The sequence below is a fragment of the Dromiciops gliroides genome, chromosome 2, assembly GCF_019393635.1.
Source record: "Dromiciops gliroides isolate mDroGli1 chromosome 2, mDroGli1.pri, whole genome shotgun sequence".
Classification (NCBI taxonomy): Eukaryota; Metazoa; Chordata; class Mammalia; order Microbiotheria; family Microbiotheriidae; genus Dromiciops; species Dromiciops gliroides.
In genome coordinates this window covers 518,655,592-518,727,680 of record NC_057862.1, presented here as the reverse complement: position 1 = coordinate 518,727,680, position 72,089 = coordinate 518,655,592, and the positions used below count along the sequence as shown (strand labels likewise).

The window sequence follows — 72,089 nt, the reverse complement described above, 5'->3', positions numbered from 1 at the left end:
GTGCTGTGCTGTGCATGCGCGTGTGTGTGTGTGTGTGTGTGTGTGTGTGTGTGTGTGTGTGTGTATTGGGCCAGGAGACCACCAAACAAAATTCTATTTGATTGTGTAAGTCTCCTGAATAAGTCCTTTCTCTTAGACTATAAACTCCTTGAGGGCAGGGACCTAATTGGAGGATAGTCTTTTAGGCCATAAATTCTTCTTCCAAGTCAAATGTTCTTTAATAAATCAATAAACACAGGGACATCAGCCAATTGTGTGACTCTGAAGATGTATTTTACTGTCAAAAATCATTTGTAAAAGCCTTCCTATTCTTCCATATTTTCATCAAGGATAACTTCATTGTGTGTATAGATCATTCTCATAAATTTTTATAGAAAGTAGGCATATGAATAGGTAATGGATGTTTCTCCTTTTGGAGGCAAAAAATCATTTGTGATTTTTCTCCAAGTACTTAGTAATTTCTCCCTTTTTCAGATATTTTGAAAAGTTTTCCTCTAATGATTTCAAAATTGTATTGTGTCTAGCATGGCTTTCTTCTCTATGTTCTCCATTTGGTTCTGGCTTCATTTTATTAAGCATCATTTCCCCATCCTCACATTTCCCACTGGGAACTGAATGTTAGATTCCCAAAGCAGAGGTTCCAGCATCATCAGTGACGAAGACAAGTCATGATAGTAATTCTGGCACATTGATTCCATTTTGGGGTCGATTTGTTTTCCTGGCAGTTTCAGCTAGAAACAATCTTGGGATGATCTGGCTTAATTGGCCCTTACCCCAAGCATTACGCAAACTTATTTTCACCAATAGCATGAGTGATCTCTATGTGCAAAGTATGTAACATTCAGAACAAGAAGATATTACTCCATGGAATTTGATTTTAACAACTCTGTGAATATTGCAAAGTATCTTATTCCTTCTCTATACAATGGGGCTAATAAAGGTCAGAGAGATCAAATTATTTGCCAGGGTCACACATCTAATAGGTATCAGATCTGGAATTCAAATCAAGGTCTTGTTAAGGCTAAAATTCTAGCTAGTCTGTCCAAAATATCTAATGAATGGTCGCCAATAAATTATAAACTTTAGCAAGAGTTAGGCTTTTAAGCGTTTTTAAGGAGAATAAGAATTTGGTAAAGAGAGAAGGAAAGGCCTAGATTCATCTATCTATTAAAGGGAGAGCACATTTCTAGCTCCACTCTCCACCAGAGTCCTCAGGAAAGAGAGAGAGTCAGAGCACCAGGCTCCCCCCTTCTTCCTCCCACAAGCAAATATCACTTCCTGACACCAAAGAAAAAACATGGTCGGCCCTCAGAGACCTTCATGTCATGGCTGAGCTTTTCTACAGTAAGTCTCCAGCAGGTGGCGTCATTCCAGTATGAATGTAGAGCTGCATGTCTTGCCTTTAGACGCCTTCTCATGGCGGAGCTTTAGTTTTGTTTTGTTGATTTTGTTTTCTCCTTCTGTTATTATATACTTGCAGAGGCCCTCCCTCTGTAAGACCAATGTCAAAGCGCCTAGTCTATGAGGGACTTCCCCTCTGGACAAAACTTTTCTCTCTCCCTTTTCTATATTGTTATTTACATATTGTTAGTTAGCATAGGATATTATTTTTGGTTGTTTCATTGAGCAAATGCATTTGTTTTTTCAAATGAAACAAAAGGGGGGACTGTAATAATTGGAATGACGCCACCTACTGGAGACTTGCTGTGGGAAGGCTCCACCATGAGGAGGATGCCTCTGAGGGCAAGACCATGCGGCTTTTCCTTGGTGTCAGGAAGTGACGTTTGCTCATGGGTACTGTCTATCAAGGCTACCAGCCAATCAACTTGAGGAGCCTCCCATTTTCTAGGAGGGAACAGGAAGGAGGAAGGAGGAAGGAGGGCCTGCGTGGAGAGCTCTGTCTCTCTTTTGGGTTTCCTGACTTCAACGTGGTGGGAGACAGAGAGAGAGAGAGAAAAAGAGAGAGAGAGAGAGAGAGAGAGAGAGAGAGAGAGAGAGAGAGAGAGAGAGACTCCAGAGGACTTCACAGGAAAATTGAGGAAAGATAGGATTGCCAGGCTGTTGGAATTATGTTCTCAATCTTTCTCTTTCTATCTAATAAACTCTTAAAAACCTAAACTTGTTTTATCAGTGATTTTAGTCAGTTTCCACCAAAACCGGGGGAACAGATTAGAACCCACATTCAGAATTTTAAATTACACAGTCTTCTGTTTCCAAATCCAGTGTTCTTGCCACCATATCCTTCCTTCCTTTCCTTCCTTCCCTCCCTCCCTCCTTCCTTCCTTCCTTCCCTCCCTCTTTCCTTCCCCTCCTCCTCCTTTCTTAGTGTATAGCATATGTTTTGCTTCCCCTACAACACCCCTATGAAATGCAACAATACCTGAATTATATATATCATGGGTAGTAACAGGGGCATTCTAAGCAATTGAAGGTGAATTTTATAATAATAAAACTGGATTTCAGAGTTTTATGGAAACATTTCTAAATGCTATTACTTATGTATTTGTTTCAGAAATATTGAATGTGATTTATTCTTTTCTTGAAAAGGTCATTATTGTGACAAATTATTGTTCTACATTATAGATTTAAGCATACTGGGAATCAATTTTCTTATCTGGAAAAATGAAGCAATTGAACTCTAAATTTACTAAGGTCTCATTCAGCTCTAAGTCAATTAAAAGCATTTTAAACACTTATGTAACTGGCACTGGACCGGATTCTTTACATACAAATACTGTGGGACATTGGGCTGACTCTTCATAGACAACAGGAGAAGGGGAAGAAGGGGAAGAAAGAAAAGGGATTAAGCATTTATATAGTGCTTACTATGTGCCACACACTATGCTAAATGTACTTTAAGGAAAAAAGAATTGCGGGTCAAAATATGGGGGAGAATTGCAAAAGGTCTTTTTATTGAGAGAAGATAAGAAGATTACTTTCTTTCAAAAGTCTTTCAGTTTGTTTTTGTAGAGGAATAGATAGAAAAGGAAAATGTTGTGGCCTAGTGACAAGATTGTTTATGACATTACTGTCTTCATAGTCTCAAAAAAGCAGAATCTCTGAGTCAGAAGAGACCTCAAAGACCATCTAATTTAACCTATACCTAAACAACAATCACTTTTTAATATCCCTGAGAAGTGGTTATTAACATCTGTTTTTTTTTTTTTTTTTTGGTGAGGCAATTGGGGTTAAGTGACTTGCCCAGGGTCACACAGCTAGTAAGTGTTAAGTGTCTGAGGCTGCATTTGAACTCAGGTCCTCCTGACTCCAGGGCCATTGCTCTATCCACTGCACCACCTAGCTGCCCCGACAAGTGGTTATTTAGCCTTCACCTGAAGCCTTCCAGTGATAGGAAATTCACTACCTCCTGATGCATTGACTCCATTTTTTAGACCACAGTAATTGTTTAGATGTATGTCATTCTATAAAGACACTTCTCCATGACATCCATTCATTGCTCCTATTTCTGCCCTCTGAGAACTATATTGGGCATTACTTAAAATCTCATCAATGCTTTAGATCAGTGGTTTCCAAAATTTTTTGATGATATATCCCATAAGTAAAAAAAAAAATGTTTAGCCCCTTACATATGTATATTTGCTTATAAATAATATATGTACTAGGGGCAGCTAGGTGGCTCAGTGGATGGAGCACCAGCCCTGGAGTCAAGAAGACCTGAGTTCAAATCCAGCCTCAGACACTTGACACTTACTAGCTGTGTGACCCTGGGCAAGTCACTTAGCACCAATTACCTCACACACACACATACACAAAATATACATATTTTTCCTTTTAATAAAATTTTATTTTCCAAAATATATGTAAAAACAAATTTTAACATCAATTTTTAAAACTTTGTGTTCCAACTTCTCTTCCTCCCTCCATTCCCACCCCCCACCCACAAGAACTCAAGCAATTCAAAAATAAGTTATACATGAGTAATCATGGGAAACATTCCCATATTAGCTGTGTTGAGAGAGAAAACAGTAAAAAAAACCAAAAAACAAAAAAAACCAACCCAAACTTCAGATTAAGGAATTGTCAAAGAGGAAAAAAAAAATCTAAAAATATGCGTTTCCATCTGTTTTCAGATACTATCAGTTCTTTCTCTGTAGATGGGTTGCAATTTTCTTAAGTCCTTCAGGGTTATATTGGATCAGTGCCTTGCTGAAAATAACCACATGCTTCCCAGCAGATCATCTTACACTATTGCTGTTATTTTGTATACAGTACATTTCACTTTGCTTCAGTTCATGTAGGTCTTTCCATGGTTTTTTTTGATAGTATCCTGTTCATCATAACCTGTATATAGTACCTTAAGCTTGACAGAGAATTTTCTTCATAATAGCCCAGCAAAGTAGGTACCATATGTTTTGCCATTATAATCAATCATCATAACTATTTCCCTCCATCCTATTCCCTTCCCATGATATTTACTCTATTTTCTATCTTTTTTTTTACCTATTCCTCCTCTAAAGTGTTTTACTTCTGACTATCCTCATCCCCCCACCCTGCACTCCCTTTTTTCACCCACCCTTCCTTATCCTCTTCCCCTCCTACTTTCCTGTAGGGTTAAATAGATCACTCCTCCCAATTGGGTATGAATGTTATTCCCTCCATGAGCCCACTCTGATGAGATTAAGGTCTTTGGGATAAATCTGTGTTCTAAATTTTTCTTCCTCCCTCCCTCCTCAACCCTCCCTATGAGATCAAGCAATTCAATATGTCATACTTGTGCAATAATGCAGAATAGCTTCATATTCCTTGAAAGTGTTTTGCTTTTTACTCTCCCCCAATCTGCCCTTCCCTCCTCCCTGCCATCTCTCTCCCTTCCCTCAGGGCAAAAATATATTACTATACCTATTTGAGTATGTATGTTAGTCCTTCTTTGAGCCAATTCTGATTATATAAAGGTTCCCTTACTCCCCAACTCCTTCCCCCCTCTTCTCCTCCCCTCCATAAGCTTTTTTCTTATTTCCTTCATGTGAACTACCTCTCCCCAGACCATCTCTCTCCTTCTCCCTCCCCCAGTCTATTCCTCCTACACCTCAACCCTATTTTAAAGATGTCATCATGGGTTAGTTAGGTGGCACAGTGGACAAAGCACCAGCCCTGGACCCAGGAGGCCCCAGACATAAGATACCCCCACCCTGTCTGCCCCACAAAGAACAAAACATAAATGCTTTACAGTTATCATTCCTTCATATTCAGTTCAGACCTGTGTCTTCTGTGAGTTCCTTACTGAGATAGTTCTTATGAGTTCAAAGTATCTTCCCATGTAGGAATGTAAATAGTTTGATCTTTTAATATCCCTCATGAAGTCTTTATCCTGTTTACCTTTTTGTGCTTCTCCAGAGTCTTGTATTTGAAAGTCAAATTTTCTATTTAGTTCAGGTTTTTTTCCATCACAAATGCCATATGTACTACTATATTAACCTATTCAGTACTTTATAAAACATGCACTAAAATTTTTAAATGAAATAAACATTATTTAGATTTAGCATTTTTATTTTTATTTATTAATAGTATAAAGTTGTTTTGCTTTAATTAAAATATTGTGATCATAATAATGATATTTTAGTGAGAGTGATGCATCATTTAAAAAAAATCCTAAAGCACTGAGAAGACTTTAAAATAATTATTTGTTTACATCTAATTATTCCGTTAATATGATTCATGTAGATAGCCAAAGGTGAATTTCTTTTTTTAAGATACATCTTTTTTAGGGGGGCAGCTAGGTGGCGTAGTAGATAAAGCACTAACCCTGGATTCAGGAGTACCTGAGTTCAAATCCGGCCTCAGACACTTGACACTTACTAGCTGTGTGACCCTGGGCAAGTCACTTAACCCCCCATTGCCCCACAAAAAAAAAAAGAAAAAAAAGATACATCTTTTTTATTGAAAGGCACATAGTATATCAATCAAATAATGGGACATAGCAATCAATTTCCATAAGTTTTTCATTGGAAATGATGTTTCTCTCTATATAGATATTCACCAAACACAATGCAAACATGAGTAAAAGGAATTGTCTTTGATTTCAACTCAGCAGAAAATTCTAAGTATAAATCAATTCCTACTTCTTTACATGGTTTGCTTAATGGATGGTATCATATCTTAGTTTCCTATTCATGTTTGGATATTTTAGTTGTTTTTTGGAGTAACAGAGGCAGCTGGTGGTACAGGCAGCACGAGGCCTAGAGTCAAAAAGACCTGAGTTTACTCCAGCATTGGACATTTACTAGCTGTGTGACTATGGGTATGTAATCTATCCTCTGTCTGCCTTAGTTACCTCAATAAAATTTTACCAACTAGTTTATGTTCGAAGCCAGTGTTATGAGTTTGACTATTGTGGGATGGATGAGAAGGGACTCATTTTCCCACCCTCCTGTTGATTGATCACAGCCTCCTTAGGGTCATGCCATAATCCCCTCCTCCTCCAGCAGACTGGGGTCTGACTTTAGAGGCCACAGCTTTTAGATAACATTGCAGGACCTTGGAGTGTCTCTGACTCATTATTTTGAACATTGATTTGCATTATAATACCTAGCTTTGAGACACAGATCATTCCATTGGATCATCCTGGTAACTATAGTACCCTTCTACTATCTCCCCTTGTCTTTCCTATAAGGTACAATTTCCCTTCACTTGCTTTTAGAAGGGTCCTTTATCTGGGCTCCATGAGCTTATATATATACACACACATATATATAACACACACACAAACACATATATATCTATATATATAACATTTCATAACTGTATTTCAATATAACTGGTTTCCTTGATAATGGTGTATATTTTATTTTCTGCATTTAAATACATTATTCTGAGAAGAGGGTCCATAAACATCACCAGTCTGCCAAAGGGGTCCATGGCACAAAAACGGTTAAGAACCATTGTGGTGACTGAATTTCACTGAGTCTCTCCCTCAGGACTTATGTTCTGGTCTAATGCCAAGCAGTGGGTGGGAACACTCACTGGTCAATTTCCTTCAACCACTAAGACAAATAATTCAGTCATGATTTGTCACTTCTTTGATCCCATTCATTGCTCAATTATAAAAGCTGTTCAAAAAACCAAACTGTCCAGTTCAGGGTTGATTCCTTCATAGGCTAGAAACCTAATAATAGTCAGAGAATCATTAAATATGGGAGGGTGTACACATGCATTCTACACCAACAGCCCTTCTCTGCCAAAACCATTTGTCTTCTGCCTGCCAGGACTGATGTAGCTGTTGAGTTCTGTTGTTAATTCTGAGGTTCTGCTACCAGTCACATCGTGTTTCTCCTCATTATGGTTTACATCAGTTAAACTTCCATATGAATTGTAATCAGTGTTGATGCTTATTCCTCCATCCACTTCCTATTTGTTGGCATCAATAATATTTAAATAAGTCAGGATAAAGTTGCTTTAAGGTATACCATGTCTTTTCTCATTTTTATTATTATTTCTAGTTTCATATTAATTTTTATCTTTGCTGTCTCCCCTGTTCATAGACAACTAACTCAGGAATGACTCCCAGTAACAAGTTATTCCCTGTTATTAAAATAGAAATCATTTCATTTTTGCAATATTATTTGATGCTTACCATGCCCAGAGCCTTTCAAATAGTTGTGACATATAGCGGTAAGACCTTTATGTAATCTACAAATCTTTGTTTTCTCTTATCTCTCTCTCTCATCCTTCACTCCTAAACTGTATTTTTTTCCAATATGTTTGCACTATCCTATGCCCTCTTTTTCATTGAGGTCATCAAGTATCAAAATATATGTTGATTTCATTTGGAGGCTTTTTTTTTATCAAGCTGTTTACAGAACTTCTCTATCTCTTTACCCCCTGCAACCAGTGTTGATTTGTAAGCTGCAGTTATTTTCTTGGTCATCTTTTGGTAAATACTTATCATAAAAAATATAATACATGATTACCAAATCAAGTTTCTTGATGCCTTTGATATATCATGAAAACCATCATCACCACTTTCTTTTTTTGACTCTCCATGGAAAATTTGTGAGCCATCCTTATATTTGGTTTCAATTTCCTTTGGCCTTCTAGTCTCATTTGTAACAAGAATTTCAAGATTGATAATTTTTTTGGTGCCATTGGTTACTGGACAAGAATCTTAGTGTACCAGGAACTCAATTAATATTTATAGACGGTCTAGAAACTATGATTCTTAGCATTTCTGTCCCATTTCCTTGCATTCTCCTACTATCACTGCAGAAGCGAAAGAGACCTCCCCAGCACTGAGGAACATTTTGCATTTTTCTTTGTTTCAGGGTTGCCACGGTCAAAGATTTCGTAACTAAGTGACCAGCCTGCTGCGTATGAGGTCTTTTACCTCACTAGGCTGCCATTGGGAAAGCTGACAGAGTATGCTATAAGAACTTTACTCAGAACCTTTTTAGGATTGTAGGACCTGACAATGCTGGGCTTAACCCTTCAGAAACTGAGGCATTGTGGAAAGAAGGAAGGAAATGAACATTTATTAACTGCCTATATGTATCAGAGACAATGCTAAGTGCTTTACAAATTTTTTTTCATTTGATCCTCACAACAATCATGGGAGGTAGTAGTTATTATTTCTACTTTGCAGTTAAGCAAACAGAGGTAGATAGAAATTAAGTGACTTGCCCAGGGTCACACAACTAGTAAGGTCTGAGGCCAGATTTGAGCTGGATTTTTCCTGGCTCCAGGCCCAGTTCAAATCCCAGCTCTACTTCTTATTACCTATAGAACTCTGGACAAATCATGTTACCTTTCTAGGGTTCACTTTCCCTATTTATTTATTTATTTGTTCGTTTGTTTGTTTTTTGGTGGGGCAATTGGGGCTAAGTGACTTGCCCAGGGTCACACAGCTAGTAAGTGTTAAGTGTCTGAGGCCAGATTTGAACTTAGGTCCTCCTGAATCCAGGGCCGGTGCTCTATCCACTGTGCCACCTAGCTGCCCCAAGCTTTAAATGTTAATATTGGCCCATTGGCCCTACTTATGCCTTTTGGACTCCCACAGAACAAATCTATGAGTCTTCCATGTAGGACTGGACCTGTGATTTCACTGATCTATAGAAAACTACAATAAATATTTTTTACTGACCACAAATCCAATAAAGACAATATTCTAATGTGGACCATAATAAAATTCCAGACCATAATCCAATAAAAATAGCAACCAGTTCAGGGAACACAAACAGAAGCTACAGACCTAAGTAGAGACAAAAATAAAGTCCTAAATTATGATTGGGTCAAAGGACATGGAAATGATTAATAGTTATGTGAAAGAAAATTATAACAGTGAAACAACAAACCAAAATTTCAGAGATACAGCTAAGGCAGTTCTTAGGGGAAAATTATTATCCACTAAAAACATCATATATTAACAAAATATAAAAGGAGATCAATGAACTGTATATATACCTTAAAAAATTAGAAAGTCAACCAATCAACAAACTTAAAATAAGCACAAGAGATATTAAAAAGTAGAAGAGAAATAAACAGCAAACTCCCCCTCTCCCCTTCTCCCCAAACCCTCTAATTATAAAAGTGATGTACAGTACTCTAGATGAGAAAGGGCCCTCTTCCAGTTCAGATCAACCTACTTGGCAGTGTATTGTCCTAAAGAGTTCCCTGAGTCACTGTGAGCTTAAGTGGCTTGTCCAGAATCACAGAGGCAGATGTTGATTCCAGGTCTTCCTGACTCCAAGGCAGACTCTATTAACTTATTATATTACTTTGCCTCTCACCACAGTCCTTCAAATCTTGAGGGATGAGGGATATGATAATCCTCTTCAAAGTCTTCTCTTCTACGGGATAAATATTCCCAGTTCTTCCAAGTGATGACACATCTTACATTTTCACTTCATCTTCAGTCCTATGACCATTGAAGCAGCCTTCCTATGAATGTGGTCCTACTTGCCAAAGTCCTCTCTAACATGTGCTGCCCAGAACTGAAAATGATGCTCTAGGTGTGATCTGACCAGAGAGCGCAATGATCACCTCCTTTATTTGTATGGCGTTCATAGAAACTGTATGTCTAAGCTGCTTTTTCCCCAGGATCTTCCCAATCAACACAAGAAATAGTCATAATTGCCACAATAATAATTAAAGCTGACTTTTCTGTAGTATTTTAATACTTCCAAAGGGATTTACATACATTGAAGCATTTGAACATTCACTGTGTGTCCGAAGCTATCCCAGGCATTACCTAAGTTAAATTCTCGTATTTTCCCAATTACTAATTTCAGAAAACTATATTTAAGATTTAAATTTTAAAAGCCTGTTAAGATCTCAGGATATATGAATAGAACTGTTCAATGATATGTAAAGTTTTAAAATATAGAAAATGCTCCAGGAAAGTCACAGAATTAGGCAGCTGTAAGTTCCCAAGGAGTGTGATTGCTGCTCTGGAGTGGTGGAGGTGATTAGGCAGGTTTTTCTAAGGCAATAGAAAAGTTTTTCAACCAAAGGGTCTTATCAGGGAACATGTTAGACTTCCTTTTCCCAAGAAAAGCTAGAAAGTGTGAGTTTAAGAGAGCCCGCTGGTGGCTACCAAGGTTTCAAGCTTATTGGATTCCACCATGCCCTCCACGGAACCTGAAATGTTAGCAGACCTCAGTCAAAATGACGTTGCCAAAGGCTACAACCCCATAGCCAAGGGTAGCGTACCACTAGCTTGAGAGCCTGGAGTTCCAGGTGCTAGTCCTACTTCTGACATGAAGTAGTTGTGTGACCTTGATCAAGTCACTTTTCTTCTTGAGTCTCAGTTCCCCAATCTTTAAAAAGGGAGATAATACTTCCTCAACCTAATTCAGAAGTTTGTTGTAAGGAAAATGCTTCATATTTTACAATTAATAAATAAAATAATAGTAATAATAATAATTATTATTATTGTTATCCACCATAGGAGTTGTTTCTCCCTTTATAAAATGGGGGGCTGGACTAGATATAGTAAGAAAAACATTGAATTTAGAGGCAGAAGACCTTGGGAAATCACTTAACCTTTTCCTCTGTAAAAGTAGGGAGTTAGATTAATTGATAATTAAGGCCCCTTCTAACTTTAGCTCTTATCACTTCTAAGGTAATTTCCAACTCTGATATTCTATGATCCTATGTCTAGATAAGTGGCATGTAATTGACTAATCAATCACAATTCACGTCTTCGGGAGCCCTGACCTACAGCGTTTCCAGACTTCATAATGATTCTGCCTTCTGTTGATAACCCCTTTCCATGTCCCATCATTGGAATATAATCTCCGTCAAAGTAGGGATGGTTTCCTTTTTGTTTTTCTCTTTAGGGGGCTACAGAGTGAGATTTGAATGAAAATGCTCAGTAAAATCTCTCCCCATGGCCAAGGAAAGTTGAGCTCGGAAAGTTTCTTTCCGAGACATTTCAAAAGCCAACTGATGGGTTTGTTTCCACACCCACCCAGAAGGAAGCCACAGTGGCAGATAATGAAATGGGGCTGGGATTGGGGGACTGAAGCTCAAGAAGAAAAGTGGCTTTCTAACCCTAGCACCTAGAAGAATGACAGCACAATATAGGTACTCAATAGTACTCAAGTACTCAAGTCAATAGACTCAATAGGTCTGTTGATTGTTTATTTGGTGGTATAGAAGTGACTCTGGGATCTTGATGATTATATTGAGCTCTGCCATGTCCTACTTACCTGGATGGACTTTTAGTCCTGGTAACAAGACCATGTGCCTCTCTCCCAAGGACCAACCTAGAGAAATACAGAAAATCTCATCACCCTAGGGTTGATACTAGTTTTGGCCATGGCAGTTCATAAAGACCATTTACTAATATGGGGATGGAGTATGAACAGAATTACTGAAAGTTGTACCAATGCCCACAAAATCAGGATTATTTTTTAGCATGATTCCATCTCAACAGCTGGTATCATCTCTTCCCTGAGCTAAATTGCAATTGCCAGAGAGATTGAACATATATTTTCCTATAATTTTGTTTGGACCTCAAGGTCTCTGGACTTGATTGGTGTAGATGATTTATGGACACTCATTAGGTATGACCTGCAGACGGTTCTTAGCAATCAACTCCAAAGGGCTAGAAAGGTTCCTTAGTTATACTGGGATTTTGTAGTATTATTCATGGATGTCAACCATCAGCCAGACCTGAAAATATTTTTGCTACATGGAGTTTTTTTTTTTAATACTGGTCTTTGTTACAACCAAATTTGGCTGATAGCTAAAGCACTCTCTGGCCAGGATGAAAGTGCCATGTGATAGGACCTTTTGAGGAGAAAGAACCATAGGTAACAGCTGAAGTCCTTCTCTTAGGAGAAGAGTTGTCATTTTTATTAAAATTGGAATAGAAAATGCTGATTTAAAAATGATAAAAATAGAACTCATCACAAAATGCGTAATAGAGCCTGAGTTATATGTGGCAAAGCATATCAGACTACACCCATATCAGAACATCTTGCTCTTGAGGTATACTGATTGATGCAAATGATAATTCTGAAAATCTCAATTGCAGCCTTCAGTGTCTCACACACACACACACACACACACACACACACACATCCATCACCAAATGTATTGGCAAAAACACTAGCCTGGGGGCCACAAAAAATCCCATATGACCTTGTCAAAATAATTTCCTTTTGCTAGGCCTCAGTTTCCTCCCCCACAAAGTGAAGGCAATGGACAAAATTCTCTTTAAGTGCCCCTCTAAGTCTAAAATTCTATGATCTGATATGTAATTCTTTGGGGGCTACAGAGTGAGATTTCCCCATGGCTAAGGAAAGTTGAGCTATTTCTTTCTGAGACATTTCAGAAGCCGACCAATTGGGTTTGTTTGTACACCCACCCGGAAGGAAGCCACAGTGGTGGACAAAGAAGTGGGGCTGGGATTGCTTGTAGGGCAGGGTTTTTTAGCTGTATTTACGTCAGGGCTCTTTCATGTGTCTTCTGCTACCCTTTGCCTCTCACACCTGGTCAGTACCTTCCCTGAATCTTAAATGGGTCATGGATATAATCTCTGAGGCCCAAATTTGGCTTTAAGGAACGAAGAAGAATGTTGTCCTTGTAGAGGATAACCTATTGTATTTGAGACTTGAACTTCCATCTATTTTTCCCAAGATCAAGTGAGACTGGATTCAGTACATCAGAGAGGTAGGAAAGTGGGGAACTGCTTTATATGAGACCTAGAGCCAAATTAAGATTTTTGGTACTCCTGCTTCCGAGGGTCTTTAGTGGATGCCTTTTAATAAGTGTAGCAGTTTCCATGGGTAGATGGGTGATCAGACTTATGTTGAATGATTTTATTTCACTTTCACAAAAATATAAGTGGGACATTGTGACATGTTAATGATAATAGCTACCTTTTATATAACCCCTTAAGGTTTACAAAACACTTCACATATAACCCTGAGAAGTTAGTGCTATTATTATCTCCATTTCAGAGATGAAAAAACTGAGGCTCAGAGAGTGTAAGTGAATTGCTTAGGGTCACACAACTGGTAAGTGTCTGAATCAGGATTTGAATTTAGGTCTTCCCGAATCCAAGTCTAGAACTCTATTATGCCTCTTAGCTCTTTTATCAATGAGCACTATGGTATATGAATCTATAGTGATGATTTTAGAGTCCAAGACCTACTATGTCTATAGGATAATATAGCCCCAGTGAGACCCCTTTCTATCTCAGATGTTCTCTTGTCTTTGCAGAGCTGGCTCTGCCTCTGGCATGCACAAGCCAGGACGCTCTTATCTGTCTTCTGCTGCCTTTTGCCTGTCATACCCAATTCCCTGAATCTTATGAGGGTCAAAGATACTCTTTAGGCCCCATATTTGACCTTGAGGAATGAAGAATGTTTTCCTAGGACTGCAATAATTAGGCTCTGGGTAGATATACACCTTATTCTTGAAAATGCTGGAAAATACTGTGTTTCAGCATTATTCAGGATATGTTTAGTTTTTTGGAACTTGCCTATGACCCTGATGCTGCCATCTGGGTGTACCTTCCATACTTCAGCTGATAAATATTTAGTTTCTTTGTAGTGCCTAAGTATCAAGTTCTCTGTAACAGAGAGGAAGAAGTTTCCAGCGTAAGAAATATGCAGCCACACAGTCATGACAGCCCTAAGATGGTATGAATACTTGGAATCCTCCTGGTTCCAGATAGAATGGTTTTCTTCTCTTACGCATGGTCTTCTAACACCAAGGAAATTAGAATGTCAGCTAATTTGAGTCTGTTAGAGGAAGAGACAGAAGGAACTTCAGGGCTAACTTATCTGACTACCTCAGATACCCAGGGAAATATGCAAAATTTTAATAGACCTAGAATGCCCCAAATTTTTGTGTCCCAAACACAGGACTATATATCTAGTAAGTAGAAATTCAATCTATCTCACCCTATCCCCAGGAGGATGGTCTAAAAGCTGGTAGACCTCTGGGGTTCCCTTATCCCTAGCTTGGAGTGGTACCAGGTGGTTTATAGCATTCCAAGCAATGAAGTTCATTCCAATGCTATCATAAACATGTGCTATCATAATAGTTTCTCATTTGCTCTTTAGATGCCTCAGGAAATTGCCATGGGTAATTGCTAGGGGGAAAATATTATTTTGACTTTTTAAGCAGTTATGCTGGACTGCTTCCAGTTGAGATTTAGGTGGTCAGTCATTCTAGCCCTTGAAATACTCTAGTATGGAGATGGCCCATGTTTATGTAGTGCTTTACTATTCCAAATTACTTCATATCATCTCACTTGATTCTCACAAACATCCTTCAAGGTAGGGGAAAAGAGCATTATCTCTACCCATACACCTTCCATTTTCCAGTTGAGAAAAATGAGGTATAGGCAGGGAACATGACTTGCCCAGGGGGTTACAAATAATAAGTAGTACAGTCATCCAGGTTTCCTAACTCCCAGTTTAGGCTCTTTGGAATTGACCTCTGGGATTAGAATGTTAACAACTATTTCCTGAGTTTGTTCTTCATCTAAATCTTGGACCTCAAACTTACTTAAAAGAAAATGATGGATATATTCGACTTATGTATTTGGGGAAAACCTGAAAATGTTGAGTTTTCTGGATTGAAGTAGTTATTAGTCCTAGATCTTCTAAGTATAAACAACCTCTTCCTGTGTCCCTACAAAAATACAGAATGAGTACAAATAAATTTCTAACCTCTGTCCCCTCAGCAAAGGTTCAAAAGAGCAAAAATTATATCTGTATTTATAGCTATGTAGTTGCCCCAGAAATGTCAGGGGTCTGTTATTGTTTTCTTTTTTTTGTCTTTGCCATTTGGAAAACTTGATATGGTTCAAAAGGCAAAATAGAGCTAACGTTTTCAAGCCTAAATTTTCATCCGTCTTCCTCAAACTTAATTGTAAGTGACTAAGTATCTCAGAATCTGTCTTTCCTTTTCTAAACTCTGCCTGTAGGAAGTATAGAATAATCAATGGATAGATCGTCTGAAGGATCTCATGAGAGATGGCATATTTGGGGGAAAATAAACTTAAGGGCCATTCAGAAGTTTTATCTGCAAAGCAACGAGGTGATATTTATGATGATGTTGCCACATATCCCCCACAATTGTATCAAGAAGAATATGCACATATAATGAATGCATCACATAGTGCAAAGAAATGTCAGTTAATCCAGAGGCAGATGAATCACAGTCAAATCTAAAAGAATAATTTATTAGCTATTCACATGAAAAGACACAAAAGGTGATGCACAGTTATGCATTTTTAACAGCTTGTAGGCTTAGAGAATTGCATTCATAGGAGACTTTAGCTCTGGGGAATCAATGGCTCAGTGGAGTAAGGATTAGAAGTCTTGTGCAATGGAAAAGATGCTGGGTGATCTTACAACTGGGCATATGCTCCCAAGGAAGTCAAAGACTTCTTATATATACAGCACATATAGCAAAATATCCTACCACCAGTGCAATAAATTAGTGGAAACAAAGTAATGCCGATTGATCCAGTAGTGGCTGAATAAATTACAGCATAATGGAATGTAAAGGAATATTATGTGCCAAAAGAAACAATAAATCTGAAGAATTCAGAAAAGAACTAATGTGTAGTGAAATATTATATGCCATAATACAATAATAATATATGCAATGACTACAGTAATATAAATTGGAAGAATGCTAAAAGGAAGCCAAAGGCTAAGTAACTGTAAAAACCAATTTCGATCTTGGAGTACAGGTGATGAAATTCACCTCCTTGCTTTCAGTGGAGAGGTGGAAAACTCTTTGAATGCTTGGATATTGGTTAAAATGACTACTAATTGCCCTTTAAGAGTGCCATCAGCATTCAAGTACTTCAGTAAAGTTATTGTATGTGTATATCTATCTCTATCTCTGTCTCTATTATCATACTTGTCCTAGCAGACAGGTTCCAAGACTATCTGGCTATTAAAATTTCACTAGTTCTTCTCACATACACCCATATCTAGGAGCTAAGAGTCAGCACAAATGCTAAGTTTTCAGTGTGACAATTTTTGCCTCAGAAATTGTCAAATGCTACAAATAAGGACTTTATTGTTTTGTTGATTGTATTTAATTCAGATTAAACTGAAAAGTATATTTGTAGTTACATTTTTTCCCATAGAGTTGATTGTTAAGCATTTACCAGCACACCCCTGCCCATATCTACTAAGTCATGTTTAGTGCATTACTGTTTTATTTTGCCAAAGGCAAATCTTCCTAAACAAAAATCAAATTTAACATTATTTTACAGATATTATATAGTTTGAATACCCATGAAAGTCTTGTTCTAGCATCTCATCATATCATGTAGGTGACTTGGGTTCTGAAAGGCTTTGTCAATGGAATCATCGTTCTCAGCAGGTTCTACCAAGTATGCAGGAGTGACTTGAAGTACATTCCATGCAACGGACTATGTTTACTTTCTAAGGACCAGGCTAATTAAGCATGAAGAATCTTATGATTCAGGTTCCTTCTACAGTGCCTGATTATAACAAAAGAATTAAAAAGCCAATTGACTTGTCCAACATCAAGAGGAGATTCCAAGTGGATTCCCCAGTGTACACAAAGCCTGAAGATTTTGTGTCTGATTTCTGACTGATTTTCAAAAATTATGTTGAATTCAGGGCAGCTAGGTGGCACAGTGGATAGAGCACCAGCCCTGGATTCAGGAGGACCTGAGTTCAAACTTGGCCTCAGACACTTGACACGTATTAGCTTGTGTGACCCTGGGCACAAGTCACTTAATCCCAATTGCCTCACACACACACAAAAAAATTATGTTGAATTCAATGAACTTTATTCTGAAGAACCCAGTGCTAGTTTAAAACTTGAAAGCTATTTTGAAGACCTTCTAAAAAACTTTTATCCAAAGGAAAAATTTCCAAAGCATAAATTCAAGAACAAAACAGAAGATATGATGATTCAGATGATGACTTTGTACAATCACAGAAAAAGTGTCTGAAAAGCATTAATGACACCAATTGCTAAAATAAATAGCAGAGTTTCAAGGACTGACTTGAATTTAAAAAAAAAACAAACCCAAAGCTTTTTTATTAATGATTGACAGAATTGCAAGGAAAAATCCATGACCCTTCTGACTTTTAGGTTTATGGATATTTAATAGATGTTGATTTCCTCAATATCCTATTTCTCACATTTCTTGATTCCATCTGCTCGCTCGCTCTCTCTCTCTCTCTCTCACACACACACACACACACACACACCACTAAGGACTGACAAAAGCATCAATAAGATTTTCTTTCCCCTTCTCAGAAATTATCAAACAGCATCTCAAAGGATAGTTGCTTTGACTCTCTCCTATAGAAGGGAGAAAGACTTTATACTTTAAGTTGAAATTTTAAATTTGTTTCAATGTGTGAATTAATCCATTTTCAGAAAATGTGATACTACTACCCATTATTCTTACCAAAGTCATGTGGCAGCCATTATAAGTTCATAATATTTGATGTTATAAGATATTGACTGGTGTGATGGAAGTATAGGTATATGACACTAAAGAAGTACCTGATGGTCTGTCAAGTAATATGGTGGTTCAATATCTGTCCATAGAAATCCACAAAAAAGTTTTAAAATAGCCATCTGGACTCTGCAGAGCCATCTACTTCTTCAGAGAAAGGGTCAGAGTAACTGAGAAAGGTGAATAGGTACTAAGGATCACAAAAAATTTTTAGATGTATAAGTATTAACTTATAATATCACTCATTAAGTAGTAATGATCATTGTAGTGATCATTGAGTCTACATCGGGCAAAGGTACCACCACTTCTCTGATCCCCCAGATTCATAACAAAGGGGGTCAAACTCAGCTTGTCACCTCCAATATTCAATCATTTGCCAGATCTTGCTCATTTTAACTTCCTAGTATCTCTTGGATTCACTTGCTTCTTTCTATTCATACCACAACATACTACTATAGAAACTTGCACCACGTAACATTTTTACAATAAATGAAATGAGAAGCTATAAAGGAGCTACAGCTAAATAGAAAGATCTCATATAGGCTTTCCTTGGAAGGGAAAATAAGGGAGTCTGAGGGTTGGTTTTCTTGTGTATCCAAAAGAACACAAGAAATCTCATTTCTTATAATACTTGAACACTACAACGTGATGATGAATATTTTTTAAAAGATTACTAGGAACATAATTATGGGTCAAGAATACACATAGTTAGCAAAAGATGAGGATGCAAGGAAATTCTATGAATTCTATAAATTAGAGCAACTTATACTTTAAGAGAATTTCTGAGCAAAGTTAGACATAAAGAAGGACAGTGAAAAATATTTTGGGAAACATGGCTTAATAAACAATTAATAAATGGTTGAGGCCAAAGGCTCATAGGAACAAAGAAACTTAATGCCTACATATGAAGAATTCTTTCTTCCAGGAGAATATAGGGAGGGCATCATAAACATGAAACAATGAAAAATACAAGGCAAGCTGGATGTGGCAAACAACAAATGATATCACCAAAAATGGAAATGAACTATATCATGACAGGAAATTACTAGTTGCCAATGTGGAAATCATTTCCAAATCAGCTAGCTATCTGTGTACAGTTAAAGCATCAACTTATTAAAGAAAAAATAAAAATCAACATCAAATTAAAGCAAATAATAAACATACAGTTAAAACAGTCCCAATCTAACCTATTTAAACAAGCTATTGATTATAGAAAAAAAGATAAATGGATAAAGGAACAGACATCAGCATGAATTATCACTACTCCTAGGAGAAACTTAATTGGTGTAAGAAAAATCCTGTAATTAAGAAGTAGAAGAGCCTGGAAAATACCTCAGGCAAGTTAACACTTAATCTTTTTGCCAAGCAGAGATCTGGTTGTTGTCCTTTGTACTTGAAAAGGACCAAAATGATGAAATGCCAAGCAGAAATATGGCAGTCAGGAAGGAAGAAAAGAAATATTAATACTAAGCACTTACAATGTGCCAGATATTATATTAAACACTTTACAAACATCTCATTTGATCCTTATAATAACACTGGGAAGCAAAATGTTATTATTAGCCCCATTTTACAGTTGATGAAACTGAAGCAGCCTCAGGTTAAGTGACTTGCCTGGGGTCACATAGCTAGTAAGTGCTATTCACTATGTCACCCAGTTGCCAAGGTAATACCTCTTTAGAATGTCCACTCACTCAAAAGTCTGAAAGAAGATAGTAAAAATTATGAACAGTATCATCTTATAAAAGAGCAAAAAGATGGAGGGGAAAAAAAGTTTATAGAAAGGTTGGTGGATGAAACTGAAAACAAGATAGCAAAAAGATTTTTTAAATTGAAGATTTTTACAACACTCATTTTTTTCATCATGACAGAGGTCTCTAACATCACAGTCCCCAGCCCACTGTGCCACACAAAGAAGTAAATATGGCATTAATAAAGATAAAAATGGGGGAAATAGATGGACTAGATCAAATGTACACAAAGGAGGATTATACTGGAAACAACACACTTTTAAGGATATTGAAGAATCCATTCTTGAGATATATGAAAAAAAGGAAATATGATGAATGATTGGGAAAAATCATTTATATCATCAGTACACCCCCCCAAAATTTTTAAAAATGCAAATAACTATGCATGTAGCTACTTTTCTATCTTCAGAAAATCTTTGGGCTTCCATATACACATTACAATTATACTAAATTACTTCATGGGGATAACAATAGAGATGACTTTATTCTTTGGTCCTCTGACTATTAATATCAACTGAGGGAAAGAACAGAGAGACATACACTTGCTAAAGTTGTTTACCACATGTCCAGCTAAGTCTCAATGAAACAGAGATTCCCACCAGATAGTCCTGTTTGTGAATGACATTATGTTTATAGCATTACAGAGCCTCTTAAATGAGATTTATTGTTACTTAAGGGTTTGGTCACAAGAAAGACCAAGAGGGTGAAGAATGCCTGTTATCAGGAAGATGATGCATAGTTACATGAACATCCCATAGAATTGGTCTATCAGAGACTAGATCTAAGACAAACATTGCTGATGGTCAATGAACTGGGTCCAGAACTGAATAGGAAGAAGAAAGCAGACTAGATTATATTTGTGAAATTGTTCCAGAAATTCGGTGACTCCAGGTTTCTTCTTGAAACAAACATTTTAAAATGTTTTTTTAAAATAATAATAATATACTTTTTATTATATAATATGGCTGCAAATTGTAGACTATCATGATTTCCTTGGTACCAGAATTATAGGTTACTCAAAGAGCTGCATGAAAATCCCTTGTAGAAATAAATAAGTTACACAACTACTGATGGACTAAAAGAAAAATAAAAGTTGCAAAAAAGATAATGGCAAAGTTACCATAAATGGTATGACCAGAAAAGGAGATGGGTTCTTTATGAAACAAAAGCAAGGGTTAATATTTGGAATACCAACACCATGTGACCACTATCTCTCCTAAGACCCTGAAACAAAGAGCCCCAGAAATAGCAGTGTCCCCCAAGATCACTGGCCTGTCCAACCCCTAAAGCTGTCCTTGAGGAATATATATCCTGGCAACCAGTAGTTTTTAGAGAAAGAAATCCAAGATCTAAATTGTTATAAGGTAAAAAAAAAAAAAGGTCCAAATCACTAATAATCAGAGAAGTACAAATTAAAGCAACTGAGTTTCTGCCACACACTCATCAAATGAATAGTTGACAAAAAAAAAAATGAAAATGACAAATGTAGGGCACATTAATGTACTGTTGGTGGAGGTGTGAAATGATCCAACCATTTCTGGGAAGCAGTTCTGAATTATTCCTAAAAATTTACTAAACTATTCATATCTTTTGATCAGTGACCCAAAGAGGTCAAAGAAAAAAGAAAAACACTCCTATGTACAAAACATTGACAGCAGCGCTTTTTGTAGTAGCAGAGGACTATAAACTAAAGGATTGTCTATAAATTGGGTAATGGCTAAACAAATTATGATTTATAAATGCAATGAATACTGTCATGTTACATGTATTGATGAAACGGATGGTTTCAGAGAAACCTAGGAATACTTGTATGAAGTGATACAGAGTGAAATGAGCAGAACCAGGAAAAGTTTCTATAATAGCAACAACCTCATAGAGACAAACAACTTTGAGACACTTCAGAACTATGATTAATGCAATGACCAACATTCCATAGGACTAATGATGAAGAGTGCTTCCCACTTTCTGGCAGAGAATTGATTATTGACTCATGGTACAGAATGAGATTTATGCTATAGGATATGGCCAATGTGGGGATTTGTTTTGCTTGACTATTCATATTTTTTAGAAGGATTTTGTTTTTCTTCTCTTTTTTTGTCTTCCAATGAGGTAGGGAGGGAAGAGAAAATAAATGCCTGTTAGTTGAATAAAATATATAGAATGTTTTTATGAAAAAAAGGAAAAAGATTAAAAGGGACCAGACAGGAAGCATCCTGATGATCTGTATCATCAAATTATACTTCGTGTAGTCCAGTGCAGTCAAATTCAAATAGAAATAAGGCCTATGTATAAGAATCCTTGTGGGCTGCATAGTGACTCCTGTTTTATTATATTTTTATTTATTTCATCAAATATCTCCCAATAAATTTTTAAATTTTTTGTTGATGTTTTATTTTTCTTCCATCACCAAAGGATCCCTGGTCTCCTTCCCCCTCCCTCTCCCTAAGAGCTGTTCCAATTACATTTTAATCTGGTTTTTCCTCAGGAGTATTGTGGAGGCATATGGCCCATGGGTCAGGTGTTTGATACCTCTGGTATGATCAAATAGACTGAGCACTTTGATTCAAACCTCATTATAAAAATTAACTGCTTGCAGAGTGAACTGGGAATTCACAAGAATGGAATTAGTTGGATTCAATTTCATATGTACTGATTAAACATGGGTGGTATGCAGGGAGGGTCCTATGGTGTGCACTGGAAGAAATGGAGCTCACAGTCTAGCAGAGAGTGAGGCATTCTTACAGCTGTTCAGCGAGTCATGGAGCAAATTCTCACTTGCAGCAATAACAAGGATCCTGCCTTGTATGGATGGAGACGTAGAGTAGATATATAGTGTAGAGGAAAAGGGATATCCCAGGAGGTTAATTGGCCAGGTAAAGTACCAAGTTTTCTGACCTTATTGATGATTTCTATTTAAATTTCGATTTGACTATTCTTTAGGCCTGGGGCTATGGACCAATCTTAAATTTCTCAGCTAAGCAGCCTTAGCTTAGAAATAAACTTGGAATAATCATGAGGAAGGTCACTTGTCTGTGGAATAGGAGGGAAATTTAACAAATTAAACGTATCTTTCTCCCTTGATTTTAGATGAGCTTGAATTTTCTTAATGCAATATAATTCCTTAGGGAACGAAATTCATTAATTTTCTGTGCGATGCGGGAAATCCTCCTCAGTCTCAGTTTCCTCCTCTATAAAAAAAAAGGTACCATAGATTAGAGTTAAAAATGACATTAGAGGCCTTCTAAGGCAACCCCTTTATTTTACATATGAGAACACTGAAATCTAGAGGTATTAAATGACTTACCAACATCACACAGGTAGTAAATGCCAGAGGCAGACTTGGACCCATGTCTTCCTGCTCCTAAATCAGTGACATTCCCACCTTATCATGCTGTTTCTACTAAAGAGTTTGAACCCATTGAACTCGAAGGTTCCTACCACCTCTAAAACTCCGCCACAGAGACAGGTTTCAAAATACACACACAGTGCCTACGTGCCTAATGGTACATCAGAAGAACAATCCACTAATGCTTTGGTTACTGTGTTTTCGTGCAACCAAGCGTAGTGTTTTCCAAAGAGGCCCCAAGGTTGACTTTTCTGCTGTTGTCTGAGAGAATAGAAACCTCTCAAATTTAAGAGCAGTTTTGGCATGTGGTCAGTAATCTTGCACCATTGTTCCTGTATCCCTAATAACGGATAGGGTAGAACCGGGAGCCGCAGGTAAAAATGGAAAAATACAAGTTTAGGCTTGATGTTTTTTAAAAAAAGACAATTGGACAATTGAGAGTTATTAAAAAGAAAGCAGGCTGCTTCAGGTGGTGGGAGGTTACCCCTCACTGGAGCTCACCAGGCAGGAGCTAGATAATCATTGGTGAGATGTAATCATTGGGATTCTTTTAGGGATATTAGTTAAACTAGATAATCACTGAGGTCTCTCACAACCCAGATCAGCCTGTGATTCTGCAGTCAGTCCAAAAAGGAATGTTTTTCTAACCATACTTCACCAAGGTGCTCTGCGGTATAGTGGAGAATATTTCAAACGTTGAGGCTCACTCAGCTTCATATTTTAGACTAAATGATGTACATACTCTCCATTATTCCTGTTCTTATACATTCAAAGCTTGACATTAAACAGAGAGAATAAGAACAGTGCATGAAATTACATTTACAAGATAAACAAAATTAGGGTTCATAAAGTTGTATCTTTTACCATACCATATCTTCTCCCACCATTAATACATTCTTTATGGAAAATATAAAATGTTCGGAATTTATTTTTCTCTAAGGCACAGAACCAGGTGGTAGTGGGATGAGGGGGAGGATCATATGATCATAGGATGCAGGATCATAGATTTTTGGGGAACTTAGAGGTCATCAAATCCAACATCTTTATTTTATAAATGAGGAAACTGAGGCTCAGAAATATTAAGTGAGTTGTCAAGGGCCACAGAGCTAATAAGTATCTCAGGAGGACACAGCCAAATGATATTTTAATACCTTTTTTATAAATGTACTTTTTAAAAAGCTTAATGAGGGGGCAGCTAGATGGCGCAGTGGTTAAAGCACCGGCCCTGGATTCAGGAGTGCCTGAGTTCAAATCCGGCCTCAGACACTTGACACTTACTGGCTGTGTGACCCTGGGCAAGTCACTTGACCCCCATTGCCTGCAAAAAAAAAAAAAAGAAAAAAAAAGAAAAATCTTAATGATACTTTTTGGTTTTTATATCATAGTAATTTCTAAATATAAAACTGTCCTTATCCCCTAGTCTATCATAACCACCATATCTGACAGTGTATATGGTGTTCTAGGCCCAAATCCCCTCATTCTCCTAGGAAAGGCAGAAGAAATGTACATTTTTAATGTTAAAACTTCTATTCTCGATGCTCCATGGTTCTTTGCTTTGGTTTATAATCCAAGTCTCTTCTGATACAATGAAGGCCAATGGGCCTAGTCTATTGACTAGGACCTGTAATTTCTAAACCTTGTGCAAGTCACACAAAGGCCTGAGCATTCCTGACTCTGACAATGACTGAACCAACTTCTTCCTCCATTTCAGTAGGTAAACTTAAGGTTTCCTTCCTTAGCCCAGATCCAGCTTCCTTACTTTCTCAGGGAATATGGAATTGTGAAAAGAATGCTTGCCTGGGAGTCTGGAAACAAAGGTCCTAGTTCTGCCATATTGGTGGCATGTCTCTGGGCAAGTCATTTGACCCTTTTAAGGCCTTGTTTTTCTTTTCTGTTCAGTGGGAGAGTTGAACTAGATTTTCCCTAAGCCCTCTTCCAGTATTTTTTTTTTAATTTTTGCAGGGCAATGAGGGTTAAGTGACTTTCCCAGGGTCACACAGCTAGTTAAGTGTCAAGTGTCTGAGGCTGGATTTGAACTCGGGTACTCCTGAATCCAAGGCCAGTGCTTTGTCCACTGTGCCACCTAGCTGCCCCCTCTTCCAGTATTAATATTCCTTGAATCTTGAAACTCTCTTTTCTTTCAGGGCTCTCCCCATAAACAATTCTTCCCTCACTTTCAAAAACCTCTTCAATACTCACCTTGACCTGCCTTCTCTGTCACCACCCTTCATTTTACACCATGCAGTTGATTTTTTGATTCTTAGTACTAGACAGGATGCAAATGGGAGGCTGGGACTGAAGTGAATTAACCAGGGATTTCTAGCCAATCAAAGGAGAGACTGTTCAAATGATAACTTTCCCCCTCCTTTCCACTCCATTTATACCATTCACAAACTGTTCATTCTCCCTATTGTTTTCTTTCTCGTGGTTCTTGTTGAATTTAATCTCTTCTCTTTTTCTTTTCTTTTTTTATTATTGGGGGGCAATAAGGGTTAAGTGACTTGCCCAGGGTCATACCATGGAGAAGCCTAATCCTTAGTTATAGGCCAAGTAAGACATCTGTGAACAAACCTTTGAATGTCATCCTTTCCTCCTTAGATTAGTCAAAGTGCTTGGGGGGGGGGGGGCAGCTAGGTGGCGCAGTGGATAGAGCACTGGTCTTGGATTCAGGAGGACCTGAGTTCAAATCCGGCCTCAGACACTTGACACTTCCTAGCTGTGTGACCCTGGGCAAGTCACTTAACCCCCATTGCCCCACAAAAAAAAAAAAGTGCTTGGAATAAGCAATCTTGTATCAGAATGATATGCATCCGAGTCTTGTCTCCCTACTAAATTGCAGAGTGTTTGAGGACAGGATGCTTCTGGTCACTTCCGTACTAGGACAGGGAACTCAGCCCCTCCTACTAAGATGGCACTCTATCATCACTTATTTCTCCTCTATTAATGCACACCATGTTCTGGCTTTGGAGCAGCTCAAACCTCAACCCTGAGCCCAACACAGACACCTGTGGATGCCCCTTTCATTATGCAAAGAAAGAAAAGTCCACAGTTGCACTTGCCTCCCACCCTCACTGGGCCTTCCCTGCCTACATTCATAACACATTATCTCATTACTGGCTCTAATCCATGAAGTAATAGCGCTGGCCTTTGTAGTGATACACCTGTCCTATCCCTGCTCCCTGGCACCCCTAAAGAGTCTAGGGAATGTGCTAATGCCATCATTCTTCATTCCCTGTTCCCCAAAACCCCAGAGGCCTGGGTATATCCAGGAGAAAACTCCTGTAGACTCTGCACGGCATCTTTGGCACCCCTTTCCATTTCTGTGCTCCATTCTCCCAAGTACACTGGCACAGGCCACTGCTGTTTTCTTCATATCTCTCCCAAGACTCATCTCAGTGATGTGTGCAGTTGCTTAGGGCAATTGATTTAAAGGAGAGGGACCATCAATGAATTTAATGAATCTATCACCTCACCTCTTACTGTGGGTGTTATAGCTCCCATATTACAGATAAGTAATGAAGGTATGGTCTCCCCAACAGGGTTGAAGTGATGATCAAGTTAGATAATGGAAAGCAATTTGTTAACCACAAAGTGTTATGGAAATATCAGTTGCTAAAAAGGGATGGAAAGCTTCAAGAAACATCCGGGTTGGTGACATACATGTTTCTTAGTAGCTGCACCCTTTCCTCCCTCTCCATCACAAAGACTTTTTTTTCTGGCTCTTATTCTAGTACCTTGGACAAATGCTGATCCTACTGTTCCCAATGAAGGCAGGAATGGGGACTCCAGCCAACAGTCTCTCTCATATTTTCCATTACATCATGCTACACAGATGTTAATTATACATCTGGAAGTTATGGGTAGACTAGCTACAGTGTATGTTGTGGGGGTTGGGTGCTATTGGGATAGGATTTGTTGCTGTTTGCCCTTTGTTCTCGAAAAGGACCATGACATCAGGGTGATGTTATAATTTGCAGTGAATTGGATTTGTTAGGCAGCTGTGCAAAGTCATCAACCTCACTCTCTCCTCCAGAGCCATCTGGGGCCAGTAGCAAGATATACATCAGGGGGGCAGCTAGGTAGCGCAGTGGATAAAGCACCTGCCCTGGATTCAGGAGGACCTGAGTTCAAATCCAGCCTCAGACATTTGACACTTACTGACTGTGTGACCCTGAGCAAGTCACTTAACCCTCATTGCCTTGCCCCCCCCCCCAAAAGATATACATCAGGATGACTGGAGATGGCCCTGGATGTTTGAGGCAGTTGGGGTTAAGTGACTTGCCCAAGGTCACACGGTTAGCAAGTATATGAGGTGAGATTTGAACTCAGGTCCTCCTGACTCCAGGGCCAACACTCTACCCACTGCGCCACCTAGCTGCTGGATAGGATTTATGATTAAAGAGGATGCTATAGAGAGAATGGACTACAAATAAGTATTCAGATCCAAAAGATTGATTTGGGTTACATGGATTACTAACTGTGGTAAATTGGGCAAGCCATTTACCTCTCTAAGACTCATTTAATCATCTGTCGAATGGAGATAATTATATTGTACTCCCTACCCTATATATATTTCAGATACTGTGCTAAATGATAGAGATACAAATGACAACAAAAACACTGTCCCTGCCTTCACTTTTTTTTTTGGTGAGGCAACTGAGGTTAAGCGACTTGCCCAGGGTCACACAGCTAGTAAGTGTGAAGTGTCTGAGGCCGGATTTAAACTCAGGTCCTACTGACTCCAGGGCCGGTGCTCTATCCACTACACCACCTAGATTGCCCCCCCCCCTTCACTTTTTAATGAGGAAATCAACATGTAAAAAACTATGTACAAACAACAACAATCATGTATATACAAGATATATACAAAGTAGATGGAAGGGAATCTCCAAGGAAAGTTGGGCAGAGAGGGCATAGAGAGAAGACTAGAAATGTAGGAAGAGGGCAGGTTAAGTGACTTGCCCAGGGTCACACAGCTAGTAAGATCAGATTTGAACTCAGGAAGATAAGTCTAACTGACTCCAGGCCCAGCACTCTATCCACTTAACCCTGTTTGCCTCAGTTTCTTCATCTCTAAAATGAGCTGGAGAAGGAAATGGCATGAAGTGTCAGACACAACTGAAAACAACTGAACAGAGATAGATATCATTTCTTTTAGGTGTGGCTAGGTGTCGCTCCTCCTTTTAAGGGCTGGAAATATGGTATAGTTATATAGCAAAAGCAGTCCACTTGTCTGTAAGGCTTTATGGGCGTAGAGCACCTTCATCACACCAAGTCTGTGAGTAGAACAAGTAGCATCATCCTCATTCTATAGTTGTGGATAATATCCAAAGATGCCATATTTTGTGTCCTAGGTCATATAACTACTTTGTGACAGAACACTGAATTTGGAATTTTAAAAAAGCCTAGGTTCACCTGAATCTTTGCAGTCTTCTTTAGCCCTAGTTATCAAGTGTGCTTCAATGGAAAGAACAAAGGATTTCCGAAGGTCGAGTCCCAATTAATTACTTATGCAACCTTGGGCAAGTCACTAAATTTCTTTTGACCTCACTTTCTTCATCTATAAAATGAAAGAATTAGACTAGATCTGGGGTTCCTTCTGGCTCTAAATCTATGAGCTAAGGAACTATGAAACAGGAATTCAGGACATGAGAGGGGTTTGGAGGGGTTGTTGATTGTTGTTCTTTCTTAAAGAGGTCCACGGCATCAAGAGGTGATGTCATGACTTGCAGTGAATTGGATTTAAGTGAGGAAGGGCTATGGAAAGTCACCAGCCTCACTCTCCTCTAGAGCCATCTGGGTCCAGTGGCAAAATATACATGAGGGCAACTGGAGATGACCCTGGATGTTTAAGGCAATTGGGGTTGAGTAACTTGTCCAGGGTCAAACAGCTAGCAAGTGTCTGAGTTGAGATTTGAACTCAGGTTCTCCTGACTCCAGGGCCAATGCTCTATTCCTTACCCCACCTAGCTGTCCCACCTAGCTGTGAAGGGGAAATGAATAATGAAGAAATAACTTTTTTCAAGTTCCACTATTTAGCTACTTATTTGAAGTTCTGTACTCAAGCCTTCCTGTTATCAAAGAACATGCCCATTTCAGAACTCTTGGCCTGTGAAATGGAATGGACTACTTTTGTGAGGTAATGAGTCTCCTGTTCACCAGAGGCAGCCAAGCATAAGTGTAAAGAATGCTGGTCCTGGAGATAAGGGAGACCTGGGCTTAAATTCTGCCTCTGACACATAGTACCTGAATAACCTTGCAAAAGTCATTATATGTCTTTTAACCTCAGTTTCCTCTTCTATAAAATGGGAATACCCCCTAGGGTTGGTGTGAGAATGAAATGTGCTTTGAAAAACCTTAAAGCATTATATAAATGGGAGATAATAGTCATATTAAGAGATAATTGGGGCAGCTAGGTGGTGCAGTGGATAAAGCACCGGCCCTGGATTCAGGAGTTCCTGAGTTCAAATCCGGCCTCAGATACTTGACACTTACTGGCTGTGTGACCCTGGGCAAGTCACTTAACCCCCATTGCCCCACAAAAACAAAACAAAACAACAAAAGAGAGATAATTGGTGGTGATGGTGGTATGGTAGGGGTAGTAGTAGGAGTTGTAGTAGTGATGTTGGTGGTGCTGGTAGTAGTAGTAGTAGTAGTAATAGTGGTGATAGTGGTGGTAGTAGTAGTAATAGTAATAGTACATTCAATTAGTGCTTTCTGATTGACTGTCTCCATTACCCTATCTGTGAAGTAAGGATAATAATCCTTGAACCAACTTCAAGGTCATGGCTTGGGGATAAGTGATATTATAGTGTACATTTATTCCAAGGCTCTCAGAGAGTAAACATATGTTCAAAGGGGTTTGCTACTGACCATATTATTTTCTCCAGTATACACAACCATACAATTCTTAAATGAACACATATATTTCTGGTGAAGCGTATTTCAAGCATCCTTACCCTTTAAAAAAAAGAGCACCTTGAGCATCCTGAAAAGCATGAATAATAAAAGTGATCACAAAATAAAAGCTTAGGCTAAGCTTTGTGGTTCATAGGTTAAGAGATTTAGAAGAGTAAGAATCCTTGCAAGACAGTGAAAACAACCTTCTCAATTTACAGAAGAGGACATTTGAGGCCCAGAGATCGTGACTTGTCCAGTGTCATATAGCCAATCATTTGAAGGTCAATGACTAAAACCCTGTTCTCCTGACTCCCAGTTCATTATTAAATGTTCTTCCCATAAATTATGGAGTCTTCTTTCAAAAAGTTTTATATTGAAAAGTGTTTTGTCAATCCAAGATAAAATGTGATGCTGATTTCCAAGTGAATTCCTGAGTCTTCTTTCTAGCTTTTCTATGTGACACCAGACAAGTCACTTTCCCTCTCTGGGCCTCAGTCCTCTCTGCTCTTGAAAGAGATGGAAGGGGCAACTAGGTAGCACAGTGGTTAGAACACTGGCCTTGGAGTCAGGAGGACCTGAGTTCAAATCCGACCTCAGACATTTGACACTTACTAGCTGTGTGACCTTGGGCAAGTCACTTAACCCCAATTGCCTCACAAAAAAGAAAGAAAGAAAGAAAGAAAGAAAGAAAGAAAGAAAGAAAGAAAGAAAGAAAGAAAGAAAGAAAGAAAGAAAGAAAGAAAGAGATGGAGCTAGGATTTGAGTCTTGGCCTACAGCATCCCTCCCAGATCAGTGCTCCGTCTTAAATGGATAATCTTTGGGGGAAGGTTAGTGCATGTGGAGAAGAATACTGAGCACCCACCCCAGTGATCTAACACTCTTGTTATCTGTCCTTTCACCATAACAGCAGGATGGGAGTAGTGAGCAGCAAAAAACTGCCTAAGGAGAAAAGAAAGAATTGGTGGAATTTTGAGAAGGAGTCTTCGATCGCCTTCCCTAATAAGCCTCCCCCACCTCTGCCTCCATTGGTGAGTGAACTAGTTAGCTCCTGATTTCCATCCAAGCTTAAGTCAGAGGCTGAGGGATGGAGAAAGAACAGCTCCCTCCAACCCCATGGTGATACTCACTGTGAATTTCTTGTTAAAACAAGGAGTTTTCTCCCTCCTTTTAAGGGTATCCCTAGGAACAGGTATATTTATATGTGAATATATACATGCATGCATTATATATTTGGGGGGATCTTTGGAAGCATAGCATGAAAGTAATAGCAGATATATAGGTGTGTATAGAGAAAGTATAAATATATGTATGTATTTATACCTATATACTTATACATTTATGGATATATTATGGAAGTAGAATATGGAAGAAATGGCAGATATGTCTATATGTGCACATATACATATATACATAGCTGCCGTTATACATATATTGTGTATGCATGCATATATATGCATCTATATCTGTCATTATGCCATATATATCTCCACACTATGCTTCCAAAGATCCATGATTGCTTCGGTGTGGTTTTTCCTTCCACTGATGCAGAACAAAAGCCTTCTATGCCTTAATAGACAGTCCATGTGAATTTTTGTGGCCAAAAAATTAATCCCCTCGTGTAGTAGAGACTCTTTGCACATTGAGCTAGGATCGTCTTCAGATGACAAACATAAAAGATGTCACCCATTCCTTACTTAAAGTCTTTTTTAGCTTAGTAGGACCTGCTGGAACCTATGGATATCAGAGCCTTGAAGATCCTAGGATCATCACCATATAACCATGAGGATTAATGGGTGACATCGGGCAGGAGATGCAATATAAATGTCAGCAATTATTTTCATTGTTTGCTATTTTACGTCTTTTATTTTCTCCCTTGTAGCCTGTTCATTTTAGAAAACTGAGACTCAGGTCAGCTAAATGACTTGACCAAGGTCACGGAAGCAAATAAGGCAAGATTTGAATCCTGGTGCTTTGACTACAAAGTGTCATTTTTTTCTACTGTACTCTAATTGGTATCATTTATCTCTACAAAGTGTGTTGCTTCCTTCCAGGCATAGAGAAAATCTGACTCATAGTTACTGGTTTTAACTATTTGCTGTTCCTCACAAACAAAACAAGACAAGAATCCCATCCCCAGACTCCTTGCCTTTGTATCCGCTGTCCCCCAAGCCTAGAGTGCTTTCCCTTCTTCACATTTACTACCTCTTAGATTCTGCTTGTGGCTGCCTGCGGGACTCAGCTCAAATTGCAACTTCTGTAGGAGTCATGCTGCTTTTCCCAGTCAGTTAGTGAGTGTCCTCCATCTCAGATCACTGTCCATCTACTCTGTATGTATATTGGATGTACCTTTTTATTTACATGTTCTTCTACCAATTAGAATGTGAGATCCTTGAGGGAGGGAACTGATTTTGCCTTGTCTTTGTATCCTCAGTGCTTAGAACAGCACCTGAAACATAGTAAGCAACTAATAAATGCTTGTTCAAGCTGCTGAACAGTGAATTAACCATTGGGTTTTTTGTTTCTGCCAAAGGTTGTCTTCAATCATCTTACTACGCCAACCCCTGTTGTAAGTCCTGATCAAGGTAAAAATGTTAGATTTGGTAGCATGGCTTCTATGTTGCCCTGTTGCTTTGTCCTCTTTTTTTTTTTTTTTTTTTTTTTGGCAGTCAGCATAGAGGGAGCTCTCAACCTGAGCCTCATTGCTTGACTCAGCCCAAATCGCCCTCATTTCCCAAGGTTCCTGTTGTAACCCAGACACTGAGAACTCAGTACAAATCCTCATTGTGGGATTTCTTATGTATTTTAAGACCAAGGAAAACCCATTCTCCCAGACTTTCTGGGCTTCATAGGGGAAAGTCAGAGTGGGGAAACTAATTCCTACAGTGGGAAATTTGTATTGCAGAGAGAAGTTGGGCTTCTCCAAAAAAGAACAGCACACAACAGGCTGAGAGATAGTACATTAGAGAAAACTATGCATCAGGTGACAACAAGCATATAGTTGACCAAATTTGTGCCAGCCAAAATCAGAGACCAGGCATAAGTCAGGTGCAGAAACTCCTTAATAGGTCAGGTAGAATAGATAGCACAAGACACAAAGCAAGGTGTAATTTTTGTGTATCTGGGGCATGAAGCACACTAGGAAGTTCAATGGACAGAGAGCCTTTGGACACAGCAAGGCCAATTCTGGAGCAGGGGAACAAAGGAAGGAGCAAGAAAGAGAAGGCCACACCAAAAAGGAGCTCTGCTAAGGTGCCTCAGGGTGGAGTGGGAAGGAAGCAAACTATTTGGTAACTTCCTGTTTATATTTTTTTGCTTTGTGGGGAGGGTAGGGGGTAAGGGGTAGGGCTAATTAGGTGCTTAACTCTAATTTTTTTTCTGTTGAAAGTTATTTCATCAACCTCTAATTTCAGCACCCTGAGCAAAGCTCTGGCCACCCCAGCCTAGTTGCAGGCTCTCTGCATCCTTATCACAACTTTGAAAGAGTTCTCCTGGAACCCAATCCTGACTCAGCCTATAAGCCCCTCTCTCTCTTCCTGCCATAGCTCCAGAAACCCCAGAGAGCTGACATTTCTTCTTTTTTTTGCAGAGGAGCACTATGTGGTTGCCTTGTGGGATTATGAAGTCGTGAATGATCGGGACCTGAAGGTGGTGAGGGGAGAGAAGCTGCAAATCTTGATGAAGTATGTTTCCCAGAATGCCACTTCACACAGGGAGTCTCCTGCCAGCTTACCTGCCTTTGCGGGGGCAGGGGCGGGAGCGGGGGGGTGTTGAAGGAGAGTGGAGAGATATTCCTTCAATGTTGTCCAAATTTACCATTTGTCCTCCAGAGTCTTGCTGGGAGATTGGTTTCCATTCATTCATTTCTACCCCCTGTAGTTTGAATTTTCTCCTTGTTCCGTATCCACTTTAGGTGAGAATAAACAACCTGGATGTTATAGAGGCAACATCCCATTGCACTACATCCCATACACCACAGGACTTGCCTAGCCTGGCATGCTTGTGTTTGGTGAGCTCCTGAGACAGCTCTCCCCTAATCCCTGTAGTTTTGCTCTAATTACCTGGAATCAGGCCAGAAGCTCCTGACTCATATATTCATGAATGATTCCACAAAAATGTGTCACAAACATGTCTGGTTTGTACAGAATCTCTTTTGCTTTTTAGAATAATGTGACCTACAAATTAAAAGATGTAAAAGATCACGTTTTATTGTATGTTAATAAAATTATCTTTTAGAAATAAAAATAAGACAATTTGACCTCATTTATCTTTTTCAAATTTTACTTCTACTTTTTGCCAATGCAAAAGGGCGTCAACTTCTGTAGTAAAGCATAGGACCCAAGATTTAGAGCTAGAGGGAACCTCAGAGATTATGTAGTACAACCCCAGCATTTTACAAATGAAGAAACTGGGGCAAGGAGTGGTCCGGTGATATACCCCAGATCACACAGATAGTGAGGGGGCGAGAATGAGTGTTCAAACCCAGATTTGGTCGTTGTTCGGTCATGTCTGATGCTTCATAACCCAATTTGTGGTTTTCTTGGCAAAGATGCTGGAGTAATGTGCCATTTCCTTCTCTGGCTCATTTTACAGATGAGGAAACTGAGGCGAGTAACATTAAACGATTTGTCCAGGGTCACACAGCTATTGTGTATCTGAGGCTTATTTTGAATTCAGGTCTTCCCGGGCCAGCACTCTAGCCATTGTGCCCATCTTGCAGCACTTCCCACCATACTCTGCTGCTGCTACTCCACATATGTAGGTAGATAGATAGATAGATAGATAGATAGATAGATAGATAGATAGATAGATAGATAGAGTCACCAGATTGATCATGACACTGAGTTTCTAAAAGGGAAAGTAAACAGCATTTCATTCCATTTGAAACTTAGGATCATAGATTTAGACGAAGAAGGGGCCTAAAAGGTCAGGTCCAACTCCCTCATTTTCCTACTGAGGGAACTAATGCCTTGGGAAGGTAAGGTGTTGCCCAAAGTCACATAGCTAGTGAATGGCTGAGCCATCCTCTGACTCAAATCCGGCACTCTTCCCACTAAGCTATGTTGCTTCCCCTTCATATCAAATTCTGAAGGCTCTGTTCTGGAAGTTTGACCTTCAAGTCCCAACCTTGTGACAGAGCAGTTCCTATATATGGGGCCAGCTAGCTCCTCCTCCTCCTCCTCAATTCTGTCCCATTCTCCCATAAGGATCAAGTTTTCCATGAATGTTGCTCATTAACAGGCGAGAAGACGAGTACCAAACATATATTTGTAATTGTCAGGATGTCAATCCCACCCCTCAGTAAATCAGAAATACAAAGCCAACTCATGATTCTATGTTTGTCATTTCTCTTCTATTTCTCACTGTTTCTCAAAGTTGAGATCATGTTTGTAAAATGCTCTGAGCTCTGTTGCAGGAAAGTCCTCAATGTAGGACTTTTATTATGTTTATGTTTTTCCTTTTTCCCCCTCTCAGAAATGGAGACTGGTGGTTGGCCAAATCACTTGTCACTGGAAGGGAAGGCTATGTCCCTAGCAACTTTGTTGCTCGAGTAGACACTCTGGAAATTGAAAAGTAGGTGCACTTTTTAATACTAATACTAGCACAGTCTTACATTTGGGGGAGGGGGAGGGGGAGGAATGATGGATGGAAGATTTGGGATTTCTCTTTTACCATCTTGATTGCAACAGTGGTTCACTGTAATCTTCAGCAAGTTACCTTGCTCGGCCCAGCCATAGAGAATGAGAATTGTCCCTGCCCCCTCACTTCCTGACTAGAGATACATTTTGTAAAATTCAGGGCATAACTTACGGTAAGAGGCTATGGTACAGACTGGCCATAGTGAAGCTTCCCTGGGGCTTCATAAGATAGCTCCTTATTGGGCAGCTAGGTGGCACAGTGGATACAGCACCTGGCCTGGATTCAGGAAGACCTGAGTTCAAATCTCACCACAGACACTTGACACTTACTAGCTGTGTGACCCTGGACAAGTCACTTAACCCTCATTTCCCTGGGAAAAAAATAGCTCCTTATTAGAATACTCATTTCAATGGAATTGGAACTCATATCCCTTCCTAGAGAAGGAGTAAAATGTTTTTCAGTTTTGTCCAACTCTTGGTGACCCCATATGGGATTTTCTTGGCAAAATGGTTTGCCATTTCCTTCTCCAGCTCATTTCACAGATGAAGAAATGAAGCAAAGAGGGTTAAGTGACTTGCTCAACTCAGGCCTTCCTCATCCCAGGCCCAGCACTCCATCCATTGCACCACCTAGCTGCCCTTGGAGTAGTAGGAGGTAGTAGATAAAGGAACAGATTTAAAGTTAGAAAGATCTGAGTTCAAGCTCTATCTAGCCTCTTCTAGGTCAAAATCCCACTGGATTGGTATTGCCAATACTAGACTGTTAAGGGAACACATGTGGGAGAAGTCAGATCAATAACCAGCATCTATTAAGTACTTTTTAAATCCGGGCAATAAGGGTTTGGTTTAATTCAGTTCAACAACCATTTACCAAATACCTGACATGTGATGTGCTAGATAGTCATGGCTTGGAATCGAGACGACCTGTGTTCAAGTCCATCTCGTGGTGTGTGACCCTGGGAAAACACTTAACCTCTCAGTGTCCCAGGCAACTCAAGGAACTCACAATCTTTCAGGAGTGTCAACACACATATACACATACATACATGCACACACATACATGCATACACACAGATCCACATATATATTCTGCCAACGTAAATAGCTATGCACTCAGAGCTCAGAGGGTAAGCACACAGCTCTGGCCCAACCCATTCCCTGCTTTTATGTGCCTCGAAGTTGAGAAAGTTCCTGTACATGGAATGTCTGTCTTAAATCAAGCTGTAATTATATTTTAGTTTTGATATTATTCCAGGAGGCAGGAAAGTATTACATAGACTCCTGAGTTGTGGAGGGCTGACTTTTTTTTCCCCCTTTGTCTTTGGGTAGATAGGACATGACTGTGGGAGAAGCACCGAAGTGTGAGGGGCAATGAGTAGGGATCATTAGCAGGAACCCTGGAAGACTGTGCTACCTTTTGTTGGGTCCTCCCTACCCCCAACTCCTCTTTTCTCTTTCCAGGTGGTTCTTTAAAACAATTAGCCGGAGAGATGCTGAGAGGAAACTTCTGGCCCCTGTCAACAAGACTGGTGCATTCCTTATTAGAGAGAGTGAAACAAACAAAGGTAGGCCTTCTGAGCAGGGCTGGGCAAAGAGTACAGCATTGGGAGGCAAGAGACTGAGAGAGGCCCTAGGCCTGCCTCAGCCCTTAACACTGTGAGATCTTGCTCAAATCACTTCTTTTTGTTTGTTTGTTTGTTTGTTTGTTTTTTTGGTGAGGCAATTGGGGTTAAGTGACTTGCTCAGGGTCACACAGCTAGTAAGTGTCAAGTGTCTGAGGCCGGATTTCAAATCACTTCTTTACCTTTCCTTCTCTGAAAAAAGAGGGGAGTTGAACTAGGTGATTTTAAGATCCCTCACAGCTTTGGCACTCCATGATCCTGGATGTCATTTGTCAACCTAAAGGCACGCAAAGGCAGGGAATGGGTTGAGCCAGAGCAAAAGCCATTTGCCTGCCCTCTGAAATTATCTTTCACTTCTCTGTGTGTGTGTACCAATATATATTGGCAGAACATATAGAATACATACTTGTTTGTATATTGACACTCTTATTGGATTGTAAACTCCTTGAGGTCAGGGACCATGTTTTTGCCTTTTTCTGAGCCCCAGTATTTAGCATTGTTCATGATACAAAGGAGGCTTCTTGATTGACACAAGCATTGCCAGGTAGAGATGAGGGCATTGCATTCCCTTCTCCCTCAAGAGGAAGAGGAAGAATCCAGTTGGGAAGAGGAGGGGGAAGAGGGAATGTGAATGTGGCTAAAAGTGAAGCTAGTAGAGATGGCTCTGATTAGGAGAAGCTGGGCTGGAGATGACAGGGAAAAGGCAGAAGATTGTTGTTAATCTGCTTCTAGCCAGCAGCCTGATTGTGACAATGTCTTGAGTAGCCCACACACTCTCAGGGTGTCTACTATACCTAGAGCAACTCTTTAAAAGTAAGAGACAGAGGGGCAGCTAGGTGGTGCAGTGGATAAAGCACCAGCCCTGGAGTCAGGAGGACCTGAGTTCAAATTCGGCCTCAGACAATTGACACACTAGCTATGTGACCCTGGGCAAGTCACTTAACCCTCATTGCCCTAAAAAAAAAAAGTAGGAGACAGTGCACTAAAATATGGATTCAAATCCTAGCTCTGCTACTAGTTGTGTGGCCTTGGGTAAGACATCTGCCCTCTTGGGGCCTCTGTTTCCTCCTCTGTCAAAAGAAGAAAGTTAGACTAGATGATCTTACCAAATGTTGATATCTATAACCCCTCTAGGAATAAGTTCTCAGAAGATAGAGATATCAACATTTGGTAAATAGTCAGACAGGAAAATCTTGCTAGAGTTTTGACTTGAGCTAAGTTTTGAGCAACTGGTGGAATAGATGAAACTATAGGCAGAGGTCAGGTAGGCAGGGGAAATACTTGGAAAATTCCACTAAATAATTTAAAGGAAACCCAAATCCCACTTCATTTGCTTAGACATTTAATTTCCTTGGGTTGATGACTTATTTATCCCATATGTGTGTTTGTTAATTCATTCTCCAGGTGCCTTTTCCCTGTCTGTGAAGGACACCACCTCTGCAGGGGATGTGATCAAACACTATAAGATCCGGTCTCTGGATGAAGGAGGATATTATATCTCTCCCAGGATTACCTTCCCTTCGATACAAGATTTGGTCCAATATTATTCTAGTAAGAGCTGGGCACTGAATTTGCTTCTAGGGAGCTCGCTTGTGCTTATGAAGGAGGATATATTAAACAAGATTGGGCTTATAATTGGTGGCTGTGGGCCCTGTGCTGGCTACAAGGAGAACTGGATTCTAGTCCCAGTTCTGGCACTTAGTAGCTCTCCCCTCTCTCTTGGCTCAGCTGCATGTACTCTGCTCATTTGGTATAAGTCTATCAGAAACATATTATCTAAATCCAAGCAATTCTTAAAGAGAAATTAAAAGGTTCCCCTTCCCATCACATCCCCATTAACTAAAAATTTGTCACAATCATTCCTACTTAACAATTGTATAGTAATCATGAAACAAAGGCAACAATCCACAGTCACTATTTTTTTTGGGGGGGGGCAGGGCAATGAGGGTTAAGTGACTTGCCCAGGGTCACACAGCTAGTTAAGTGTCAAGTGTCTGAGGCTGAATTTGAACTCAGGCCCTCCTGAATTCAAGGCCAGTGCTTTATCCACTTTGCCACCTAGCTCCCCCTACAGTCACTATTTTTAAAAGATACAAAATTTAGGTTAGAATTTTTATTTATTTAAAGAGAATAATAACTTTAAATGTCAGTGTGACCAGAAAAATAATTTTCCCAAGATTTTTATGTCAATGATAACCAAAGGCAGAGAAAGAGCTACTGCTCTTGATTAGATTAATCAAAAGATATTCCTATTGTAAGTGTGGCTCCCACACAATCCATTTTCCCAGAGTTAAAGAGTTTCCCATTAGAAACTAATTGAACCTTTGATAGGGATGAAACAAAGGATTTTGGACCAGGGCAGGCTCCTTGAAATGTGATTAGGTACTGACAAAGTGTGTTTCATTCAAATAATTCCCAAAGGACTTCAGACAAAAAATTACATTATTTATTCATATTGTCCTTAAAGAAAGAACTGGGCTGGGAAGGAGGAGGCCCTTAGTGTACTTTTATAGTTGTATCATATTATTTGGGGCATGGTGGAGTTGGATTTGATGATCTTTGAGGTACATCCCGGCTCTGACACTGTATACTTCTATAGTTCATGACATTAATGATATAGCATTAGTAGGAACATAGGCATTGTCCAATTTGACATTGTACTCAAGCAATACTTAGATGTTTGGATAGATTCATATTCTCTTCTATCCTTGTGCATGTACATCAAAGGTTCTCCAGTCTCCATCCCCGTTTTTCTCCTTGTTTTTCCACAGAGGATCTATCCATTGCAATGAATATCTTCCTTGAGGTCAGGGATTCTTAACTTTTTGTGTTATTGACTCCCTTAACAAAACCAGATCCTAATGTGGTTAAACCTATGGATGTCTTCCCAGAATACTATTTTTAAATGTATATGATTACAAAAGAAACAAATTATATTGAAATACAATTATCAAAAAAAAGTTCATGAACACTGGTAAAGAACTCCTGTTGTCTATCTTTTAATATTTTGTGGGTACCAGTGCAAAACTAGGGCTAGCAATCTGCCCATCCCTCACTGTTACTGTCCAAATGGCCCACCTCCTCCCCACATCATTACATTTCACCCAGGATGTCTTTTATACCCCTTCTTGCTTAGAAATCATTGTGGATAATATGCTGAGTGCTTCCTTACACCTACTATTCACACTGCCTTTTGCAGTTCCTCTGTGATCATGTGCCATTTATTTCACAATAACATCATTACTGAGTTGTAAGAGGTGTGCTGGTAAATATTTAACAAGTAGCTCTTCAGAAGAAAAAATATGCACAGGACATCTAATCGACATTATTACCATTTCCCCCCATCACTTTATTAAGTCTAAACAATCAACAAAGCAATAACACAAGCTTTGATTTGATGCATTTGTGGATTTGAGGTATAAACGTCATGCTGAAGATTTAACAATCATCTTTTGTGAGCCAAATAGAGCTGATGCCAGAACACCCCTGCAAAGTCCCCCTATAAAGACTGACCTAAAGATTAAGCTGATTATCCTATTACAATATTGTTTGCATAGAATTTTCCATTTCCATGGAAATCACCAATTCACCAAAGTATTTCCCCATGGTAATTAATGATGATGCCTTCACCAATCCCAAGCCCGCCACCTACAGGCTCACTATATGCCAGCTTTGAAAGGAGCAAAATTTAAATCTAAATGCACTTGAAGAATGCAGATTAATGCACACCTTATGCTGGTCTAAGGCAGAGAGGCATAGTGGATAGAGTCAGAATGACCTTGGTACAAGTCCAATCTCTGGAACATATTGGCAATAAATAGGCAAGTCATTGATCTCTCAGTGCCCTGGGCAGCTATTTAAGTTGAAGTTGCAGACTATGTAGCTGCTTACCTGCATTAGTAGAGGGCGGTTTCCTCACCAGAATACTTTCTAAATCCATAAAATTGCAAGGAAAAAAAAAGTATGTGTTAAGCATGTACTAGATGAAAGACAAGGTGTTAGTGCTTTATTCTTTATTTTATTTATTTATTTATTTATTTATTTATTTATTTATTTTTTGCGGGGCAATGGGGGTTAAGTGACTTGCCCAGGGTCACACAGCTAGTAAGTGTCAAGTGTCTGAGGCCGGATTTGAACTCAGGTACTCCTGAATCCAGGGCCGGTACTTTATCCACTGCACCACCTAGCCGCCCCTAGGTGCTTTATTTAAATAAAGCACAAATAATAGCAGAAGAAGTATAGAAAAGAACATAGCCAATGCTAGTTCTCCCTAACCTCTCATTTCTGTATCTTTCTGGAATGTTAATGAGCAGATTAATACTACAAGGAGGGGGGACTAGGATGTTCCAAATAGAAGGGAGAGGCACAGTTCACTTGCTGCCCTAGTAATGACCCACCCATGTCTTTTTTTGTTACTATAACACAGAGAAAAGGGACGGTTTATGCCAGAGGCTGACTATGCCCTGTGTGATTCTGGCTCCTCAGACATACTGGGCCCAGGATGAATGGGAAGTGCCCCGGCATTCACTGAAACTGGTGAGGAAACTTGGTGCTGGACAGTTTGGAGAAGTCTGGATGGGTAAGTATATGTTGCTCAGGTTCTCCTGGGGTGTGATATGGGGACGTGGCAATGAAACAGAGACAGGGAAGGAGGGGCCTCTCTGGGGGGCAACCTCTTGCACATACCTAAATGCAATTATACATGCTTTATTTGGGGCCTCAATACACCACTGAGACAAGTAGGGCAGGACTTAGATTCGATTGTAAGCTCCTTGAGGGCAGGGGCTATTTTTTGTCTCCTTTTGCATCCCCATCTTAATGAATACTTTTTTTTCCCCTTTTCTTTTTTTTGGGGGGGCAGTGGTGGTGAGGCAATTGGGGTTAAGTGACTTGCCCAGGGTCACACAGCTAGTAAATGTCAAGTGTCTGAGGCCGGATTTGAACTCAGTTCCTCCTGAATCCAGGGCCAGTGCTTTATCCACTGTGCCACCTAGCTGTCCCATGAATACTTAATGAATGTTTTGATTGACTTCTTGTCCCCATCCAATGAAAAGGAAGCTGAGATACAGAGGAAAGTGATGTGACATAGCAAGGTTTAGTACTTTCTCCCTTAAGTTATTTGGAGGCCTTCCTTCTGAAACTTTCTGGATCATCCTTATGCTGGTACTTTTTCTCTCTTGAATTATTTGGAAGCCTTCTTTCTGAACCTTTTTGGATGGGTCCATGAAGAGAGGGACTCTGTGACTTTGTATCCCTAGTACCTAGAGTAGTGCTTGGTACAAAACAGGCCCCTGATAAAGTCTTTTTTTTTTTTTTCAGGGCAATGAGGGTTAAGTGACTTGCCCAGGGTCACACAGCTAGTTAAGTGTCAAGTGTCTGAGGCCGGATTTGAACTCAGGGAGTCCTGAATCCAGGGCCGGTGCTTTATCCACTGTGCCACCAAGCTGCCCCCATGATAAAGTCTTAATGAACCTCCTCCCTGTTTTTATTTTAATTTCATTTATTTTCTTCCATCTTTAGAATATAAGAGACTGCCCTCTCTTTGCAATTTGTCTTTCTTTTTTTGCTTTATTTTTATTTTCCATAGTGCCTGGCATATATTAGGTACTTAAAAGGTGTTTATTGGAGCTGCTAGGTGAGGAAGTGGGGAAGTGGATAGAGGACTTGAATACCTAAGTTCAAATGACCCCAGATACTTACTAGCTGTGTAGATTGATCCTGGGCAAGTCACTTAACCTTGATTGCCTCCCCCCACCCACCCCCAAGGGCTTATTGATTTGACCTGAATGGATGAAAGAATGAACAAATAAATGAATTGCTTAATAAATGCTTGTTGCTGGTTGATTAAATGATAGAAAAACTCTTCTGGATTCCTGGCTTTGAGTCTGAACTGAATCATAGAATTTTAGAGTTTGAAGACACTTCAGGGACCCTCTAGTCCAACCCATATCCAAAGAAGAATCTGCACCACAGCATAACCAAGAAGTAGTCTTCTATCCCCTGCCTAAGGATTTCCATTAAGAGGCAGTTCACTGCCTCCCCTTTGGGGCAGCTCTAATCGTTAGCGAGTTTTTCTTGACATTGAGCTTAAATTTGCCCTCTTCCCAGCTTCTATCTGTTGCCTCTGGTTCTGCCAACTGAGGCCAAATGAAACAAGTCTGATCCCTCTTCCACATGAGAAACTTTCAAATAATTAACTTTCTGAATCTCAATTTACTTATATGTAAAATGGGGATAGTAAGTGACAAAATTAGGATTAGAAACCAAGTCTTCTGATTCCTATCCAAGTGCTGTTTCCACTACCTCATCTTGCCTTGTGGGGAGAGGGACTTGCTTCCAGGTAGAACATCTGTATCCTTGATGGACTCCTTGATCCTCTCCTTGGCACAGGTTATTATAAGAACAACATAAAGGTGGCCATCAAGACCCTGAAGGAGGGCAGCATGTCTCCTGAGGCCTTCCTTGCTGAAGCCAATCTGATGAAAACCCTCCAGCATGACAAACTGGTCCGTCTCTATGCAGTGGTAACCCAGGAACCCATCTATATTGTCACAGAGTACATGGCCAAAGGTGACAAGGCTTAACTATGTGATTGAGGCTGGGGGTGGGAAAGGGCTGGGGGTGGTATAAAAATGGAGGGTGCAGGCTAGTAAGAGCTTAGATTCAGTGCCCTTCACTGAGTATTGATTGAGAGCTTGCTAGGCAGATCTCTGAGACAAAGCCTGAACTGTGAGTAAAAGCAAGTCATCGATCTATGGTCTCTCTACAGGATGAAAGGGGCAGAGAGGGAAGGAGTAAGTACTACTTGTGAAGGCTGCTCTTCCCATGAGTTTAGGAAGACAAGCTTTATAGCCTATTGGTCCTCACAGGGAGAAAAGAAGATAGAAGAGAGGAGAGAAGAGGAGGAGAAGAAGGAAAGGGATGGAAAAGGAAAAGGAAGAAGAAAATGAGGGAAGGAAAGGGGAGAAGAGAGAATGAGAGAAGGTGAGGCCAGGAGTGGAAAGAAAAGAAGAGGAAAGGGGGTGAAAAATAGAGAAAGAGAAGGGAAAGAGAGTATGGGGGAAGAGTAGAGAGGAAAAGGAAAAGGAGAGAAAGGGGGAAGAAGAAAAACATGGAAGAAGGGATAAGAATGAAGAGAAAGAGGGGGAAGAAAAGGAGGGATGAAGATGGGAAAGGGGGATAGAGGGGGTAAGAGGATAGGGAATGGGGGGAAAGAAAGAAGAAGGAAAGAGAGAAATGGGGAGAGAAAAGAGGAAATAAGCAAGATTGGGAAGGGAAAGGGAGAGATGGGATAGGGGAGAGGAGATGGGAAGAAAGAGGAAGGGAGGGGAGAAGGGTAGAACAGATGGGAGAAGGGAAGAAAGAGAGAAGAAAAGAGCATTCTTGTCTCCATTGTACCCATGCTGCAGGGACACTATTTTCCCCACTATTCCTCATGAGACATTGGCATGACATGGATTCTATTCTAAAGCACCAGACCCTTAGAACAGAATGATCCAGATATGGGGAACCTGAACAAGGAAAGAAGACTAACAAAGGGATTTATTTTAAAACTTATTTCATGCATCCAGATTGCTTCTAAACAAATCTGAAGAGAAAGAAGCAAAGTGGACATAAAATATACTTGCAGGGCCTGTTACATATGTTGGAAGGCTACATAGGTTATCACTTAAATTACTCTCTCTTTGCCTTGAATGGCCTGGAAGAGTTTATTTGGTTGGTTTCCTTCCAGGAGCAGCTTGCTCTGGGAGAATCTAGTTGAGCAAAGTTGATTAGAGCAGGTGCCAGGTCATTTTTCTGAAACAATGCTTTAATTTCTTTCTTATTAGGGTGCTTATTGGATTTCCTAAAGACAGAAGAAGGTTGCAAACTGCCATTATCAAGACTGATTGACATAATGGCCCAGGTGTGTGAGCCAGGGATAACCAGTCACAACAACAGTGATCCCATCTGTCATTTGCTTAATACTTACCATTCTCAGAATACTTTAACACATATCCACTCATTTTAAAAAGTAGTATTTCATTTTTTCCCATTACATGTAAAATCATTTTTAACATTCATATTTTGTTAAATTGAGTTCCAAATTTTTCTCCCCCGCTTTTCTGGCCCTCCCTAAAGTGGTAAGCTATTTGATACAGGTTATATAGCACATCCTCTTGTTTGATCTTCACCTCAGAAAGGGTAAATAATCCTTTACTAAGGACCCCTAATTACATTCATTGCTGAATCCATTATGTTACATGGCCATCAGTGGAGACAAAATCTGAGAGTTCAAAGATTCACATTGTTTCAGTAGAAAGGGCATTGGACCACATATCTTAAGGATTGGAGAGAACCGTATCAATGAACAAGCGTGCCTATACTGGCATTATTTTCTTGAAGTAAATGCTGATGGGTATCAACCTATCAACAAGTCTTTATTAATAGTCTACTATGTATCAGGAACTGGACTAGGTAGTAAGAGTAAAAAAACAAATAGGAAATAATTTCTACCTTCAAAGAGCTTATATTTTACCAGGGGGATCACATATAAGGAAATAAACAAGATAGACACAATAAATATGCAGTAAATTGATGAGAGGTGGGATAGTAACATCTAAAGAAACCATAAAGGGATTTAGGGGTTCTTGAAGTAAAGGGAGACAATTCCAGGCAGGGCCAGAGGAAGAAAATTCAATTTCACATACAAGAAACAGCACCTGAGGGTGAGTAAAACCAACTTGTTTATTATTTTTATTTTTTGTTTATTATCTTGTCTCTGATTTTGTGCTATAGAACTTTGTGTTCTATTTGGAATAGATCGTTCAGAATCCGTTATTTTTTTCAAAATTGTTCAAATACCACTTCCTCCTACACAAAGCCTTTTTTGCTCCCTCCAACTACTAGTGCCCTACACCATTAGCTTGTATTTTTCTTGAATACATTTTGTATACACTTATTTATGTACATGTTGTCTCCTTTCTAAGGTACATTCTCCTTGAAGTCAGAGACTATTTCATTTTTGCCTCTGTCTTCAGATCTTAGCATGCACTTGACACATAGGTGTTTAATGAGTATTTATTGATTATGGAATAATTTTAATCAGTTTGGAAGGATCAGCTGGAGTCAGATTGTGAAGAGATTTAAATGCCCAACAAAAGAGATTTTATTTTAGTCTAAAGGAAATGGGGAGCCACAGCATCTTCTCGATTAGAAAAATAACATGGTTGGAACTGAGCACTAAACCTATAGGGTTAAATAGCTTCTACATAAAGTAATTCTTCTTTAAGGGATCTGTAATCTAATCAAGGCAGTCATTCTTTCCACCAGTATCCCACAAGGCACCTACAACCCTCTTACTCTGTGTGATTACTGTCCTTGTACCCCTGTAACCCTCCAGAGAAGGGTTGGTCTACTCAATATCTTCTGGACATGCATGGATACTCATTCCAACATACAAGATATCCATTTATCATCTTTCTTCTCCCAACTTTGTCACCTACCTTCTTTTCTCAGTAACCTTCTCCCTTCTTTGTTCACCTCTTTTTCCAGTCATAAATCTTTCTGATAATATCTTTAGCCATTGTCTACCAGGAAGTTCTTCAATGGCAATATGCCTCCCTCAGTTCCCACCATCCATGTACCTCTCCATAAGATAAGTGCTGTATTAGGACTCTGATTTCCTTGGTATAGAGAGTTCCCAGGGGAAAAAACCAAAACAAAAACCCAACTCCTTCTACCAGAACAGGTCAGCAACCTGTTCTGCAATACATAGTCTCAGAGACTGCCTGGGGAACTGAGAAGCGATGTTACTTTCCCAGAATTACACAACCAGCATGTGTCAAATGTGAACTTGGCTCTTTCTGTAGCAGAGGCCAGACATCTCCATTATGCCACTATCTTATGATAGTTCCTAAAATAAAAAAGTCATTCAATTTCCAAGAACCCCAATGGTGATTCAGTGTTGAGCATCCTCAAAACTTTTGAGCAGGAATGAATTTCAACAGCCATGAAACATTCAGACTCTGTCCTCAGACAGAAAAAAATCCAGCTTTAGATATCTTTATATAATTTGAAGAGATCAAGCTCACTTTTCCCTGGGCATTGTAATACCAAAGCCAATGGAGACAGAACTTAATGTTCTTTGGAGTCTTATTTAGAATTTACCCTCCCTCACTTAAATCCAGTTCACAGCAAGTCATGACATCACCCCTTTGAGAACGAAGGACAAACAATGACACAACAAGAATTTACCCATCCCAGGGAGGGGAAGAGAGTCAGATTAGGAGAGGAAAGCATTTTATGGGGCCTATTAAATGGGGACTCAAAGAAAGATTGACAGTCCAAATTCCTTCCCTGTGACTGAGAGTCATGAAGTGTGGATATTTGGTCTGTGGCCAGCCTGTGATACACACAAAAACACAGCCACAATCTGTTTACGGAAGGGAAACCAGCCCCCTTTCATCTCCCCACACCCCCGATTTAGCACATGACCCCCCCACACACCCCCAGTTTCATGGAATGGAATATTATCTCTTATTAGTATCAGGACAGGAACTGATGTCATGTCTTCTCTTTTTTTCCACTCAAGTGAGCACATAACACAGAGTAGTTAGAGCTGATAATTAATACTAGGGTCAAGCTTGTCTAAACCAAACTCTATCTCTTGGAAAATTGTGGGGCCACCCTAGAGGCAAAAAGCATGAAAATGCATTCACATTCAAGACCAGGATGTGGTTGTATGCATAGGGTTCAATACATGTGGTGGTCACTGTAGTTGTCAAATGAATGAATAAAATAATTGGACAGGAAACTTTTTTTTAATCTCCAAAAAAGTTATTGAATGGAGGTAAAATATGCACCAGTGGTCATGACCAAAGATTCTAATTCTGGTCTATTACTGCAATAGGTTTGGTGGTGACATTACTCACTGCTTTTTTGCCTCCCTCAGTTTCTCTAATAAATAATTTCCTATGTGAAATAGAAAGAAAAACTAAGATTGTGAGAGTTGAAAAGCACTCCAAAGGTCATCTAATGCAATCTAAAACACTAAATTAAAAGATAATATAAGAGCAGGAGCACAATTTAGAGATTTTTAGCCACCTGTGTAAAGTTGAACAAGTAACATTCTCCCTCTAAACCTCAGTTTCCTTATCAGTAAAATAATGGGATTAAATTATCTCCCAGATGACCACCATTATCACAAAGGTCACCACCTAATTGTCAGATTCAATGGTTTTTTTTCACTATCCTCATCCTTTTTAATCTCTCCATAGCATCTGATACTACTGACCATCATCTCTTTGAAACCTTTTTTTTCACTCATTTCTGTGGAATTATACCCTCCTCCTACCTCTATTTAAAAATTTTCTTTATTGATTTCTCTGGATGATCCCACTCAACAAATTTAGGCATCCCCTACAGCTCTGTTCTCAAGATATGACCCAGATCAATACAACAAATATTAATTGGCAAGACCTACTATGGTCAAGATTCTATGCTCAGGGATGAAGGAGAGAAAATGATAAATGACAGTTTCTACCCTCAAGAAACTTATACACTAATAGGGCACATAAGATAAATTTGCAAAAAAAAAAAAAAATTACCAGTCTTATCTCCTTAAAATTCTCTAAGGGAACCTAACCACCATAACAATTAGTGTACGCTTGAGCGGGGATTTGTCCTCCAAAGTGCTGCAGTTTTAAGAGTGCTGATAACACTTGTATTCCTTTAGAAATAATTAAGGCAGCGCCTGGGTAGCAAAATTAGTGGATAAGGACTGAATCTGTGATTTCATTAGTGTAGGGAACTCCCGGGGAAGAAATCGCCTCTACTGATGTAGTGAGCACCTTGGGAAGCACCTTCTCTATACCAGGGCTTCTTAAACTTTTCCCACTTGTGACTCCTTTTCACCTGAGAAATTTTTACAAGACCACAGGTATGTTGGTATATAAAATAAGTATACAAATCAAACATTTACTGCCAAATTTTTGTGACCCCCACATTGTTATGTGACCCCATATAGGCCTATGTGGGGTCACATAGCAATGTGAAAATTTGCCAACAGTAAAAGGTTATGTGTACTTATTTTATACACCTATATGCCCAGGGTCATGTAAAAATTTCTCTGGTTAAAAGGGGTCACAAGTGGAAAAAGTTTAAGAAGCCCTGGTCTAGAAAACTGAGAAAATAAGACTTTGCCAAAGATTACACCACCACTAGGTTTTTGAAGCACGACGACCCCATGTCTCCCTGCCTTCAAGGCCAGTTCACTATCCCCTCTGCTAAATACGATTAATCAAGAAGCTCTCAATATGGAGGTACTTTCTTTCCCTAGGGCCAGGCTCCAAATTGCTTGACTTTTTTTTATCTTGAAGGCCATGATTTTACTCTGTAGTCAAAAGATGTAAGGACAAGAACAAGCAGATTTTGTGGCCCCACTTTTGGAAGTTTGGTAGACAGAGCAGAAAAAGTGCCACTCTGGTTTTCATCCTTCCCCTTAACTACTAAGAATTCTCCCACCTTTGTCTTCCATGTTCTCTCTCTCTCTCCCCTCCCTCCCTTTCCACCCTTCTTCCCCCCTCTCTTTTGTGCTCTTTCCCTCTCTCCTTCTCTCCACCCCTCTTTCTCTCTCCCCTCCCTATCTTTCTCTCTTTCTCTTCCTCTCCCTTCTTCTCCCTCCCTCTCCCTCTTTCTTCCTCCTTCCCTCTCTCCCTCTGCTTCTCCCTCCTTCTCTCTTTCTGTTTCTCTCTCTCTCTCTCTCTCTCTCTCTCTCTCTCTCTCTCTCTCTCTCTCTCTTCCTCCCTCCCTCTCCCTCTCCTCTCCTCTTGTATTTTCATTCTTCTTCTTTCTCTCCTGAAAGAGCCGCAGATGGCATATTTGGAGGGAAGGATGGGGGAAGGAGGAGGGAGGTGAAACCATTAAGTTCCAAAGAGATGTACATAGAAAAACCTGAACTATTATTTTGCTTGCTCATTGAAGTACAGAGTTGGTACTGAATTCTTGGCATTATTAATTATAAGATGGCTTTTCCCACAGGAATAGTCTTATTTCTCAATTGTGTTTACATTATATAGCTTTTAAAATGATATTTATTTATCAGGACTATGAATGAAATGGCCATATCTCTGTTTTAAAAAGTTTAATTGATGCCTCTTGTTTTCTCTAACAGTAATTTCTCTATCAAAAGTGAACAAACTGGGGGGCAGCTAGGTGGTGTACTGGGTAAAGCACTGGCCCTGTATTCAGGAGGACCTGAGTTCAAATCTGGCCTCAGACACTTGACACTTACTAGCTGTGTAACCTTAGGCAAGTCACTTAACCCTCATTGCCCCACCAAAAAAAAAAAAATTGAAGTTTATTTTGGGGCAGCTAGATGGTGCAGTGGATAGAGCACCAGCCCTGGATTCAGGAGGACCTGAGTTCAAATCCGGCCTCAGACACTTAACACTTGCTAGTTGTGTGACCCTGGGCAAGTCACAACCCCAATTGCCTCTCTCTCTCTCTCTCTCTCTCTCTCTCTCTCTCTCTCTCTCCCCCCAACACACACACACACACACACACACACAAGTAAACAAACTGGGGAAGCTAGGTGACTCATTGGCTAGAGCACTGGCCCTGGAGTCAGGAGGACCTGAGTTCAAATCCGACTTCAAACACTTGACACTTACTAGCTGTGTGACCCTGGGGAAGTCACTTAACCCCAATTGCCTCACCAAAAAAAAAGTCAACAAACATTTATTACAAACCTACTATGTGCCATGCACTATGCTAGGTGCTTAAACCCTTTCTTTTAACAGAGTAACAATTATGAAACCAACAAGCTTATGAGAGGTGTGTACAATATTCTATACTCATAGTCTCTTGCCTCTGTATTATATTTTATCCTCTATTCTCTGAGACCAAAATTTTGGCAAAACCATTTGGAAAAATGTAAGTGGCCATCTAAAATTGATGTTGGGGAAAGAAACCGTATAACTATACTTTTCATATAAAAATAGATGTCACTTTGTAGTAAAGATTACTTTTATAAAAATGTAGCAGTATGAAGGAATATAATGTGCTATTCAGGGTTGTTTAATCATTCTTATTTGTTCCTTGTCTTACTCTTATGTCACTACCCAGGTGGATGCTCCTTTTCCACCTTGGGAAGTAGTCCCCTGTAATCTCTGGTTCTCTTTATCTTTTTGTGTGACCCTGGGCAAGTCATTACAATACACATGTAAGAGGGGGGTTGGGGAAAAAAGGGAGAGAATTTGGAACTCAGTTTTAAAAATTAATGTTGAAAATTGTTTTTACATGTAATTGGGGGAGATAAAATACTGAATAAAAAACTATATAATGTGTGATTCACTTTCCCCAGCTGTAAAAATTAAGGGGTTGTGTTTGGTAGCCTCTAAAGTTCTTGCTGACTCTAAATCTACAATCTCTCCCTGATATTCATTGTCCACTCTCCAAATTGCTTCATATTTACTTTTATGTGTACACAAAATCATAGCTTTCGGAGTGAAAAGGACCTTAGAGGTCATTTAGTCCATTGCACCAAAGCCCAGAGAGATTTTGTCTCTTGCCAAAGGTCACACAGATTGTAATTAATGGAGACAAGATGTGAACCAGGGTCCTCTGACCCCACATCCAATGCTCTTGTCAATGTACCACAATGCTTCTCATGTTGTATCCCCTGGGAGAATGGAAGCTCTTTGAGGATGTCAGGGACTATTAAAATTTTGTGTTGGTATCCCCAGGGACCTAGGATGGGGCCTGACACATAAGCACTTAATAAATACTTGTTGATTGAGTAAAAAAACAAAACAAAACAGTATTTCTAGCAAAACTCCTTATCTACCTCTATCTCTTCCTCTTGTCTGAGAATATTTCCTACTTAGTTGCTTTTCCCAATAGTATTTTTTTCCTTAATAGTATTTTTTTTCCAGTTACATGTAAAGATAGTTTTCAACATTCATTTTTAGAAGATTTTGAGTTCCAAAGTTTTCTCCCTCTCTCCTTTGCCTCCCCCTCCCCAAGACAGCAAGCAATCTGATATAGGTTATATATGTACAATCACGTTAAAACTATTTCCACATTAGTCATGTTATGAAAGAAGAATCAAAACAAAAGGGGAAAACCTCAAGAAAGAAAAAAACAAACAAAAGAAAAAGTAAAAAGATTCGGATTCCACAGTCCTTTTTCTGGATGTAGAGGACATTTCCCATCATGAGTCCTTTGGGATTGTCTTAGATCATTGTATAGCTGAGAAAAGCAACGTCTATCACAGCTGATCATCATACAGTGTTGCTATTACTATGTACAATGTTCTGGTTCTGCTCACTTCACTCAGCATCGGTCCACTTAAGTCTTTCTAGATTTTTCTGAAATCTGCCTGCTCATCATTTCTTATAGCACAATAGTATTCCATTACATTCATATACTACAACTTGTTCAGTCATTCCCTGATTGATGGGCATCCCCTCAATTTCCAATTCTTTGTCATCACACCAACAGTATTTTCAATAAGTACAACCCCTACTGATAATTACCATTATGTATGAGGACAAACTAAAAATTATAAACAAAGAAGATTCAAAACAAAACACATGATTCCCCTCTAGACAAAAGGAAAAGGTTTGATCCTATCATTAAGGCTTAAGGTGCAGGGGGAAAAGGGTAGGAAGGGGATGTGGGAGTGTCAACAACACAGCTTCTTTTCTATCATCTCCATTCCTCTTACCTGGATCCTAGAGTCCTGATGCCTTTCTTTGTGGTGGCTGCTTCTGCCTGTGGTTCTGATCTCTCACCTCCTTTTGCCTTCTTATAGCTTCCCTTTCTCCAGATCCTGAAAGGAGAAAAAAAAACTTCTAAAATCTTTTCTGTCAAAGTATTGACCCTTAGCACTGCTTCAAATAATATAAATTTTTAAATCGGTCATAATGATTTTAATTTGACCAAAGTATTGTTTCGTTTTTTGTTTTGTTTTGTTTTAGTGAGGCAATGGGGGTTAAGTGACTTGCCCAGGGTCACACAGCTAGTAAGTGTTAAGTGTCTGAGGTCGGATTTGAACTCAGGTACTCCTGACTCCAGGGCCGGTGCTCTATCCACTTCGCCACCTAGCTGCCCCCTTCAAAGTATTGTTTCAATTCTGGAGAAATCATTTTAAAGGAAATGAAAACTAAAAGAGGTAAAGTTTTTTATTAATTACTGAGTGGTATAATTTATATTTTAAACTGGAAAAAGATATCCTTCTAAATAGTATAAATAAATTGAGGTAAGACACCTGATCTATGGGCAACCCTCAATTTAGATAAAACTTTTTGTTAGGATAACCAAGTTTCTAAGTCAGCTTCCTGAAACTCAAAACATATTTTTCTATAAAAATAGTTGTTCTAGTAGCCAGAAAAAACACACCCCAAATATAGTGGGGTAGAGACATCTCAGACATTGGGAAAGTGCCCTGTGGTTAAATGAGTCCCTAGATTGCAAAGGATTGAAGAGTAAAATGGATAGCAGAGACAAATGGGTAGCAAAAAAATTCAAGTGCTTTTTCAAGAATTTGGGCAGGGAAAGAGAAGAGTAGATGAAAGATGAGAAAGAAACAGCTTTAATGTGTTCACCTCCACACTCCAAATGTTTATCTTTGCCTTCTTTCTGTCTCAGAGCGAGGAGAGGAAGAGAAATATTTCATTGATTCCTCTACCTCTGTCCATCATTCCTGTCCCATCCAGCAGCCATCCTCTCTCTCCCACATATCTTCAATCTCTCAATCACTGGTTCATTCCTTTTTGCCTAAAAATATGGTCAGTCTTTCCCAGTTCTTAAAAAGGGGGGGGGGAGCCTGTCTTTGACCCTCCTATTCCTTTTAGCTAAAATTTTACTTCTCTCTTCCCTTTCACTGCCCAAATTCTTGAAAAAGTCCTTGATGTCTCTCCTACCCATTTTATTCTTCACCATACTAAGTGCTGAAGATAAAAGAAAAGAAAAAAAGATAATATCTCAAGAAGAGAATATGCAAACAATTATATACAGGTATATGTAAAGGAGAAATTGGATAAAATCAATAGATGGAAGAAGGCTCTAGCAATAAGGGGAATCAGGAAAGGCTTTCTTGTAGGAAGTGAGTTTTTATCAAGGACTCAAAGGAAGCTTAGTGTGATAGGTGTTTGATGACTGAGAAAACAAAGGTTTAAGCTTCTGAGCATATCAGTTTATTAAGCAATGCATGCTGGTTCCATAACAAATTGAGACCAGGCCTCTTCAGCATTGGCAATAGACTCCAAAGACAGGGATAGAGAGATTTTTATGCATTAAAAACAATGAACTGACTCAGCAATACCACTATTAGGACTTTTTCCCAAAGAGACCATAGAAGGGGGACAGGGACCCATATGTACAAAAATATTTATAGCTGCTCTTTTTGTGGTGGCAAGGAATTGGAAATGATAGTTCCAAAGGACTCATGATGGAAAATGCTCTCCAAATCCAGAAGAAAAAAAAAAAAAGAACTGTTGAATCTGGATGCAGATTGAACTGTATACTATTTCTATTGTTTTTGTTGGTTTTTTTCTTTTTTGAGGTTTTTCCTTTTTGCTCTAATTCTTCTCTCATTACATAATGTAAATAATTAATTGTTATTTGAGGTTTTTATGCCTCAGTGTGCACTGGCCTGGGGCTCCGCAAACCGCATGGTGCCCCACCCACTGGTTGTAGCCTTTGCCATGCCGCTGGCACCTCAAGTCATCACCACTCGCCAACACCTACATGGGCCTGGCAAAATTATAATGATTGGAAGCCTAGTGAGGGCAGTCATGTGACTGTCGGAGCAACCACCCCATTGGCTGGGGCTGTGTGGGGGTTTCTGGGATTGGGGGAGGAGAATTGGGCATTCTAGCTAGACGTTGGAGTGACAGGAGGTCTGCTGCGTATTCTCAGCTGATTCCTGGGCAGTGGTATCTTTTGAGGTTGTATAATTTCCCTTTCCCCATTATTTCCTTTCCCTTGATCCTACTGATCCTGTTTGTGTTTTTTGTGTTGTTTTTTTTTAAGTTTGTTCTTGTTAAAACAAATCCTGTTCTGTTTTGAGGGAGGCTGCCGGTCTTCTTCTTTGCCCCAATACTGCGTCGAGCAGCTTAGCTAACACTCCCCAATTAAAAATTGGTCCCCACAATGACTAATGCAGAAATATGTTTATTGTGATTGTACATATATAATCTATATCAGATTACTTGCTGTCTTGGGTAGGCGGGGAGGGAGGGCAGGGAGGGAGAAAAATTTGAAACAAGATATCTTATAAAAACAAATGTTGAAAACTATCTTTAAATGTAACTGTTCAATAATAAAATATTTATATGGGGAAAAAGATGAACCAAACAAGACCAATTAATTAAAAGGAAAAAAACCCAGGATATAATATTAGCTAATCTAATTCCTAATTGGAAGAAAGATTAGGGACTTTCCAAATTGGGTGGGAGAGAGCAAATAAGTGCAATTCCCCATAATCAGAAAATGAGGTGTTCCACTCCCCCTAAATGTCTGTATTCAATCAAAAGAACATGGAAACAATAACTGATTAGCCAGTACAGAGCCAGTTTTTGTTTAAGTCAATATAGGTTACTTGAGATTTTTTACTGTGACAAAACTCTTTGCATCTGTCCTTGGATCTGACTGCATTTCTGGTCAGCATAACCTAGGCCCTTAGCTGAGAATCTTTAAGGAGCAGGTAGAGATGAGCCAGTTTCCTAGCTATGCAGGCTAGGTTCAAACAATGCAATAAAATTTTCTCAAAATTCCCATAACTGAATAACATTTTCACACAAGACAGGAATTGTACTATGCTCATAACTGAATAGAAAAGGAACTGAGCTAGATCCAGAATTGAGTCACAAGATGGAGTCAGTGTGGTTCACTCAATTCACACAAGGAAGTCAGAAGGGAGAGTACTCCACGCTTGAGGAATTTCCAGTGAAAATGCCCAGCATCTTGAGACAGAGTCAGTCAACAAACATTTATTAAGCACCTACTATGTATGAGGTACTGGAATGTCTTTTGCAAGGAATAACAAGAGAGGAGGCCATTGTCATTGGATTGCAGAGTATATGCTGGAGGGCTTGGGGTGGGATATAGGGAAGAGGAAGGTATAAGAAGACTAGAAAGTTAGGATGGGGCCATGTCATAAAGAGCTACAGAGGGTTTTAAAAAATCATATCTATGCCTTTAAAAGATTATTTGAGGGGCAGCTAGGTGGCACAATGGATAAAGCATGGGCCCTGGAGTCAGGAGTACCTGAGTTCAAATCTGGCCTCAGACACTTAACACTTACTAGCCGTGTGACCCTGGGCAAGTCACTTAACCCTCATTGCCCCTGCCAAAAAAAAAAAAGATTATTTGATTGGGGGCAGCTAGGTGGTGAAGTGGAAAGAGCACAGGCCCTGGATTCAAGAAGACCTGAGTTCAAATCCAACCTCAGATGCTTGACACTTACTACCTGTGTGACCCTGAGCAAGTCACTTAACGCTCATTGTCCCACAAAAAAAAAAAAAAGAAAGAAAGGGAGGAAGGAAAAGAGAGAGAGGAAGGAAGGAAGGAAGGAAGGAAGGAAGGAAGGAAGGAAGGAAGGAAGGAAGGAAGGAAGGAAGGAAGGAAGGAAGGAAGGAAGGAAGGAAAGAAGGAAGGAAGGAAAGAAGGAAAGAAGGAAAGAAGGTAGGAAGAAAGAAAAAGAAAAATATTTTTTGAACAAGGAGTAGAGGACCTCTGGAGTGGGGAGAGGCATGTGACAGTACTCCAGACATGAGATGATGAAGGCCTGTACCAAGGTGTTGGTAGTGTCAGAAGAGAAAAGAATATTACAAAGGTAAAAATCAACAGGATTTGGCAACAAATTGAATATGGGGATGAGATATAGTGAGGAGCTAAGTATGACCTGTAAGTGGTAAATCTAGTGACTGGGAAGATGGTGGTGCTCTCAGTAGTAGCTCAGAAGTTGTTTTTGAGGTCATTTCTAAAATGAGTGTTTTTTAAGTAGGGTGCTGTTCATAATCCCATCCCCTTCCCCCACCCCACCACCACCTCAAATTTTCCATAGGCCCATGGAGGATATCACATATCAAAGTATTATAGAGGTCTTCAGCAATCCATTCCCTGGAAGTTGGCTGGTGTTTAAATCCCACAATGCACCTAGCAGAGAAGTTACTATAGAGCTGGTATTAAATAGTGGTACCAGTGTGGCACTTAGAGTCAGGAGGACCTGGGTTTGAATCCTGCCTCAGACACTGACCTTAGGCAAGTCATTTAAAATCTCTACATCTCAGTTTCCACGTTTGTAAAGAGGGGAGAATAACAGTACTAGCCTCACAGGGTTATTGAAAGAATCAAATGAGAGAATAAATGCAAAAGTATTTTGTAAACTTTAAAGAGTTACATAAATGTTTACCAGTTATTAAAATGAGGTAGTAGAATCCAAAGACAGTTCTCCTTCCTTCTCTGAGAGCTTTAAAGAAACCCTGATCCCTCTTGTTGCCAGACCTTTCATTGCCACTGGAGGAATTATGTTGTATTAGGAAGTCAGTGAGCCATAAGAGAGATATATTGTGGACTTTGTGTGTGTGTGTGTGTGTGTGTGTGTGTGTGTGTGTAGATATGATGGGTAAGAGACAAAGAGAAGGAGACAGAGAGAAAAAGAGGTAGAGTCAGACAGAGAAAGGAAGAGAGACAGAGACAGACAGACAGAGGAGAGAGACAGAGACAGAAAGAGACTGAGAGAAAGGCAGAGAAGGAAGGAAAGAGAAAGAGACAGAGAGAGGGACCAAGAGAGAAAAAGATAGATTGAAACAGAGAAAGACTGAGACAGAGATAGAGACAGAGAGGGAAAGACAGAGACAGAGTTAGAGAGAGAGAGAGAGATCAGGCTCCTACCTATGGAAAGAAATGAAGATGGAAAGTTGTTGCTGGGTTTCCTTGCGGTTTAGATTCAGAGGGAGAGACCTAGAGCTAACAATGTTCCCTCCTATCCTCTTAAGATCGCAGAAGGGATGGCCTACATCGAGCAGATGAATTCAATCCACCGTGACTTGAGGGCAGCCAACGTCCTGGTGTCTGAGAGTCTGTGCTGCAAGATTGCTGACTTTGGCTTAGCCAGGATTGTAGATAGTGAATACACAGCCCATGAAGGTGAGCTGAGCTAATCTCTCCGTAGGCTTCAAGGTTCAAGGAAGATGTGCAAAATAACCTTGTGGATACCTCTAAGCTGTTTCCGCCTTTCCCCTTTGCTTCTTCTACATAACCACTTTCATTTCCCTGGCATGCTGCATGATAGAAGATAAAGAAGAGGGGCAGCTAGGTGGTGCAGTGGATAAAGCACCGGCTCTGGATTCAGGAGTACCTGAGTTCAAATCTGGCCTCAGACACTTGACACTTACTAGCTGTGTGACCCTGGGCAAGTCACTTAACCCCCATTGCCCTGCAAAAACAAAAAAAAAAACAAAAACAAGAAGATAAAGAAGACAAAGATAACTCTACCCTGGCCTCATCCTGTTGTATGTCTAGCAGCAGTGGGGTAGGGTGGTGAGTAGGCTTGTTCCACCACACCTTTTTGCCTCACCTTCACCCTACGACTTTGCTTAGACAGACTTCCTAGTATGAATACATAGGGAACTAGGTGGCAAAGCAGATAGAGAACATGGCTCAGAGTCAGGAAGACCCAAGTTCAAATCCAGTCTCAGTCACCTACTAGGTGTAGGACCCTGGGAAAGTGCCTCAACCCTTGTTTGCCTCAATTCCCTCATCTGTAAAATGAGCTGGAGAAGTAAATGCCAAAACACTCCAGTATCTTTGCTGAGAAAACTCCAAATGAGGTCACAAAAAGTCAGACACAACTGAACAGCAAAAGTGTAAATACTTGATTGCTTTGAGAAATCATGTCAAAGGATCTATAATTCTCCATCAGTCAATTGACTGATAAGTGTTTAACTGTTTATGGCCTGCAGCCAGCCATAAACAACACTCTGAAAACCATCTCAATTGCCTCTTTTCAATGCCATTCCCAATAAATACACTAGCAAAGGCCTAACATTATGTATAAACACAAAATGAACATTTTTTTTAAAAAGCCAAAAAACCAAACAACTGTTCTAACACTCCTCACACCCAATTGGCCCCCCAAATGTCAGTGCCAGAGTTCTGGTCCTTTTCTTTGTGGCTGCTAGCTGCCTCTGACCGTGCCTCTATATCCTGGCTGTGTGTAATTTGTCAGGGCTTCCCCTTGTCCAGGTCTGTGAGCTGTCTTGTCAGGAGCTGCACCCTTCTCTATCTAATTTTAGCCCAAACTGACTTTTTTTTTTTTTTTGGCAGGGCAATTGGGGTTAAGTGACTTGCCCAGGGTCACACAGCTAGTAAGCATCAAGTGTCTGAGACCAGATTTGAACTCAGGTCCTCCTGAATCCAGGGCCGGTGCTTTATCCACTGCGCCACCTAGCTGCCCCCAAACTGACTTTTAAAGGTCATCCAGGGAGCAGTGGTCAAATGATTGTTCCTCCTGTCATGTTTCTCCCTTTGCAGTTGACTCAAATTACTTATCCCACCTCATAAGGGATTACCTGGCATGGCCACATTTGTACAATGTTTTCTATATTTAGGTCCTGGACTTTTCAAGGACCAACTTCTTTATACTTTTCCCCCGGTTAAACATTTACTGTCCTCAGAAGATCAACCAATCAGGTTTCAAATTGACCAAATAGGGCAGCCAGGTGGCACAGTGGATAGAGCACTAGACTTGGAATCAGGAAGATTCATCTTTATGAGTTCAAATCTGGCCCCAGACACTTACTAGTTATGTGACCTTGGGCAAGTCACTTGACCCTGTTTGCCTGAGTTTCCTCATCTGTAAAATGAACTGGAGAAGGACATGGCAAAATACTTCAGTATCTGCCAAGAAAACGCCACATGGGATCACATAGAGTTGGACACAACTGAAAAATGACTGAATTGAGTATATTTGCCCACAGTCCCAGATTCTATATAGCTCTTTTGTGATTTCAGCTCCAAATTACATGTAGGTCGTATATAACCAAGAAAACACATATAATCAGCAAAACAAAGCAATGCAATAATAACATCAGTGATAACAGATTATACATAGGCAACAGCTTATATTATATGTCAGTAGGTACAAAATTATAGTAAAATCATGTGTAGCTAACAGGCAAATATATCTGTGGTATACAATATGCAGTAATTACCAAGTGCAACAATGAACACATGTAATTACGTACAAGGCACATCTTATTTTACTACTGTCATTTGGCTAGACTTGTAACCACTTCTCTAGTTTCCCCAGTAACATAATAGGTCAGTCTGGTCATGTGTAGATTGGGCCCTGGTCTTCTGAGACTGCTGGCCTATCTACCCCTATAATTGAACTACAGTTATCCCTTCCACATCATGGGGGTTAGTTTAGGGGCGTGGTGCCCCTGAGATCTGGAAAATCCACATAAAATTTTTGGGCCCTCCCTTTACACCAGAGAAGAAGTCTGAATTTTTCTTTTATGGGATGTTTACAGTACCTTATTGTAAGATTTGGGTCAGGGCAGCTAGGTGGTACAGTGGATAGAGCACCGGCCCTGGAGTCAGGAGGCCCTGAGTTCAAATCCAGCCTCAGACACTTGACACTTACAAGCTGTGTGATCCTGGGCAAGTCACTTAACCCTAATTGCCCTGCCCTCCCCCCCCAAAAAAATTTAAATATTTGGGTTGATATTATAACATACTATACATATGTTTTATGTATTTCTGAGTTTCTAAACTTTTTCTGTGTTGTCTGGGGCTTTCACAACCCTCTCCTCGCCCCAAATTCCCATTTAATTTCCTATGCTGACCCATGTTATATGGAAACTATGATGGGAAAAGTCAAGATGTGGAAGGGATAACTGTGTAGTTGATGGTATAGGTTGATCATAGTGATCTTCAGAACTATAGTTCTATGTCCCTATATGAGGCCTGGGGGAGGGGGTCCTAACTAAAATGAATACATTGTGTGGTATCTCTTTTTACTCTAGGTGTCTCTATAGCTAAAGATCTAGGCAGGAAAGGCACTATCTCTGGGACTAGGCCTCTCCCTAATTTATACTGGTTGTTTTCTAACAGTAAACTTAGTCTTCTTCACTTGAAGTATATGCTTCTGAGCTAGTCTCTGGTTCAGACAGTCTTTGCATGGGTAGGCAGTGTCTTTCACTTAGATTCATTAGAGAATCCAACTGGGCGCCTAATAGACAATGAGTGGTTTCGATGAATTGTTCCCTACCAGTCTGTAGGGATATTCTTTAAGTAAAAAGCAAGGTCTTAAAAAAAAAAAAGCAAGGTCTTTTATTGAAGGATATTTTATGCCAAGAATCCTAATAGGGTATTCATCTTTTGTTTGTGTTTTTCATTTTTATATAGACAAACATTTTTACACTTTTTTTGGTGGGGCAATGAGAGTTAAGTGACTTGCCCAGGGTTACACAGCTAGTAAGTGTCAAGTATATGAGGCTGGATTTGAACTCAGGTGCCCCTGAATTCAGGGCCAGTACTTTATCCACTGCTCCACCTGGCTGCCCCCATGTTTACACTTTTTTTTTTATGTTTACACTTTTTGATGATGACAAATTTAGAGCAATTCACGATAAAAGATGACTAGGCTATGTATGAGATAAGCCCCTCATCTTTATAGCCACCACCAAAAATATCACAGCTTAGAAAAACTGGTTGCCACATGGAATATAGTGTAACTTCCTGTCAACCTGTTAACTTCTACAACCCATGAGCAACAGTATTTCTTGGCTAAAATCTTTCTTCTTGTTTAAGTTTTTGACAATTAATTTGGGCATCATATCATTATTTGTTTCTGTTGGTACTTTTCTAAGCCAAAGTTGTAGCTAGATAGCAAACTTCTTTCAGTTTCTCTCTCAGCAGAGAGAATGTATTGGTTGTGAATGTCCACAATCTCTTCCCTCAGAGACTCCAAACCACATAGTAGGTAGGAGTAGTCCCCGACTGAACATCAACAGACATAGTATAAAGCCCATGGGGTCAATTTTGGTCCTTTCTTGATCCATGTGTCCAAAGTCATCAGGTCTGACCATGTCACCCCTCTCTCCTTATCACCGCCAGGATCAAATATAAAATCCTCTATATGCCATTCAAAGCCCTTCATAACCTTAGATTCCTCTGACCTCTGTAGTCCTCTTACACCTTCCTCCCTCTTCATAGTCTGAAATCGAGTGACATTGGTCTACTTTCTTCAGGTGTTTTCACTGACTCTCTTGCCATGCCTGGAATTTCCCCCTCTGGCTTCCTTCAAGTCCCAGCAAAATTCCTAGTTTATGGGGTTAGCTAGGTGGTGCAGTAGATAAAGCACTGACCTTGGATTCAGGAAGACCTGAGTTCAAATCTGACCTTAGACACCTGACACTTACTAGCTATGTGACCCTGGGCAAGTCACTTAACCCTCATTGCCCAGGAAAAAAAAATCCTGATTTCTATAAGAAGTCTTTCCCTATCCCCCTTAAATGCTAATGCCTTTCTTTTGTTGATTATTTCTAATTTACCAGATAAATAGATAGATAAACAGATCAATCTTGTACATAGGTGACACAGTGGATAAAGTGCCAGGCATGGAGTTAGGAAAACCTGAGTTCGAATCTGACTTTAGATACTTTCTAGCTGTGTGACCCTGGGAAAGTCACTTAAGCCTGTTTGCTCAGTTTACTTGTCTGTAAAATGAACCAGAGAAGGAAATGGAACACCATTCCAATGTCTTTGCCAAGAAAAACCCCAAATGGGGTCATGAAGAATTGGATACAATTGAAATGACTGAACAACAACAACAAAAACTTACATGTCACTTCCCCCACTAGACTATGAACTTGAGGGCAGGGGCTGGTTTTTTGTTTTGTTTTGTTGCCTTTCTTTGTACCCCTAGTGCTTAGCACAATGCCTGACGCTGTTGGCTGATTGTCAGTCATCTATAGACAACTGAGGCAAAGAAGGTTGGTTCGATATAATAAAGTGGCGCTGGAGTCAGAACTGTGTTCAATCCTTTCCTCTGGAGCTTACCACCTGTGTGACCTTGGACAAGATCACCTAACCTCCCTGGCCCTCAATTTCCTCATCTTTAAAATAAGAAAGTTGGACTTCATGATCTCCAAGGTCCATTCTAGCTCTAAAACTACAATTCTATAACCATATGTTAAGTGCCCTGGTTGGCTGAGCACTGTCAAGAAAGTGGGCTACCCTTCTGAAAAGAAATACCTAGGGGTCAGCTAGGTGGCCCAGTGGATAGAGCACCGGCCCTGGACTCAGGAGGACCTGAGTTCAAATCCAGCCTCAGACACTTAACACTTACTAGCTGTGTGACCCTGGGCAAGTCACTTAACCCCAATTGTCTCACCAAAAAAAAGAAATACCTAGGTTGAGCCTCTTTAATATTTTGCTTTATGAGACTTATGTGGTTTTTTTCTCTTTTATCTCCTACAGGTGCCAAATTCCCCATCAAGTGGACAGCCCCAGAAGCCATTAATTTTGGCGTCTTTTCCATCAAGTCTGATGTTTGGTCCTTTGGGGTTCTCCTGATGGAAATCATTACCTATGGCCGGATTCCTTACCCAGGTACCACAGCCAGATCTTACAACTCAGACTAGCAGCCCAATGGAACACAGGCTCCCCTCTCTCCTTGATAGACTTTTGCTCCTTAGAAGCTTCAGATAGCTAGCCATGTCTTCTTAATCTAATCAGACAAGTATTTTGGAGGAAGAAGTCATGGCTCCTTCATACCAACTGTATCTCAGTTGAAAAATCCTTGACAATGGTGGTCAGATCAGGGACAGGGTTAGAGTTACAATAAAGACCAAATGGATTTACCTTGTCATTTGATGAAGATTCAAAGCAGGGTAAGAATTAACTCATCTTTGGCAAGATAGAAAACCCTTTGCATTGACAACCTTTTACCCTACACGCCCCAGTGAGTCCAGACCCCTGTAAGTCATTATCCAAACTCTGTTCCCCATCCCCCATGACCCGATGGATTCTTTGTTCCTGTCCTAGTCTCCCAAACTGGGTGTCATACTCAGCTCCTTACTGTGAAGGGCACTCAATTTCACCTTTCCAACATTTCTCAAATATGCCCCCTTTCTCTACTGCTAGTGCCACCCCTCTGGTGCAAGCCTTTATCTCCTCATGCCTGGACTATTGAATTAGCCTACTGATAGAAGTCTTCTTTTCAGTGGCTTTTCAATGTTCTTTGTGACTGTCACAAGTCATTCCCCACTCCTGTCCATCCTCCATTCAGTCAAGTTATTTTCCTAAAGCACAGATCCAACTATGTCACTCCCATACTCAAGAAACTTCAATGACTCCCTATCATCTTCAGGATCAAATACAAAATTGTCTGTTTGGTGTTCAAAATCCTTCACAATTTAGTCCACCCCTTACACTCCCATTCTTGTACCTTATGCCCTGCCATGTACTGTTCAGTCCAATGAACAAGGCTCTGTCTCTCAGTTCCGGACATGTTCTCTGCCTGTTCCCCATGTCTGAAATGTTCTCCCCCCTCAATTCTACCTCCTGGCTTGCTTTAATCCCCAAGTGGAATCCCACCTTTTCCCAGAAGCTTTCCCCAATCCCTCTTTGCTCTGGTGCCTTCCCTCTGTTAACTATTTACTATTTTCTGGGTGTATAGTTTGTATGCATTTGTTTGTTTTCTCTTCCATTAGCTTTGAGGTCAGGGACTGTTTTTGCTTTTCTTTGTATCCCAACAATTTGCACAGGGCCTGGTACACAGTACACACTTAGTAAAGAAATGCTTATTGACTGACCAACTTTAAAGCTCATTTACAATAACAGGCCATCCCTACTTTTGGCCACCATCCTTATAGATGAATATCATTTCTCTGTGCTCTTGTTCCAAGCAAAAATTCTTGGGACCCCTTTATACTTTTAAAATTATTGAAAACCCCAAAGAGCTTTTTATTTATGAGGATACCTGCTACATTTACCATAGAGGTATTATTATGAACATAGTTTTCACTTTGTAGACCCCCACCCCCACCACCATGGGTCCCAGACCACACTGAAAAACAGTCTTTTGCAATCCCTCTCATGTAAATAGGTTAGCAAAGCTTGCAGTTTGTCTCATAGCCACTAGAGGGCAATATTTCATTACTGTCAAATCCCATTTGATCTGAAACGGGTTTTTCCAACAATGAAGAGTTAGTTCAGATCAGATGAAAAGAACAAAGACAAAGCATCAGATTTGCTCTTGAAACCCCCGGTTCCAACACACAAGTGCAGTCCTGCGTTTAACTCTTAGCTCTGCCTCTTGCTACTTCTGCGACCTCAGACAAATCATTAGACGTTTGTAAACGTTTGGGAAAGGAGGGGCTTGGACTAAGGTCCCTTGCTGTAGATGTAGAATGGCTCTAACTTTTTGTTTGTTGATTTTAAGAAGAGGGGACCTGGGGCAGCTAGGTGGCGCAGTGGATAGAGCACTGGCCTTGGAGTCAGGAGGACCTGAGTTCAAATCCAGCCTCAGACACTTGACACTTACTAGCTGTGTGACCCTGGGCAAGTCACTTAACCCCAGTTGCCTCACTAAAAAAAAAAAAAAAGAGGGGGCCATCTGATCATTTCAATGCCCCATCCTAGTGAAGACCACCTTCTTCAGGATGCTTTTCAATGATTTAATAGTTTTCTTTGACACTGTTCTAAATTCAACAGTTTAGAAATGGAAAAAATAAGATATGAATCATTTTCTGATGGCAGACAATTTAGGAGGGGATATAAGAAGCATACATGAAATAATTAATGATCAGTATAAAACAGTATACAATTGAATGATGAATTGCTTGTTATTAAGGCAAGGGAGAACAGTGGAAAGAAGACCGGAATAAAAGTCAAAGATCTAGGTTCTAGTTCCAGATCTAAGACTGCTATGATTCTGATAGTATCTGTGTGACCTTGAGCAAGTCACTTCAATTCTCTGGATCCTAGAAACCATTTCTGGGGCCCCATGGTTTAAGAAACGCACTCAGTCTTTTCTCTTCCCATATCTCTCCTACCATCCCAAATCCTGTTAAGGCATGACCAACCCAGAGGTCATTCGGAATCTGGAACGAGGCTATCGAATGCCTTGCCCTGAAATGTGCCCAGCTGAGCTCTACAGCATCATCAGCAAGTGTTGGCGAAACAGGCCAGAGGAGCGGCCCACCTTTGAATACTTACAGTCTGTACTTGAGGACTTCTACACAGCCACAGAGCAACAGTATGAACTGCAACCCTAGAAGATGGCACTGCCTTCCCTCTCAATTCTAACCTTTTAGCAGAGCAGAAGTTCCTTAGTTGAGTCTCAAGCACTTCTCTTGACAGCTCCCTAAAGCCTACATAATTCCTGTCCTCTTGACCCACAGGATAGAGCGACTAGGACCAAAATATTTATAGAAAAGAGATTGTTCCTCAGATGAATAACTTAGCCCAACAGGGGAGGTAAGTGAAAGAAGATGCTAGCCTACATGGTAGTTGCTGAGCCTAGACCAAGGCCTCACTATTATAAAGTCATCTTTGAAAGAAGAGTCATCAGTTCACAAGGCCCCGATAGTACCAGATAGGCAGTCAGCTGTCCTTGAAAGAACCCAGACAGAACTGAGATTCTCTGGACTTTCACATGGATAGCTCACAGTCTGGTTTGACCTGGACCTCAAGTACTTTGGAATATCTTATCCAACAAATACCTTTTCCTTATAATTGTAATATGATCTTTTTTTTTCCTTTTGGAAAAATGTAATATATGTTACTTTTATATTCTGTAATATATGAGAAAATAAAAGAAGAATACAGATTTGAATCTTGTGAATTGGTTTGTTTTCCATAACTGGAAACCCAAAGACAGCATAGTATTATAGTAGAAGGACCAATGATTAAGAGGCATTTAAGATGTCAGGGTTCAAATATTTCCTGCTATTTACTACTTAGGTGATCTTTTTGCTTGTTTGTTTTTTTGCAGGGCAATGAGGGTAAAGTGACTTGCCCAGGGTCACACAGCTAGTGTCAAGTGTTTGAGGTCGGATTTGAACTCAGGTCCCCCTGAATCCAGGGCCTTTGCTTTATCCACTGTGCCATCTAGTTGCCCCCTTAGGTGATCTTAAGAAAGTCACTTTTGGGGGCAGCTAGGTGGCACAGTGGATAGAGCACCGGCCCTGGAGTCAGGAGTACCTGAGTTCAAATCCGGCCTCAGACACTTAACACTTACTAGCTGTGTGACCCTGGGCAAGTCACTTAACCCCAATTGCCTGACTAAAAAAAAAAAAAAAAAAAAAGAAAGTCACTTTTCTTTTGTGAGCCTGTTTGTTGAAAAAATAATTAGCCAAAGCCGATTGTTGTTCTGTCCCTAAAAACCCATGACTGTATGAAATAGATTATTTTTCAGTCAAATTCCTTGAAAGCTAAGAACTAGACCTTATTTATCTTTGTATCTCAACCAGCAACACATGCTGGGTATATTGTAAATATTTAATTATTTGTTGCACTTAGCAAAGTGCCTGACAAATAGTTGGTACTTAATTAGTGTTTATTGACTAACTACTGAATGAATAAATAAATGCATCCTCGGTCCGGGATCTTTCCCTTTTTCCGGGGTACAGATCTTTCATGTTACTTTCAGCCGATTAAAATAGTAACACCAGGTGGCGCTCTTGCCTCAAGAATCCTCAGGAGAGGCTTCTACATCAATTAGAAACAAAATGTCAAGAGCTAGGGGACATGGAGACCATGGAGTTCAGAAGCTCTTAGCCGTTTTTGTGTGTGTCACAGACCCCTTCGGGTCTCTGGTGAAACCAACAGACTGCTTCTCGGAATAATGTTGTTAAATGCATTAAATAAAACACAGGACTGCGAAGGAAAACAATTATATTGACATATAGTTATCATGGCTAATATGGAAATATATTGTGTATGACTTCACATGTATAATGCTCATATTATTTGTCTTCTCAATGGGCAGTAGAGTGACTGGATGGAGGGATAGAATTTGGAGCTCAAAATTTTAAAAGATGACTTAAAAATAAGGATTTTTTCAAAAGGAAAAATAGAGTTGTCATATATATGTATTCACACACACACACACACATATACACACACACACATATCTAACAAGGTCACAGAGACATAAAGGGAGATGCAGTCTCAGCCAAGGTCACTAACTAGTTTGATGCAGATCTCTGAAAATCTTTCAAAATGATTTTTCTTCCATATATAACAGTTTGATCTGGCAATACTTCCCATTCATTCCACCTGCACTTAGAAAAGCACATATATGCCCATTCTGCTTTTACCAACAATCCTACCTCCACCCCTCCTCCACCCCCACCAGATTATGCAAATAAGTAATTTGAGGCCCAGAGAGCCAAGAATGACTTGACAAAGTGGCACAGTCAGAATTCAAACCCAGATGCTGGACTTTTCCAGCTACCACCACTTTTTAACATCTAGATGGACTGAGAAAAAGCTTGGTCTCATCTAGTAAGAGGACCAGGGAACCATAATGTCATCATAAAGTTTAGAAAATCTAGCAGAATCAGGCTAGGCCTCCCCTCCCCTCCACCTCCCCAGATGTCACTATTACTATGGGGGTATACATACTTGTATCTGTGATCCCAGAGAAATTTTGTTTAATTTTAAAAGACTATTTGGATCAATTCCCTTTCCTAGATGCATAGTCTGAATCAATTCAGGATTGGTTCAGGGGGGTGGCCATAGATAGAATTAGCCTTCAGTTCTGTGGGGCCTAGCACCATGTTAGGAAATTTCTTCATTCCCTTATCTTTTCAATTACCTCTTTAATCAGCCCTTCAAGGTTGAACAGAAAGACCCTAGACAACAATAAGAAGCTTGTCTGGGGCTCTTCTCTTCTGGGCCTTTTTTCTCCATGAACTATCCTATCTGATATCACCACCTGGTAGAGAAAGGATCCAATATGGTGTGGTGGAAAGAATGCTAGGCCTCCAGAGCTGAGTTCAAATTCCAGCTTTGACACTGGCAAGTCACTTCATTTATCCTGACCCTCAGTTCCCTTCATCTGTAAAGTGAGCATAAATAATCCTTTTACTCCATACATACCTTACATGTTTATGAAGAAAGTGCTATGTAAACCTTGTATAGTGTGGCTACTCATTGGGCTCAAAGTTAAGTATTCTTAGTTTAAATCCTAATTCTGGGCTTCAAGTGCTGGCCTCTGAATTTACAAAATGACCTGGGAGACTGTTAGTTTCCTTACCTGTAATATGAAATGACATTTGCTCTACCCCAGAGGATTTCTATGGGACATATGCTCTGTAAAACTATAGAAACGCATTTTTCTAATTAGGACTACAGAAAAAGACTCCATGATTAGAGAATCAGCTAAGATGGGGCTAAGATGATGTGGTTTACTGTGTCCCTAGGTGTTCTATGTGTCAAGCTGCATATGCAGAAGGGATTTCTTTATTGGAAGTTCCCCAAAGCAAAGCTTCTCAAACTGTGGTACACCACCCCATATGGAGTTGTGAAAAATTTGGCAACAGTAAAAGGTTATGTCTTTTATATACATATATACCTGGGCTGGCATAAAAATTTCTCAGGTGAAAAGGGGTCATGAGTGAAAAGAGTTTAAGGAGCCCTGCCCTACAGTAAGAAAATTGCAGGACCAGTAATGGGTTTGAAAAAGTGGGAGAAGGCCTTTCCTTCTCCCAGGGTCTATCTCTGAAAAAGCTACCAGGGCCAGATAACTTCCCTTCTGAGACTAAGGCTGTCGCTCTGGCTGTCATTCCCATCATATCCATTCTCAAGAAAAAAGGGTACAGTTGATGGGAAAGACAGCATGGAGACAAGAGGATAAGAAATTGTTGCTGACAAAAAAAAAAAAAGCCTAATCAGAGATTCCGGACAGGATTACTAGTAGGAAGAGAATTGGGGGGGAAGGGAGGGAGAAGGGAGGAAGACAAACTGATTTCCTTAGGGTGGTGGTGGTCATGGGGTGAAGGAAATTAATCCTTCCTTCCTATCCGTTCTGCTAATAGTTCCCTGGGGTGAGGAAGGACAAGAGGAAGCTGGGGGGGGGGGTGGAAAGAAGTTCTTGGTGGGAGCTCAGTGCTCGGTATCCCTGTTGGGTATTCCAGGGATAGGCCTGAGTAGAGGGAAAGGCCAAAGGCACACTTCCCCCAACCTATTATTGTCCCCTTTGAGTCAGCTTAGTTTACAAACCCTTAGAGGGCAGAGGTTATGTCTGCTTACTAGAGCATACACCACTGACAAAACAGGGCCTTCTGTGTACACTTTCAAGTTTGTGAAGCAACATCGCACCGGTGACATCATCATTTGAGTCTCATGACAACTCTGTGAGGTAGGTACTACAGGGTGGGATCAGAGATATCAAGTGATTTACCCAAGGCCACACAAGGTATATGTCAAAGGAAGGGTTTGAACTCAGGTACCTCCTGCTTCCAAGAACAGTGCTCTCTGTATTACATTGAAAAGGAGCAAGAGGGGCAACTAGGTGGCACAGTGGATAGAGCACTGGCTCTGGAGTCAAGAGGACCCGAGTTCAAATTTGGCCTCAGACACTTAACACTTACTAGCCGTGTGACCCTGGGCAAGTCACTTAACCCCAATTGCCTCACTAAAGAAAAAAGAAAGAAAGAAAAGGAGCAAGAAAGGGGGTTTTTTTGTTTGTATTTTTGTGGGGCAATGAGGATTAAGTGACTTGCTCAGGGTCATACAGCTAGTAAGTGTCAAGTGTCTCAGGTCAGATTTGAACTCAGGTCCTCCTGAATCCAGGGCCAGTGCTTTATCCACTGCACCACCTAGCTGCCCAACCTGGAGGTTTTTAATCCACAGAGGATGACTATTTTAGTCCATAAAGCATTCTGGTACTGGAAATTATCCAGAAGGGATCCCAACTTCTAATTCCCAATTGAACAAAAGGAGATACAAGCCTACACAAGGAGACATCCCCATCTGAGAAGGAACAAAGAGGAACAGACTCTTCTTCTAAAAGTTCTTAACTGTTTTTGTGGCATCATCCCCTTTGGCAGTCTGGTGAGGTCTAGAGATCCCTTCTCAAAATGATGGGTTTTGGGGGGGGGGGTTTAGTATATTGGATTACAAAGGAAATGCAAGATTAGTGAAAATAGAGATGATTTTTTTTCCCACAACCAAGTTCATTGACCCCATGACATCTACCCACAGGATCCCAAGGTAAGAATACTCAGTTTAGAAGCAAGTAAGAATTGGAATTGGATCTCTTTCAGCCCTTAGATCATAATGAATAACCCCTTAAACAGCCTCTACTTCTTGAAAAGTTGAATTTATGAGGCAGAAATGGGAATACAGAAAGAAAAAGAAATAGAACTGGAAAGAACATTAGATTTGAAATCAGAAGACCTGTTTGGACTTTACTTCTGTTCCTTAATTTATTATTGGATTCTAGAAGCAGTATTGTAAGGGACCTTAAGGATCATGTCTTCCAACCTAAGCACTCCACGGATGAGGAAACTGTTGCCTGGAGCATTTTAGTGATTTGTTTCTGATCATATAGAAGTAGGATTTGAACCTAGGTGATCCGGTGGTTCCCCTCTATCCCTGCCCCCCGCCCTGCAACCAATATCATCCTACCTGTCCCTTCCACATCTAGCCCCTGAATTTCCTCATCTGTAAGATTAAGAGTTCAATTAGATGATCTCAAAGAGTCTTCTAAATATAAGTATATTAAGTATACATTCTGTGAAGGAATTCAGACCCACCTTTAGCCAAAATTCACTTGATTCCTAATCAAAATGATCTAGTCCTATAAAATCCAACCTCTGTTTGCATGACGCATTGTTCATATGTACTGACGGCCCCCAGAACTCAGGCAGCCCAGAAAAGCTGTA

The 72,089-nt window shown here is 40.0% G+C and overlaps 1 protein-coding gene across 1 annotated transcript; it reads left to right on the top strand.

The window, feature by feature from the left end:
- The first annotated feature begins 13,028 nt into the window (after positions 1–13,028).
- On the top strand, positions 13,029–66,929 carry BLK (BLK proto-oncogene, Src family tyrosine kinase). Its single transcript, XM_043985370.1, has 13 exons — positions 13,029–13,131; positions 30,841–30,961; positions 32,464–32,515; positions 33,520–33,613; positions 35,406–35,504; positions 37,031–37,134; positions 38,596–38,742; positions 41,618–41,770; positions 43,582–43,761; positions 45,021–45,097; positions 58,179–58,329; positions 63,670–63,801; positions 66,268–66,929. The coding sequence occupies exons 2-13, from the start codon at positions 30,845–30,847 to the stop codon at positions 66,468–66,470; spliced, it is 1,509 nt and encodes a 502-aa protein (XP_043841305.1). The 5' UTR covers positions 13,029–13,131; positions 30,841–30,844; the 3' UTR covers positions 66,471–66,929.
- Positions 66,930–72,089: the final 5,160 nt, after the last annotated feature.

Excerpts from the sequence above, each read along its gene's own strand:
- BLK (XM_043985370.1), top strand. The coding sequence starts at position 30,845 with ATGGGAGTAGTGAGCAGCAAAAAACTGCCTAAGGAGAAAAGAAAGAAT. Across the intron at positions 33,614-35,405 it reads AAGCTGCAAATCTTGATGAA|AAATGGAGACTGGTGGTTGG; the intron begins GTATGTTTCCCA and ends TCCCCCTCTCAG. Across the intron at positions 41,771-43,581 it reads GTTTGGAGAAGTCTGGATGG|GTTATTATAAGAACAACATA; the intron begins GTAAGTATATGT and ends TCCTTGGCACAG.